Source organism: Dendrobium catenatum, unplaced genomic scaffold (genome assembly GCF_001605985.2).
Source record: "Dendrobium catenatum unplaced genomic scaffold, ASM160598v2 fragScaff_scaffold_1179, whole genome shotgun sequence".
Classification (NCBI taxonomy): Eukaryota; Viridiplantae; Streptophyta; class Magnoliopsida; order Asparagales; family Orchidaceae; genus Dendrobium; species Dendrobium catenatum.
The window spans coordinates 912,802-969,294 of NW_021319641.1; the positions used below are offsets into that span (position 1 = coordinate 912,802).

Consider the following 56,493-nt stretch of genomic DNA (forward strand, 5'->3'; position numbering starts at 1 on the left):
ATTTAATTGTACACTCCCTAGATGCATGCCAAGTGGCAAGGGAGTGGTTGAAAGGCTGAGAACAAGGACAGCCCAAGGGCACTTAGGTGGAAAGTGGATTTTGGCCTTATTTGCACATGAGGCAGATTGGAGCTTAATCCAAGGCTTAAGCTGGGTTTTAAATAGCACTTAGAAGGTTCTGGAACTTATTTAGGCTACTGGAATAGAGTGGATTAACTCAAGCTTAAAGATTTGGTCATTTAAGGGTTTGTTGACCATGTGTTGACTGGTCAACTGACCACTTTGATTGTTGAGGTGGCAGCCAAGTGTCCATTCCAGCTGCTTGAAGTTGTTTAGAGGGAGTATAAGTATAAAGCCATGGGTTGAAACCTAAATGGGTATGAAGGGTTTTATATGGATTTGATCAAGTCAAAATGGATTGACTTGGTCAAAATGACTTGAGTTTGACTCAAAATGAGTTTAGAAATATTCAAGATATTGAATTGAATGAGTTTAAAGGTTTAAAGACATTGATCTGGTTAAATGGGTTGAAATGACCCATTTGAACTCTTAAGGGCTCATCAGGTCAATCATGGTTGACTTGATCAACCTAGTGGGTCCAGGGTCTGGAAATGAGTTTAATCAATTTGAAATGATATTTGGAGACCATCGGAGGTGGTCCTAAGGTCTGGGGAGGTCATTTGGTTCAAAACACCTGTTTGGACCTTTAAGGGGCCTCTTGGGTCAAACATGTTGACTTGGTCAACCAGGTTGACCCAGGGGTTGGAAATGGGTCCAACAGGTTTGAAATGATATTTGAAACTTGTTGGAGATGGTTGCGTTCAATTCGGAGTTCATTTGGTCGGAAATCAATGTTTGAACCCCATAGGGGTATTTTGGTCATTTTGACCCCTAGTCAACTAGGGGTGAAAGTGGGTCAACCAAAATGCAGTTTAATGCTTAACATATCAAAATTAAAGGTTTGGAAGTGACTAGAGGCTTTGGTGAAGGCTCTAAGGTGTAACACATGCTGATCAGTACATTATTTTACCTAATTGGACATGACCTAATTTAAGGTAATCTACTGAATTTATATATTCAAACCTATCTACATGTGTATGGGAATATTTTTATATGCATGTAAAGGTTTGGATGTGTTTTTAAGTGGGTCTTAGAGGTTTATTTGCTTGTTATGAAATATATGAAAAAATTTCCCTTAGGCGCCACTAGCTGGCGGCATCGCGATGCTTAGCTCCCTAAAATTTTAGAAAATTAATTCATGCCGTGATTCTAGGAGTGGCATTGTGATACTGTGGTGTTACAACCCAACCTGACAAGGCCCACTGATATGATATGTCTTATCGTGTTGAGTTGTGAAAAATAAATCTCAATATCTAGTTTTAAAAATTTTTCAAATTTTCTTTTTACGTGTATCTTAAAATAAACAACATACTATATAGCTACTAAAATATACAAATGAATACAAATAAACTCATCCAAAATATTTACTTTTCTTTCATCATCAACATGATATATACAATCATATGGCATGATTATAAATAAAGTTACAAAACAGAGTAATAAAACTAGTCAAGGCTGTCCAAAACTCAAAAGAAGAAATATTTATAGACTCAGATTATATTCCTGAAAATGCTACTAAACAAGATATTTCCCTTTCCCAAATTCTGAAAATATAATATAAAACTACAGTAAGCTAAAACGGCTCAACATGCCATATTTCAACCAATCTAAATTTTCAAATCATTTTATTTATTAAAAATGATTGAGTATTAAAAGCAGAACATAACATAGAATTAAATGTACATATAAAAAAAAAGGCAAAATACGCAAGCACTTTATATATTCTTCCTATCAATAACTCTTAACCCTGGTGTCCCAATAAACATAATTCAATGACTCCGAGTAACAGATGAGTTTGACAACTCTAAATAACAAATATAGTTCAACAACTATGAGTAATAGATACAGTTAAATAACTCTAGAGCAGAACACACATATATCATCCGAATAGAATTTCTTCCGCCCTTCTTAGATTTCTGAATTATCACCCATTTCAATTAATTAATCATATATTTCAATGAATATTAATATAATACATAAAGAAATGCATTTTTAAATTTTTCAAAAGGCCATAATGACAACCAACAAAAAACCCAACCAACAAAAAATACATTATTTTTAAATAATCAATTATAAGAAATTGTGTAGATCAATATTTTAAAACTTTAATTGTACTACAACATTCTCTTTTCAAAGTCTAGATTATATTATATTCAATAAAATCATATAAATTCCAAAACCCTTGGTACAAAATTTTAAGAAAATATTTAAAAATGTTCAAAATCTCAATTTCTATAAAATATAAAAAGTACCCGGTGAAAGTTATACGAGTACAAATTTATTCATATTTTTCAGTAACATAAACAAAAATTCAATTAAAAAAATTAGAAAAAAATACTTCATATTTTTTTTTTAAATGAGATAAACATAGTGTAATCTACCTCGAGACAAATAAAATTTTCAACTGCACTAACTAGCAAAAATGACTCAATAACCTTCAAATTCTAGCTTTTCATTTTTCTCTTTTTTTTTTTGTTTTTCTTCCTTTCCTTCTCTGTTAACCAAAATGGGGAAATGGAATGAGATTTTTTTTTGTTTTTTTAATAATAAAATATTCACATGATGTATTGGTCATTATGTTAATTATTCAACTTTAAGCATAAAATTCTTTTATATTTTCAAATTTATGGGTAAAAATCATAGAAAAATATTCATATATTTTCCAAGCATGTCTAAAATATTATGGTTAAATTAATTTGTAAAATGGATACTTAATGGTCTAAAAAACCCCACATGTGCTAATATGTGTCAGTTTTCAAAGAAATTACTACAAAGCCCAAAAATTAAGAAAAAATATTATAACTAAAGCATAACAATATCTATATTATGGTGAAGATAATTTGCAATTCAGATATGTATAATGACTCATAAAATAACTTTTTATTGTCGTAGGTCAAAACATATCTTTTAAAATTTAAGGATTATTACATATAAGCTCCTAAATGGAGCATTGTGGTGCTTGCTTGATTGGGTGCTAGGCTAAAATTTTATTAAATATCATTTTCCACTAAATTAATCCATTTTATCTCATTAGTGTCACTAAGTTAGAGAGAGAGAGAGAGATGATGAATTCTAGAAGAGAAAGTCCACTTCGAACCACTATGGGTCAATTTCAGCGGTCGAGCCAGTTACGAAGATTATCCAGCTCAAGGTAGATTGCATTTTATCTATCACAGTTAAAAAAAATATATATAATTTAGGAATTTTTTAATTTAAATTATAATTATGTTAGAAAAAAATGATAATAACTTATTATCTGCAAAACTTTCAATGCATAACTTTTTGTATATTGTAGATATGACAATTCTAAATATTTAGATATTTCTCTAAATAATATTCACATAATAAATTAGAAAATATGGAGTTTTTGAGAAATATGATTTTTTTTAATTAGAAAAAAAAACTATTTCAAAAAAATTATGTTGCAGTGTAATTAAAACTTTAAAATGATGATTTGAATAATCTCTAATAATGTAGCTATGTTATGAAACAATGAATTTCACCTCAACATTACATTTTGTTGCCTATCATTAAAACATTTTGTTAAATTCTGAGATGAGTCTATTTATATTTTTTTACTATAATGCAAATAATTATAGTATATTTGATTTAAATATGAAATTATGAGGAGATTTGGTGCATATGAAGAAAACTTTATTCTGATGCAAAATGAACATTCTCGTACTAAAGGCACATGATGGCGCCATATGTACACTCTATTTATTGAGAGTCATTGGGGGTGTTAAAACGGCTATTTGGGTCGGGTTCGAGTCGAATAGCTAGGTCAAAAATTCTTTAGAGAAACAGGTAAAAAATTCTGGCCTAGACCGTACGTACCAACTGAGTTGACCCAACTCGACCCGTGAGAGTCGAGCAAGAGTGCATGCAAGGCTGCGGGCGAGGGCACACCGCGCAAGCATCGATCATGATTGTAGGTGAGGGTGGACCATGTGAGCGCTGAGTATGAGCACCTATTGGATTGTGGATTGCGGGTGAGGGCAAATTGCACATGCCTCGAGCATGGATCTAAAGCGGGAGCGTCGAGCTTGACTAGCGAGGGTGAGGCCCCATCCTCAATCCATGCTCGATCTTCCTCTGCACTCTACTGCCGCAACTTGCAAAGTATTTTTCTCCTCTCTCTCTCTCTTCTAATTGCTCTAGGCCTCAAGCTAAGAAGAACCAAATTACCAAAGTTGCAAAGTGACAACTTGTGTCAAGTTGAAAAGTGAATATTTTTTTTTTAGATTTTAATTTTCACATTAATAAGCTAGATCAGAAAGATGAGAGCTAGCGGAACACATTCTGATGATTTTTTTTTTTAAATCAAATTATTTGCATTATAATTTAAAATGATTTATAATTTCACATTTAGATTTTGATTTTCACATTTAAAATAATTGATGTTGAATTAAGCTGATTATCACATTTTAATTTTCTTTGTTCATAAGTAGTTTATAAAAGTGATTCAAATATATTATAGTCGAGAACTATGTTGGAAGGATTACAATATTTGATTTAAGTTTTTTTTTTAACCATCATATTTGGATATGATAAAATCAAATATTTTAATATATATATAAAATATTTGATATGGTGAAATATTTTAAAAGAAAAAGTGAAGCAGACGTACGTGATAATACTGCAAAATCCAAACAAACTCATTCTAAACTTGATTTTGATGCAATCGTTTTAAGGTCTTCAATTAAAAAAAAAAACCTAAAACCGATAATGCTGGTCACAAGCCCGGATGAAAAGGGTTGCAGGTTTCATTAAAATCAATGATGCTCCCACGAGAAAAAAATCCTGGCTCCCTCATTGATCATGATGATTAAATATATACATATGAAGAAATGATGAACCATGATTATTATATATATGCTTTGAGATGAATGAATATTTGTATTTATATTTTGGACGATATTTTATTTTATGCATTGATACATTTTAGTAGGCTCTATATGTGAATTACATGAATAAAAAAAAATCTCTCCAATAATAAAATATAGGAAATTAATCGATCATACATTTGATCTAGTATAATCCATTAGAATATGAGAATTATATCGGGTTTGGTCATGATAATGATTGTGAACAGCAATGTGATTACCAATATGACATTATTGCTCAAAGACTCAATATCTCAACTTGCAACTAGTATGATAATATATTCGAAGTCTTCCAACATATGTGACCACTATTATTTGAGGGAGCTGAATGACTTATTGAAGCTGAGAATTAGTTAATATTGAATGAGAAGATAGTGGACACTGTGTCCTATCATGATAAGAGAAATGTGTATAAAACCTAAAGAAAACATAGAAAAAAAAAAAAAAGATAAAGAGATGTGTTATTTGCTACATTTTTGTTAGAACATAAATGAAAAGGTTGTTGGAGAAGTCATGTGTCACGACACTAATTTGTTCCTTCAATTAGGGCTTGGAATCGAAGGGATGAAGTTTTTGCACTCTCCTATAGGGCTTGAGTTAAGGTAAATGTAAACAAAATAAAACTTTTTATATTTTTTATCTTTAATGAAAACAATTTGTTTTGAAACACTAAATCTAGTTTATGCTTCAAGGCTGAATTATTGGTTGGGGTTGCATGTGGGGAAGAAGAAGAGAAAGATAATAAAAGAAGATTGAGGCATCACAAAATAAGAAAAGAGTATTCAAGATATGAAAATTCTAATAGATGAAATTAGGTATTTATGGAAAAGAATAAATACATTCATCTGAATTTTAATGTATCTAAAGTTAATCTCGAAACATTTGAAGTATGACTTAAATTAGTAAATAAATTAGATTATTAGATAAAATCAAAGATGTATAAAATTTAACATGTACGTAATTAAATATTAATGATGTAATATGAATATTATTTTGTTGAAATGAGTATGATTTATATTATTAAGTAATAACTTTTGTTTTTTGATATTTGAGCCATTAAGGTTGTTGCGGGCAAGAATATACGCGGCGATAGAGTTGTAATTTTACGTCTTAGCGTTGCACGGATATCCAGCTCACACACAAAGAACATATGATTTTTAATGTAGAAAACTCTGGAAAGGGGAAAACCCATGGGGCCTAGCCCAGTTGAAAATATTTTACAAGAATTTGAGTTGAATACAATGAGTTGACTCATCATTGAGGGCGACCAGATTACAAATGTCAACCATATGGTTGAAGTCTAGTGTTAAATTCGATGTCACTTTGAAGTTGGGGTAGTCTGACATTGACTTGGTAGAATTCAGGCATCAGTTGATGGTCTGACGGAGTTTAGGGCCTCAAGTGTTGGTATGGTGGAGTTCAGGCTCTTAAGTGGTGATCCAGCGAAGGTGAGGGCCTTAGGCGGTGGTCCGGTGAAGGCGAGGGCCTCAGGTGTTGGTCCGGCGAAGGTGAGGGCCTCAAGTGGTGGTCCGGCGAAGGTAAGAGCCTCAAGTGGTGGTCCGACGAAGGCAATAGTCTCAAGTGGTGGTTCGGCGAAAGTGAGAGCCTCAAGTGGTAGTCTGACGAAGGCGAGGGCCTCAAGTGGTGGTTCGACGAAACTGTGGCGGCGGTCCGACGAAACTCCGGCGGTGGTCGAGGAGGAGCTTCTTCCTTCTCTTCATTCTCTTCTCTTATTCTCTTATTACTTGGATTCCTTTTCAAGAGAAAAAGTGGTCTATTTATAGATTTATGGAGTGATATGACCCATAAATAGGTGAGCGATCAAGGGTAATTTGAGAGTGGTTGGATGGACGACTGATGTTGAATTCCTTGATCATGGACCGTTTGATGAACATTTGAATGTCTTAGTGATGTATGATTTTGGTGATCTTGGGCTCGTTGGATTTGTCTCATCGAGTCGCTCGATTCGATTATAAGCACGTTATGTTTGGAAACCGTTTAGTAATCTAAATTATGGTTCGAACCTTCCAATAGCACTTCTAATCCTTGATTTGAACCAGTTTGGGCTCGGATTGGGTTGGATTTGGCGTCGTTGGGTTTGATTTCTCTAGACGCTCAATTCGACTATAAGTTTGTTGAAATCGGAGTTCAGATGATCCCAATTTTAATTTCGAAACTTTCCAACTTGTTGTGCATCGAGATTTGTGCCCGATCAAGATAATTTTTTGGATGACATATCAAGGTCAACTCACACACACATATACAAGCTTAGAATCAAAGATCTTTTGGCTAGCAACCAAAGCCCCCAACCATCATACCAAAGTAAGTTCCCTTATTAAATAACAGCTTATTATATGTTAAGGATTTGAGGGTACAAAGGGTACAAAAATCATAAACTTAATTTTAAGTGAAGGTACGAAGAAATAGCATTACACACACAAGTTATAAAAAAATGTTTTGATTGGATACGAATCCTGATGCATATTTAAATGAAAAATTTTCAAAATTGAATTCAGGTTCATCTTAACTCCAATCTCAACAAATTTATATTCAAATTAACGTTATGAGTCAAAACCAACAATATCAAAAGTGGTCTAATATGAGTATGAAAGAATCCAAATCTAACATTTAAAGCATAATTGAGAGTTTCATGATATTAATTAGATATTAAACAATCTATAAATCATGCATATACTTATAATCAAATGATCTTGGGCTCGTTGGATTCATTATATTAAGAGGTTTGATTTGGATCATTTGGTCATCCAATTAATATTAAGAATTTATAACTGTTTTTCAAGTGCTTACTTTGAGTTCATTCTGTCTCAGATTGAATCACTTTTCCTATGTTTGAGTTTAACTATCGAGACATTCAATTCTACTATAAATTTTTAAAAAATTAATTCAAGTTAAAAAATATTAAATTAAATATACATCGATATTCGCACGTGTGTGTATATATATATATATATATATATGATAGTTAATTTTTATTATAATTTTTTTCTCTCTTATATTATTAAATTATTTTAAATATATAATTTAACTGAAAAATTAGTTAAAATATCATAATGAATTTAAAATTAATACTTAATATTTTAATTATATTTAAAGTATAATTGATGGAATATTTATCATAAATTATATGATAAAATAAAAAATAGTAATAAATTTATATCATTATATGTAATAATTAAATTAAATATCATAAAAAATGTTAATTTTTAACATATTCATATTAAAATTAGATTACGATATTTCGACTAATGTTTTTTAATTTAATTTATAAATAATAAAATTATTAATGATTTTTTTAAACAATTTGATACGTGTCAAATATATTGTTATTTATAAGATGAATATCATTCGTTTCCTATCCTCTTTCCGTCTCCGACCTCCAGATCTCTCTTTCTCTCATCCTCCCACCTCACTCTCTCCCCTGCTATCCGAAACCCTAACGATTCCATTTCGCTCGCCCGAAGCGGAGGGATATTTTTTGTTGATTTTTCGCTTGTAGCGAGTACCGTTTTGCGTCCGCTTCATCACCGCCTTGGTCTGATCTAACTTCATTAGTGAGGATGGCCTACGGAGATCGGCTTACGAGCTTTGAGGATACGGAGAAGGAGAGCGAGTATGGATACGTCCGCAAGGTATCGTTTCCGTAATCCGTTTTTGATTGATTGATTTGCAGAAGATTGATGGATTTGGGTGGATTTAAACTATTTTTGGTGGAGGCGATTACTGAGTTTGCTTACGTATTTTTGAGTCCAAAATGCTGTCGGTTCGTCTGAATTTTCTTTATATTCGTTTGAATCTAGGATGCATTGGTGGGCATATGCTAAGCGCACAGTATCTATTGAAGTTTGGACCGTAACGCGTTGGTTGTTTGACACTTTGACCTTCGTTTGTAAAACATGAAAATAAAATATTTATACTGATAATAATAGGTATTTGCTGACTCAATTTTTACGTGAAATTGGCCAATGCCATTTAACCTGGGTGAATGAGGGCTTCTCTCTTTATACGAGTTCTTCATGGGCCACGCTCTTATAGAACATAACCTTTATATTAGTGATTCAGGAGGTTTTTCCATTTGTGAACTTGGCTAATTCGGCTAGCCAAGCTCAAGGGCGGATCCAGGGGATGTAGCAAGAAGAGGTTAATCTAACCCAGATTTGGATTATCCAATAATGACATTAAATCATGCAAATCCACATGGGTGGATCAGGTGTACAAGGAGGCAGATCAAGTTGGATGAATCTGGCCTACCTAGATGTGGCTATACTAAACTGTACAATAAAAAATGCATGGTAATTTGCATGGATTTCTCTGGAGTATTGCAAAGAACACAAAGGATCACAATGATAACTTAAACAACCTTTTTCTATTTATCTCTACTCCCTCTTAGACAAAAAATTCAAATATAAGAGGATTATCTGTTGGATAAGCGAGGGGAAGAAGATGTATTAAACGGAGTGAAGGATTTAGTGGGAAAGCTCATTGTTCAAGTGATATTGCTTTGGTAATCAACCCTTCAAGCTTGGAATAATTTTTATTTGTACTAGTTATGGAGACTGTGGACAGAGTAATGTATCCTAGGGAAGAGGATTGAGATTCTTATGACACACCAACTATTGATAGGAGAGTGAAGGAAAATATACCAAGCGATTGCCAACCCTAAATCTTTCCAGTTAAAGTGGATTTGACGTTGGAGGCTTGGAGTTCATTGTTCCAGTGAAACTTTAGCACTTGGAGACATAGTTGTCCATCTTCAAGTATATTAATGCTCAAATATTTCTTTTGCACATCTTCAATTATTCTCACATGCAATGATTTGTTGGAACTAGGAATCCAAGAACTGTGACCTATTGAGAATGACATGGACATGTTTCAAAGGATCATTGTTGGCTCAGTATTATTCCATTCGACTTGAATCTATGAGCTAGGTCTGCTGGAAATAATGGAGATAGAGACGGGCAAATTATGTTATAGTTCTCTATCATAGGCACTATAAGATTTTCCATCAGCGAGCAAGATATATCTATGTTGTGGTTATTTTAGCCATGTGTTGTGCAATCTTTGACAACCCATTTTTATGGTAGAGAGATGCTATGTACTCTAGCAGAGAGCAAAAATATCTATTTTTAATGAAAGGGAAAAAACATGCATTCCACAGGTTTATTCCACCATCAATGGAACCTGTAGCAACAACCAAGCATTTTATAAGAGTGGTGACAAACTATGACATCTATATATCATTTTATTTTTTGCAAGAGAAAACAACAATCATCCTTCATCTTCCAAGAAGTGGAAAAGAAGGTTTCCAAAAGTAGCCATTAGAAGCACATATAAGTTGCCTTGCCAACCTAGACAATTTTAAGCTGTAGCCACCTTACCAAAAAATATAATCTTAGAAGAAGAAACAACCTTGCCATGCTAGGCAAGCTCAGTCAACACGATTTGCATGATCCAAAATTGGGGTGTTGAAGACTTTGGAACCATTAGGAAGGATAAAAGTATCAGGTCTTTTTTATACTTATTTTTTTTTTGACAATTCAAGTGATGGCTAGAAATTTCACAATATTCCCTCTCTCTCTCTGAAAGGGGATGGATGTCATACTCTCTAGCTAAATGTTAGCGGCCAGCCATACCTCCGATACTCTTTTTCCTAATTCTCTCTAGAATCTCTTCCCATTTTATCTCTCTACCTGTAAAATCTAAAAAGAGGTGGAATTAATTCCAAAAGTAGAAGGAATTAGTAGAAAATAACTACAAAGGTGTAAGAAGTGCTGGAAGCCATCATCCAAATAAAGGTAAATTATAGACATCATCAATCTAATTCTAGTTTCCATAAATCTCACTCTCACCTTGCCCTCTCTCCAATCATCAAACTCAACTTGGTTGAAACCTTCAAGAACACCTAATAATAGGTTGAAGTTTGAAAAGTCTCTTAAACAAGTAAGAACCTTAGCACTATCCAAGTATTTATTTTGCATCATTGCCGTAAAATTTCTATCACTAAGCCATCTATCTCACCATCACCATCCGAAAGCTGCAAAAAGGCTTTTCATTAAACCATCTCATTTTGGGACCAGTCAAGTTATTTGAGATCATTATCATCGTTCTCTGTGACCGTGGTTGGAAGCTTTTGAAAACTTTTTTAGCCATTGATGTAACACTAATAGATATTTCTTTATTAGTATTATCGAAAGCATCCAAATATTTCTTTGTTTGATATTCTCTTTCCCATGCTTTAGTTTCTCTTAATTCTCATTGCGCTTTAAACTTCCAACACTTTGTTTTGTTCATGTCAGTTTTATAGTCTAGATGATGAATGAGACTGTATTTATTTTGGCCTTCTTCTTTTATTTTTCCACATTCTTTGTTGCATAGTTTTGTTATATGCCTTGAGCTAACAACTTCCTAGGTCTTTTTTAGGTCAGAAAGAAAATAAAAATGGTTTCTATTATCTTGTCTGGCACTTTATACTAATTTTGGCTTACGGTGGTAATAGATGACAAAGATAAGGGCTACTTCCGAATGGCTGTATTGATCTTTATTAGGTTTTAAGGACTAGCCTCACATCATCCAGTTTGCACAATTTGTGGGAATATTGAAAGTCAACAAGATTTGCTAGTAACCTGCAATCAGTTCAGCATGGACTTTGTCAGAGTTTATTCTATTACTTACTGGCACATCCAATAGATTAACATTAATGCTTTATTGGATATGAACTCCGTCATCCTTCTTTTGTATTTTATATCGAAACATTCATTAAAATATGCTTTTGTCATGTGCCTGTTTACTTATGTAACATTGTTGACTGTTTACTTATATAAATAGTCGTAATCTCATAAAGCAGGCCTCACGTCTGATTTTCTTTTCACTTGGAACTATTTACACATGATCGTTTAGGTATCAGGTCCAGTTGTGGTGGCAGATGGAATGGGAGGAGCAGCAATGTATGAACTGGTTCGAGTTGGTCATGACAACCTTATTGGGGAAATCATCAGGTTGGAGGGAGATTCCGCCACCATTCAAGGTATGGAATATAATATAGCTTATCATGTACCCGTACATCAGTCCTTTTGGTTGCTTTAAAGTTTCAACTCTTTCCTGCGGCAATTTTATGCTGGGTTGTAAAGAAAATGAACAAAATCACAAAGCTTGTTGTTCCACTGGATGACAGTTTATGAAGAAACAGCTGGATTAATGGTGAATGACCCTGTTTTGCGAACTCGCAAGGTTAATTTTTGGAGATCTTTATCTTCAGTATTTTTATTTTGCTTGAAATTTTCTTGATTTTTTATTTTTTAATAATTTGCAGCCTCTTTCAGTTGAGCTGGGGCCTGGGATATTAGGGAACATTTTTGACGGAATTCAGGTTAGCTTATCTTTCTATTTATTTTGCAAATTGAAAAGGTCTAACAGTAGAAATTGTTTATTAATTGCATTAAAGCACTTAGGATTTGCGCTTTTGTGATGTTTTTATGCCATTTATCACTTTGATTAGTTTTAAATGTTTCCACTCGCTTTGATCTTATATTATTTTAGGTACAGGATTTGTAATTCATTTTTCTTTGACATTCATATGGAATGATTTTCTTATTCTTTTGCAGAGACCTCTAAAAACTATTGCAATTAAATCCGGTGACGTGTATATCCCTCGCGGGGTTGCGGTTCCTGCTCTTGACAAAGATATCTTGTGGGACTTTGAGCCAAAAAAGTTTGGTAACTTTTAAATTGGCTGAAATGAATAGATTCCTCTTACTAGTTTTTGTGTGTATCAGTGAGCTAATAATAGCTTAACTATCTCATTTATTCTCTTTCATGTCCCAGTTGTTGGAGATCATCTAACTGGTGGGGATTTATATGCTGTAAGTTATATTGCTGATATGCTATGGTGATTTTGCTTGTTTTAGTCTGTTTTTTTTCTTTTTCCTTTATTTTGTTTTATTGAATGCTTACCTATTGACTTTATGATGTAGACTGTCTTTGAAAATACTTTGATGCAACATCACGTTGCACTTCCTCCTGGCTCTATGGGAAAAATTTCATACATCGCTCCACCTGGTCAATACAGCTTAAAGGTTCATAGCCACCGCCAATTTCATCCCAACAGCCGTGCCCTCACCAGTTTTTTCTTTCTTAAGGCATTTAGTTATTTCTACTTATTGCAATATTTCTCCTAATTTTGGCATTTTTGTATTCTACATTTGCAGGATACTGTGCTTGAACTTGAGTTTCAGGGTGTGAAAAAGGAGATTAATATGCTTCAGGTTTGTTATAATCATCTACTGCAAAAATTCTATCTATCTAGGAAAACTATTCAGTAGTTTGGGATGCTTATTTCAATGCACCATGTAGACATGGCCAGTCCGTTCACCAAGACCTGTTGCATCAAAGCTTGCTGCGGATACGCCTCTCTTAACTGGGCAAGTAAGTTTATTTCTTGTATGTGATGTGCACGATTTTGTGTCATCCTGATTCTTAATCATGAACAAGTTTATTTCTTGTATGTGATGTGCACGATTTTGTGTCATCCTGATTCTTAATCATGAACATGTGGATGTTTCAGCGTGTTCTTGACGCCCTTTTTCCCTCTGTCCTTGGAGGAACTTGTGCTATTCCTGGAGCTTTTGGTTGTGGTAAAACTGTTATTAGTCAAGCACTTTCCAAGGTACCAAGATCACATTGTTGCTTTCTTTTTGTTTTTATTTTTTGATATGGAAAACTATTTTGCTTGTCTATTTATGTGATTATTCTCATTTACGATGTGCAGTACTCTAATTCTGACACAGTGGTCTATGTGGGCTGTGGAGAAAGAGGAAATGAGATGGCAGAGGTTTTACTCTTTGCAATATACTTCTTTATAATCAAATTATCTTTTAGTTAATTTTAACACCATATATGATTAAAATCTTTTTAAACCAGGTGCTCATGGATTTTCCTCAATTAACCATGACACTGCCTGATGGTCGTGAAGAATCTGTAATGAAACGAACTACACTTGTGGCCAACACTTCCAACATGCCTGTGGCTGCTCGTGAGGCCTCAATTTATACGGGTAAACATTTTGATCTAGCTGTTGGATTTACATACCCGACAATTCATCAAAATTAGTTGAATTTATGAGTGCTTATAGGATTTTTCTGTTATGCTAATATTTTTTGCTTAACAGAGCCAATTCTGTTATTTTTGGCTGTTTTGAACTTGTGAAAACTTGAGTACTTTTCCCTTTGTGAAAATGACCATTGTTGTTCTCTCTTCCACATGCACTTGAAGGAGATGTGCAGGACTATTGGTTTATTCGTCTATTCGTCTGCAATATTGAACCAAATGACAGTGTTAAGCTCTTTTGAACCGAATCTCAGTGTTAAGCTCCACAGAGTTACTAATGATTCAAATACAACAACAACAACAACATCAAGCTTTTATCCCACTACGTGGGGTCGGCTACATGAATCCTTTTTCTCCATTGTGTCCTATTAAAAGTCAAATTCTCGTTTAAATCTAATAAAGAAAGGTCATTCCTAATATTTTCTAACCAAGTCTTTTTAGGTCTACCCCTACCTTTCTTAACATAAGTCAAATCTAATACCTCTACTCTCCTAACCGGGTCATCGCAAGGCTGCCGTTTTATGTGACCATAGTAATGGATTTTATATGCGTAGGCTATTGCTTTGAAATGCACTTAAGATAATTTTGAATTTGGGTGGTTTTAACTTTCTTTCTCCATTGCATTCTTCCTTTTTTTTGGTTTAAAAAATGCAAACATATCCTAATCCCAGTTTTCATTTCGATTAGTACCATAAGACTTAATTATCTATGGAAGCCTATGCTTTGCCATTCTTATATATTGTTTGGAAAAACTATTTTTTTCCAGTATTCATTTGTTGCTTCTTTGCTATTTTCTCTCAATTAGCCATTTTTTGGTATCTTCAGGCATCACAATAGCTGAATATTTTAGAGATATGGGTTACAATGTTAGCATGATGGCTGATTCAACGTCTCGCTGGGCAGAAGCTTTGCGTGAAATATCTGGAAGATTGGTACTCCTTTTTTAATATCTGGATCAAATTATGATTTATTGTTGTTTCTTTACATTATATTTTTAGTTTAACGTTTGAATGTGTTTTAATTTCATTATTTTCATTTACATTATTGATATCCAGTTGTTCTATGTGTCTGTTGATATATTTAAATTATCTAATTTTATATTTCATGCTATTAATCCGTTTTATGGACAGTGAAAACTTGGCATCTCAATCCCGTAGTTGTATTGACTAAATTATTGACAAGTAAAAGAACATAAAGACATGTTTTTTTAACTCTGTTTTTATCTCCTTATGTTGTGCGGAAATATTCTTTTCTAATCTTATGATAGGAAGTGCTTGTAGAAGTCAAAGAACCCCTGGCTAAATTTTCATTTCAGCAATCTAGGGCTGCAAGCGAACCAAACGTTCGACGAGCTACTCGTTGTTCGGTTCGATTAAAGCTCGTTTGTGATCGTTTAATTAGTTAAACAAACAAACTTGAACAATATTTTAAATACTCGATTCTTAAATAAACAAACTTGAACACTAATGCGTTCGGCTCATTTATGTTCGCGAACAATATCATTTGAAGTTCGTGAACAAGCTCGACATTTATATAACTACATTGCCCTGGAGAGGGCTTGTAGAAGTCAAAGAACCCTTGGCTGAATTTTAATATCAACAATTCCAAACACAATCCACAAGAAGAATTATGGGGAATAAGAAGAAAAACCTTTTTAATTGATGATATATGGAAGAAAAACAAACAATATACAATGGATTTTCAATTGGAGAGGAAGATTGGTCTCTCCCAAATCCCTAGTTGCCGGCTAGAGCTCAATCAACCTAAGGACAATCTAAATTCAACAAACAAGTCATAATCCTAACCCTAAGGAAACAACCTACTTATGGAAAACTACAATTTTCCAAATCCCCAATAGCCCTCCTATTTTGCCTTTCCCTCCTAACCTCCTCCTTTTCTCCTATTCAAAATTTCCCTTGGGCCCCACCCAAAAGGGTGGGCAATCATCCCTAGCAGAAGTCAGTTCTGCCTCAAATATATATACTATAGAATCAATCCGGCCCTCCAGTTGGGACCGATCTAACATCTTCCCATGATAGTAAATATAATTTTGGTCAGTAGCTTGTGGAGAACATTAGAAACCGGTTATTTTGTCAAACTAAATATATTTGTATTGTATTCATTCATCCTTGATACATTAGGAATACTCTAAAGAAATATATTAATTTATGTGTCGATTTTCTATATTTATTATTTTGTGTTATCTAATATTTCTTCTTCTTTGATTCGTTTGTTTCTGTTACTTGATTGATGATATTTATGTGCTTTTTTTATTTTTTTTTAAATTTATGTTGGACAATGTGTACTCAGGCTGAAATGCCAGCAGATAGTGGTTATCCTGCATATCTAGCAGCACGATTGGCTTCCTTCTATGAACGTGCTGGGAAAGTGAAATGTCTTGGTGGTCCAGACCGCACTGGTAGCGTTACAATTGTTGGTGCCGTGTCACCTCCAGGTGGTGATTTTTCAGATCCTGTAACATCTGCAACTCTTGGTATTGTTCAGGTGATTATTGCCATTAATATTAGTTCATTTAACTAGTTAATAGTTTTGTTACAGTGAATCCTATGGCATTTTACATTTCCAGGTCTTTTGGGGACTGGATAAGAAACTAGCTCAGAGGAAGCATTTTCCATCAGTGAATTGGCTTATATCATATTCCAAGTATACAAAGGTTGGTTTGATTTCTTTTGTTTGATGTATTTTTTTGGTAGAGCATGCTTTTAATGGTGATTCGTAGAAAGAATACGTTCTGGTTAAAATTTTTTAGAAATTTCATTTACTAACTGGTGGAACCTAAAAATATTTTTCTTGAAAAGTTATTATGGATGGCCTAAATTTTCTTTTGCTGGAACCGAATTATGTATTCTTAATTTTGGCATCTGTTTAGAAGGGTGTTCATATGCCATTGAAGCACTGAGCATACGACTCTCTGCCATCCATGCAAAGGAATGCATTGTGTCCTTTTTTTATAGGTTCCGTTATTTTTTTTTTCCACTTTGCATTTTACAATGGAGTCAATGATGTGTAAATTATGCAGTGGAATGCAAATGTCTGTTTCTGTTTTTTTTTTCTTTCTTGAGCTACCTTGCAATTTTTTAATTTCTCCAAGGAGCCTACCATGCTTAATCAACTGTGTTAATGATCCCAAAATACTAACATGCATTTGTTATTGTACATTGTTCTATAGCTAAAATAGTTTTTCTCTGTTAAAATCCTATTTACATATCCTCCTCTTGAACATTTCAGTTGAAATAATTACGTAGATAGGATTAAGTCTAAAGGTGATTATAATACTAGCTAGGATAAAAAAAGTTAGGATCAATGTGATAAAATGAATTATCTAAGATTATAGCAACTTGGATGGTATCTGATTTCTAAATATATTTTCATTTGAACTATCAAGCTTCTTGTTTGCTTGCATTCTTTATGGTTTCTAGTTACCTATTGTACTTTAGTTATTCTTCTTTTTTTTAAGGTTTACAGATATGTAGTCGTATGCTTCTGATTTTAAATTGAAATATGTTATTGGAGTAGCATATCCCACCAATAAAGCAGTCCTACACTTAAGCTTATTCTACTTAATATATGTTTATTTGCAACTGATACAGCAGAATCAGTTCTCTGAAGTAATGCCCTTGTAATATCAGGCATTAGAATCTTTCTATGAGAAATTCGACTCTGATTTTATTGACATTAGAACAAAAGCTCGAGAGGTGTTGCAGAGAGAAGATGACTTGAATGAAATTGTCCAGGTATATTTTTTTTTTGCTGCAGTGAAGTCATTGTCACAATCTTCTTTTGTAACCTTGTTTAGCTATATGTTGTTTTTATGGTTTCTTGACAAAGGCCTTCACTTGATCATATGATATTGGTCAGAAGAGGGCATTCTTTTATTTGTTTTGTACTTTTATGAGTGTTAGGATGAGGCTAGTAAACACTGCCATGAATATTTCACATTTGAAATTTTTTTTTTCAACTTCTTCACCTGGGTTTTTCTACAGGTTCAATGAAAGTTCTAAAACTGGGAATTGGATTCAGTTGTTGTTTGAGAGCTGCCTTGTCATTTATTTCGTCCTTTGTGCTATAAGTGTCATTTTTTATTTTATTTTTAACTCTCTTCCTCGCACAGCTTGTGGGAAAAGATGCTTTGGCTGAAACTGATAAAATTATTCTGGAAACGGCGAAGCTTCTGAGGGAGGATTATCTCGCACAGAATGCCTTTACTCCGTAAGATAAACTGGCTTGTCATTTTTTGGTGCTCTTCCTCGTATGGTTTGGTCATTGTTTTTATTTTTCATTCGCATTTATTGCAATAGGTATGATAAGTTCTGTCCATTCTACAAGTCCGTTTGGATGATGAGAAATATCATCCATTTTCATACTCTAGCAAACCAGGTTAGTCTTTTGGTTCCAGTTCTACATCTTTAGTTTGTTGACTTGCTAGCCATAATTATGGTAATTGGATTTAAGGTTATTTCTCTTCAATTAGCTTGCTTTCTAATATCTGTTTAGGAAATTACTAGGAATTCGTCTTCTTGGATTAGTAAGTGTGTAATCTGGAGTTTCAAATTGATATGCATATGTAACCAAATTGATCCAATAACACGACATATAGTAGAATAACTTCTTCAACTTTAGTTTTACTGATGCATTTCATTGATAAAAACAATTCAATATATGTAAAGATATCAACCCATGAACTAGATTCCAAGTCATTTGAATATCTTTACACTTCAAACTCAATTGTTTTCTCATTTAATTGGAGCCATCCATTGTGAAAATTTTGATGCATTCAATTGATGATCAAGTAAGTTAAAAAATTTCTTGAAATCATGTATGCCACATTTTAATGATGTGAAGGAGAATCATTAATCTTGCAATTGAAAGGTTATAAAGTTTAATTGGGTGAAGCATGACAATTCTCCTTTTAGTAGAGAAGTGCTCTCTTTCTCTCTCTATATATATTTATGTATACTATTATTTGGAAAGGCTTATTTTGCACACAGATTTTTTTGAAGTTAATTACAATAATATAATAAGACATCAAAATTAGCAATGATGGAGTACAGCTTGAAAATAACTTGGTGATTTTATTTTATTATTTTTTAAATAAATATTTGACTGTTGATCAGACTTGATGAAAAATAAACAGCATGTAATGAATGCCCCTGTAAGAAGTACCATGCACCACTAATTTGCATGGAATTGAAAGCCATTGAAACTCTTATAGATATTGTATTGTATATGCTCAAAAGTTTATTTAAATGTATGGACGCTGACATCATTCTTGAAAATTTGCATCCTATTATTTTTCATGGTTCAGAGCACAGTTTCATTTCTTGAATTTTCAATTGAATGTTGTATGATCGAAAAATAAATCAAAATAAAATTGCAAAAAAAAAAAAAAAAAAAACTATCATTATCTATGAGCAAGGATGGTTGCGCTTACCCTTACATGTGCGTGTAATTTTTTTTTTTTATCTATACTTATTAGACATCATATTCCTTGATGCTGTGGTAATCTTACAGGCTGTTGAACGGGCTGCTGGCTCAGATGGCCACAAGATAACATATAGCTTAATCAAGCATCAGCTTGGTGACCTTTTCTACAGGCTGGTGTAAGTTTCCTTTGCCACAGGATTTCCATAAATTCAATTTTACAATATTTTTCATTTTTTTAATGTTTAGTATGTGAAGATTCTTGACAAGTTTTTTACGATGACTGCTATAATCCTCAATTTTTCTCGTTCAGGACTTGGGACCTGTCAAGTATAATATTTATTGTGTTTTTTTTTTAATGTTTATGAATATAGAATTGTGGTTTTATGTAAATCCCTTTGTTCGAGTTTTCTAAGAGATGCCAGTAGTATAGATATTTGATCCTGATGAATACAAATATGTTTTGAGATTATAATTTTTTTTATTAATCAGCAGTTCATCACTATTTTGTTAAATGCTGCAGATCACAGAAATTTGAAGATCCTGCGGAGGGTGAGGATGCCCTTTCTGCAAAATTCAAGAAACTGTATGAAGATCTGACAATTGGATTCAGCAATCTGGAGGATGAGAGGAGGTAGAGGGGACGGCAGGTAGATATTTTCTCTTCTGATATTTAAGTTATCTCGCCTATTTCAGCTTGCTGTTTTTATATATGATGCTTATTGATTAGTATCTATGTAATAATTTGGGTAGACCAAACCAAAGTGTATTTGCTGCTCCCTCTTAAGCTTTGATTTTAAACCTATACACGCCTTCTTTTTATTGTTCATCTTAAAATAAGGAAAAATTTATGGAGGAGAGGAGTAGTATATTATTGTATTTTCTGTATAACTGAGAATGAGATTATGGTGAGCTACTTTCATCATACCTTGGTTTTAATGGTATTGTTTTAATTTACTTTATTTTGTCGTTTATTTGAGCATCTTTACATTTAAAAAAAAGAACAATATTGTGTCAAAACATCCTCAGAACTAACTGACAAGTGGTATTAGTCGCTTGTTTTTTTTTTTAAGTTAATTCATCATCTTCGTGGCCTTGAGTTTTATGTATTTCATAAGAAAGTTTGTAAATGTCTTCATTTTTTATGTCAAAATAATAAACTTATGATATAATTGCCTTCAAAATTTAATAATGAATCAAATGCTCATAAATATTTTTATTTTCTTTGAATAAGTTATGTTAAAAATTTTAAATATCACTGAATATAATTTTAAAGTGTCTGAAGAGGAATTGAATGCATTAAAAAAGAAAAAATCTCAATTGTACTCTAGCCTATTTTGTAAACGTCAGCTTTTCTCGAGGTAGAGGGATTTGTGCTCCTTTCTAATGGATTTGATGACAAATATAATGTAATGTTTTTTTACTTGCATCAAAATATAACATTTTAGCAATGCATCAACATCGTAGCCATATTAACTGCATAATGCACGCAACAACAATATTATTCTAGTAAAATAATACTTTTAAATTACTAAATAGTTGGATAAAAAATTGAACGAATTTTCTAGCTTGTTCTAGGTATTTCGTAACATGTTAAAAAATGCTCATTATCATAAAAATCACTTTCTTCACGACCAAGTTCTTTTTAATTAAACAATAACCTCTTCCACTTCAAGTTTGATAAAGCACTTGACATAAATATTTTTCTTTTTTAATTTGGGCGTGGTTTTTTTCTTATTTTGTTTATTAAAAATTTAAGCCTTTTATTTATTTTTTTCATTTCCTTGTGAGAACGAGATGCGAATCAGAATTAAGTTTTAATTTAGTTTTCAGCAGTAAATAATTAGAAAATTCAGAATAGAATAAAAACCCAAAACAATTTTCGTCAACAAGAAATACATGGGAGGTCTGAAGCCTACCAAAATAATAATAATAAAAAGCAAGATAAGCTGCCCAGGTAAAGGTAAAGCGGCTAAAAATCCATTCAAATCTACCAACTTACTAAAGATTTGATAATGAAAAGAAGATGAGAGAGCGTAGAAAAACAAATTAATTCAATAGCTGCGATAAAAATAACACACAAGATCTGCTATGTTCTATGTTAGAACAGAAATATAGCTTATTTTCTAATTATTTTTCATAGAGCAGTAATATATACCTTAACTGCAAGTCCTTGGTAAACAAATATACGGCACAAATTAACAAAGATAACGAAGGGGTAAAGCCACAAAAAAAAACTTTATAGTTCCTTCAAACTCTATCCCTCAGAACCTGTAGTCTGAAGAATTTGGTATCGTCTTCCTCCTGAAATGTTCAACAAACTTAGAGGGCTCTAAGGAACTGGAAAAGTTATAATAATAATAATAATAATAATAATGATGATGATAAATCTTTAATGAAACAATAAAATATTTTGATATGCCCATCGTGATAAGTTATTGCAAGATCCAGAAAGTTCGGCTGGGAACAAACAAATTGAAGACCAATAAGGAAAGAATTCATACAGCAGTACACAATAAAAAGTAATTCTGCAACTCCAACGAGTTTTGTTTTTTTTGGCTTAGAGCACAAAATGCTATCTGTTGGGAGGAAAATATTGAAAATGTTGGGCCTATAAATAAGCATATATGAGCATACAACAAAGAGAGAAATGAAAGCGATAATACCCTCAATTATATGAATATAAAAATATATTCCTAATATAGCCACCTTCAAATGCTAAGAATAATGTACCAATAAATAATATATCCCTCAAGCTGTAACATATATATATATATATATCTCTCTGCTTTGAATTTAAAACCCGAGTAATATAATTGTGAAAAGCATGACATGCAATATGAAATCTCAATCTACTTCAATAAGTTTAGGGTTTATCAATAAAATAATAAGATTGTCAGTAATGTAGATGATAACGCAAATGTCATGATATAGAGTTTGCATAAAGTTAAATGATTAAAACAAGCTAACCTCTCATAAAATTGTTTTTTTACCCATATTATTATTTTGCAAGCAAAATGTGTCAGCTCTTATTCAAATTACTAGATCTACCTATTCTATATGTTTCTTACTTTTTCAGTAACCAGATTGTCTTAGAAATGATGCAAAATCCTTATATTGACCTTTTGTCTTCAACAAAACTAACATATAGGTATAAAAGAAAAGCTTCAATATTCATATTTCAATTTTAATACATAACAATCGCTTCCTTGGAACTTTCATATATTTGAGAATTCATAGAACAACAACAATACACCTTTTTAAAATCTTTGCATGTTCTAAGTCACTAATCAACAATGAACAAAATATTATACCTAATAAAAATTAGATAAGTCAACTTATATGCTAACCTCAATGCTTAAAATTGCGTAATCGGGTATTGAAGCGTTTTTCATTCGTGAGGCGAGGCGTAAGCCTCAAAATCAAAAAATTGCGTAAAAATAAAATGATAAAATTTGTATATACTTGATATGTCATCAAAAAATTATCTTAAACGGGCGAGAATCTCAATGCAAAATCAAGTTGGAAACTTCAAAAATTAATTCGGAGACCATTCGAACTCCGATTTCAGCAAACTTATAGTCGAACTGAGCGTCTCGGAAATACGAACCCAACGACACCAAATTCGACTCAATCTGAGCCCAAATGTGTCTAAATCAAGGACCCGAAGCACTGTTGGAAGGTTCGAACCACAATTTGGGTTACCAAACGATTTCCAAACTTGACGAGCTTATACTTAAATTGAGCGGCTCGACGAAATAAATCCAACAAGCCCAAGATTGCCAAATTCCGACATCATTAAGGTCTTCAAATGTCTAAAGAACGGTGTATGGTCAAGGGATTCAACATCGGCCGTTCATCCCACCACTCCTCATTTACCCTTGATCTCTCACCTATTTACGGGCCATGCCACTCCAAAAATCTATAAATAGAGCTCTCTCCTCTTGAGAGAGGAGGAAAGCCTAAGGAAAAGAGAGAGAGAGAGATCGGAGATCACTCTTGCTTCCTTGCCTCCTCGACCATCGCCGGATTTCCGCCAGACCACCAGTTGACGCCCTGTGCTCCGCCGGACCACCACTTGAAGTCCTCACCTCCGCCGGACCACCGCCTGACGCCGTTGCTCCGTCGGACCACCACTTGAGGCCCTCACCTCTGCCGGACCACCGCCTGACGTCGTTGCTCCGCCTGACCACCACTTGAGGCCCTCACCTCTGCCGGACCACCGTCTGACGCCGTTGCTCCGCCGGACCACCACCTGAGGCCCGAACTTCTTTCGGACCACCACTTGAGGCCCACCTCCGCCGGACCACCGCCTAACGCTGTTGCTCCGCCGGACAACCATCTGAGGCTCTGACTTCTGCCGGACCACCACTTAAGGCCCGGACTCTGCCTGACCTCCATCACAAGACAATGGACTTTCAGACCCGGATCTCCTGCCAACAATGGTCTTTCAGACCCTGGTCTTCTGCCGACTACGGTCCTCCCGACCTCCGTCGCCTATTACGGTCACTCCGACCTCCATCACAGGACAACGGTCTTTCTAACCCTAGTCTCCTGCCGACTACGATCCTCCCGACCTCTGTCGTCTATTACAGTCACTCCGACCTCCATCATAGGACAACGGTCTTTTTGACCCCAGTCTCTTGCCGACTACGGTCCTCCCGACCTCCGTCGTCTATTACGGTCACTCCGACCTCCATCATAGGACAACGGTCTTTCTGACCCCAGTCTCCTGCCGACTACGGTCCTCCCAACCTCTGTCGCCTACTACGGTCACTCCGACCTCCATCACAAGACAATGGTCTTTCAGACCTCGGTCTCCTTCCAACAACGGTCTTTCAGACCCGGGTCTCCTACCAACAACAGTCTTTCAGACCCTGGTCTTCTACCGACTATGGTCCTCCCAACCTCCGTCGCCTACTACGGTCACTCCGACCTCCATCACAGGACAACGGTTTTTCTGACCCCAGTCTCCTGCCGACTACGGTTCTCCCGACCTCCGTCGCCTATTATGGTCACTCCAACCTCCATCAAAAGGCAACGATCTTTCAGACACCGGTCTCCTGCTGACTACGGTCCTTCTGACCTCTATCTCTTGCCAACAATGGTCCTTCCAACCAAACAAACATGTATATGTTGATTATTGTAACTCTCATAATGTAATACGTTCTATATGACGTACATTTGTAACATCAAGCTAAGGCCTTCTCCCTAAGAAGGGCCTCATTTGTAATCAACTGCAAATACTAGTGGATTCATTCAAACTGGGCCAGGCACCGTGGTTTTTCCCCATTTTCAGGGGTTTTCCACGTAAAAACTCTGGTGTCTCTTATGAACACTACACCCTCTCACTTATCTGATTGTGTGCTAGATCTTCGTACAATGCTAAGACGTTAAACTATATATTTCTCTACCGCCGCGAATACTCCAGAACGCAACAATACTAATGAGTAAATAATATATAAAACATAAAAATGCACAATATATGAAGTGAAATCAAAATATCCCAATAATAAGACAACATGAAATATAGTTCAACTCAAACTCCATTCTTTATGAGAAGAATATATTAGTGCAATATATCAAACCCCTAAACATAACAATTACTACTAAAAATGATGAATACAACAATATACCGGTCTGCCGGGGGTCCAAGGGGGCGCTACCCCCTGGCGGGGTTCGACCTGCAAGGGTTTTGAAGTTCTGCTTGTTTTTAAAGTTCATAAGTTGTTTGTATGGAAATATACCGAGCGGTACCGAGCATGTACCATAGCGGTACCGCTCATGTACCGAGCATATACCTGCTCAGTACTGAGCGGCACTGGCTCGACTGATGAAATAGCAGGTAGTCATGACAACATCCCCTCATAACTGATGCAAAACATTTATGTGAAACATCAAGGCCTTGAAAAAATTAAGGTGGTGGTGATGTTTGCGTTCAAACACCACCATTTTTTGTTGAGGAATATAGCAACATGAAGTTCGATAAATAATAAAATTGACAAAGCAGCATGTGTGAAATTGAGATTATATGACTTATATAGAAAAAATGATCATAATGATCCCTTAATTTTTTATGAAAGACAAATTGTCCCCAACTATATTAAATTATTATTTCGGTTCCTCAATTCTTTCAAGAGGAACGAAAATAGTCCCACTGTGGGACTATTTTGGTTTCTTTTTAATGAGTTGAGGGATCAAAATGGTCATTTAATATAGTTGAGAATCATTTTGGTCATTCATAAAAAGTTAAGGGACTATTTTGGTCCTTTTCCTGAATTCTATATTATGATTAATATACAAGTTTTTAATTAATGCATAAAGTTGAACTTTTATTTCTTGATAAAAAGTTTAAAACACATTGAAAGATCTCAAAGTGACTTTAATTAAAATTTATGAATAAAGTGAAAAATCATCAATAAAAATGACAAGGAAGTAGTAGAAGTGCAAGTGACTTAGTATTGAGCTAAAAAACCAAATGTTCAAGTAAATAAACTCAAAATTATAATGGTGACAACTAGGGGCATAAGTGAGCCGACCCGGCTCGCGAGCTCGAATTGTTTATGAGCTCGCGAGCTAAAAATTTCGCCTAAGTTTTAAAAATTTCGCCTAAGTTTTAAAAATTTCGCCTAAATGGTAAAATTCCTGTCCATGGCTCGCGAGCCAGCTCGAGCTCGTTTACAGTGGGACGAGCTCGAGTTCAAGCTTTCCTGTCGAGCTCAAGTTCCAACTGACGAGCCAAGCCCGATAAGGCCTAAACTCGACTCGCTTAAAGCCCTAGTGACAACTAATAGTAGAGGATTGAAAGGGCTTACCCAACTTACATGCATGACATTCAATTTTGTGCACAAACAAAGAACTAGGAGAATTGGGGCAAAATCTCTAAATCTACTAGGAAAAGGTCAATGCCAATGAAAATAAGTAAAGGTGGATGAAAGATTAGAAGGAATATATGTATTCAAGTAATAGAGCCATTAATTAATATTTGCAAGCGAAGATCCTAAAAGATACGCTGAGAGACACAAAATAACATAAAAATTATATGAATTAGTAAGACCCTAAATAAATACTAAATTTACAAAAAAAATTGTAGGGCATACAAAACATCAGAATGAGTTTTCAAATAAATTACAACACCTTTCCTAGAGAGAATAGAGTTGAATAGTTCTTTGAACAGTTCCTTATTCATAATTCAATTTCATTTATTGGACCTGTTTTCCTTTTCTTTCTTTTATAAGAGTAGGCTTGTAATTATAAGTATCTAAGTGTCAATAAGAGATGCTAGCCTATTTATATCCATCCCTTTAGAAAAAATAATTCGCCGGTTGAGTTCATTTTTAAATTACCTTTACTAGAGCGAGATAGGATTCCCTACTTTGAAGAGGAGGGGAGTTCAAAACTTTATCACAATGAATCACCATTGGAGCCCTAGGTCTTCTCCTTTGATTTGCCTAAGCTTGACTAGCAATTTCCAGGGTCAAGAAGGGTGGCCGACAACTGAACTTAACCAAGATGACCACGTAATCCAATTCAGTTTTGTCAACCTGCTATTGAATTATCTGTTATATTTGACAATAGTCAGGGGAAGAAAATAGCAACTGCGCGTATGAATTCTTTGTCGAGGAGTTGTTCAAGGTGCAATAGTTTCTATTTGGATAGCAGGTGTTCTATATCAGTTCTTGGAGTTCTTGATACAGTATATTCTAATCCCAAACTCAAAGTTTCTTGGATTTAAGAATAAAGAATCACCCTCTATAAGGTTCATTAGTTTCCAACTTCCTTATTATCCTCAAATCAGCTAACCTATTGATTTTCTTCTTCTGTACCATTCCTGATGGCTGGAAATTCCAGCCAATCCAGCTTTCTGACAAGATTAACTAGCATAGTTTCTAGCCAGGGAATTTGGGTGTCTAAACAGGAATTGAAAGTAACGGGCAACCAATGGGTTGGGAGTAGTAGCTGCAGCGGGTTTTGCAAGAACTGAGCTCTGGTGACTAACAGGATGACATTTTTGGTTTTAAACTGATTAGGTTATTCTTAGCTAAGGTTAAGGGAATCATTCAATTGTACAAGGTCTATTATAATCTGTATTTAGAGTACCTCTGTTCGGTCAGGTAGTTGTTTTTAAATTTTCTTAGCGCCATTTAGTCTTGCAGAGTTTAAACTGTTTAGCTCCTCCCACACATTTGGGACATCTTTACGGTGTCAGAAAGAGGGTCTAATTAGCCTCAATCACAAGGAAAGAGAGGTGTCATATGGAGAGAAGAAAAAAGTTTGCACTTCACCATGAGAAATGGGAAGAGAACTGATTTTTAAATCTGGAACATTCTTGAGAAGGCAACTACAGCATAATCAAAGATGAAAAGAACATGACAAGCATACGTAGATATCTTAAATTTTTCAATCAAGCGATCATACTCTTGCAAGTTAGTATGATGGAATCTAAAGAAGCGGAGGTAAGAAAACCATCAACATAAACGGATATTCCGGAAGCATGTTTGGCAGTGAAAGTGTAGGCCTAACATCATTTACAAGGAGGATTGTGACAGCCACAATAAGAGCAGTGAGAGGACTTCATCCCACAGCCATGCCATTATTAGTCCAACCAACACAATGCCCTAACGCAAGGGGAGTTTAATAACAAAATGTTGAAGAGGGAGAATATAGCTCAATGACCCTAAGAGCACGGGAGAAAGTAGAAACTATAGGATTGACCATTATCTCACCTAAAACAATAAAGCATAAAGTGAGCTAATTGTAATTTATAAATTTACCTTTAAGTGATCGATATCTTGCATAATGATCATGATATTTTGCATAATACATTTTAAGTACTACACTATTTTAACAATCAAACTTTAACTCTATAAATTATGTACCCGTCAATATCCCCTTATTCTATAAAATAGATCCAATTACCTAACATATTACACATGGATGCCACTAATTTTTAAACAATATTATCAAGAAAAGGCTCACAATAGTCCTTCAATTATTTGTGCACAATCATAGTTCAAGAATATCTCATTTCTCCAATTTGGTTACTCAACTATACAAAATCAATCCCAAATGGTCCCTCAAGGACTAAATTGGGATCAATTTTATATCCCAATTTTCACCAATTTCTATTAAAGGGACAATTGGAGATCAATTTTGCATGATTGAGAGACTAACTTGGACAAACGTGATACTCATAGCACAAAACTAACCATGTATGAATAGTTGGGGGAACTATTTTGAACATTTCCTCTTATATTGTCTTATAATCACCAATTTCACCTCCAACAACAATATATGCCATGTATTCATGGTTTCATTGTGCTATTTTCTAAACCTGTTATTTAAAATTTTCTCAATTGTTCTAACTTCTCACTTTCTTCAAAAGATCTCCCATCTATCTAACACCATCATTGCAAGTAACATACACCAATCAATAACATAAGTCATGAAGTGATTTCAACAGCAATCAAGTGAGCTTAATCTATTATCAAGGCTTCTTATTAATCTTCAAATAATAAAATTTGCACTTAATGATGCATATCTAGTAGCACACCTAGTTAGAAGATTAATTGAAATAAATGATATTAAAGCCCACAATAGTTTACAAAGTTTAAGGTCGGTTTAAATTGTTCAACAAAAATAATAAAACCTAACAAATTCCTACACCAAATTTTAGTTCTCTTTCAGTACTGAAGGTTCGTTCCCTTTGATCCAGTGATGGCAGTCTATTTTCAAGAAAAAAAAAAATCACTTAATATCTTGCGCAGTCACCCAAATCTGAGTTGCTAAGAGTCTTTGCATCTTTTCATTTTCTGCTCAGCTAATTAGAACAGATTTTCACTCTTATTCCTTGCTAACAAGTCTCTATGTGAGAACATCATAACTCAAAAAACATAAGCATAAACAATTTTCCTTGCATCTAAACACATCATGAAGGTTCATGATTTTCCTTTTTCGTAGATTTGTTCACACTACTGTAAACGATAAAATAAAGAAATACAGTTCAACCTCGTAAGTCCTAACATTTTAAATAACATTTTACCAAATGCATAGATTCATCTGCATGAAAAGCAATAGCAAACAAATAGTCAAATCAATATGCTGTTCTTAAAATAAAACAGAGGACCATTCTTCTAGACAGTGCATAAGCTCAAAATCATAATCCAGTCCTAGAAATGAAAATGGCAAAGAATTGCGTTTTTCATTTTGGAATTCAAAAAGAACTCAGCTATACTGTTTGTATTTGCTCGATATGCTGTTATCATGGAGAACTACATACCTCATAGATACAGCAATAACATCCAAGTATACAGCATTTTTTTATTGATCTGCATGCCTTCGCTTATGTCTACGACTGTTGTTATGTGAACGACCACCCCGAACAGCTTTTGTAGCCTTTTTACTGCTAATTTAAAAGAGAAAGTGCAAACGTAAAATACAATAATAGCCGCAAAGATGGAACTAAAAAACACACAGCAAGTGATTCGGGGTTGCAACATGACTAACCTAAAAGTGGATGACAACATCCTGTAAGCCAGAAATATCGGCAGTGCCAACAAACCCGATGCCTTAAATAAGGTTAAACTCGCATTTGTGCAAATAAACGAATCATATTATGAAAATTTAACCTAAAATTGAAGATATATATACTATAAAGTGAAACATACCACAAACCAAACCAGCTCTTTAGTTGCCAGATGCCTGGTCAATTCATATTTCTTAAGATTCTGCTGAAGAGTTTCTTGAATCTAAAAATTAAAAAAAATCATCTTATATAATAAAAATAATTTATAACATTTAAAAACACTAATAATCAGAATATAATATATTGTAATCGAGGAAGGAGAAATAGGATGTTATCTAAATTTCAGTAATACAGAAGTGTTGCACATTTGAAATTAATTTCATAAATCTTGCACTTCTTATTTGCTCAGCCGTCTGATCATGAGATCATCAGACAGATAAGTGTATGAATAATCATCGGTTCATGACTTTCATTAAAATGATTCACCCTCATCCCTTTCACCTAAACTGCAAGCAAGCACTCAGTCTCCATAAAACATATATAAAGCCATTTGCTTTCATAAAGGAACGAATACTGCAAGCAGGAAATAGGAATTCAATAAAATTATAACCAATGTCAGATCCCCAAGGATGATGAACATGCAAAAACTCGTGCCTTCAATCTTTAAATAGAAGCAGCATGCTCTGTAGGAGAAAAAAAAAAAATGATCCAGAACAGTCAAAATGAGACAATAGCAACTACGTGAAAGGATCAAAATGGCTTAGTCAAACAAGAAGTCCAGCTCTGCATTACATCAAAACTGCTAAATGAGACAAGATGTCTTCAAGTCCAAACTCCCCTTAACTAGTAAAGATAATTCAGGATTACGAAAACAACAATAATAGCAACATCAAGCATTTATCCCACCACGTGGGGTAATTCCAAAAAGATAAATCCAAAAAGCTGTATCAGGGCAGTTGATCTCTTCCTTTTCTTTAACGACATACTGGTGTACAGTAGATCCAAAGAGGAGCACTAGGAGCATTTAAGGGTCGTCTTTGGAGTGCTACAGAAGCATCAGCTCAAGGCCAACCTGAAGAAATGCAGCTTCGCATAGACTAGTGTGGAGTACTTCAGGCATTTGGTATCTCAGGAGGGGGTGGCAACGGATCCAGCTAAGATTGAAGCCATGCAGAAGTGGCCTATACCTAGGAACTTGAGAGAGCTGAGGGGATTCCTAGGACTAACGGGTTACTACCGGAGATTTGTGAAGGGGTACAACAACATAGCCTTGCCCTTGACAAAGCAGTTAAAGAAGGATAGCTTCTTGTGTGGAGAAGCGGCTACTTAGGCTTTTGAGAAATTACCCGTTTTGGCTCTACCATACTTCAGTCAAACTTTTGTGGTGGAGACAGATGCATCTGGATATGAGTTGGGGGCAGTGCTGACGCAGCAGCATAAACCCATAGCCTACTTCAGTCAGGTGTTGGTAGCTAGAGAAAAACTGAAGTCTGTATACGAACGGGAATTGATGGCAATCGTGTTGACTATTTAGAAATGGCGACCATACCTGCTGGGATGGCATTTCATTATCAGGAGTCAGGACATATCAATGGAGCTTAAAATACCCGTTGGAGCAAAGGATGGTGATGAAGGAACATCAGAGGTGGCTGTCTAAATTATTGGAATACGATTTCGAGATCTAGTACCGATCAGGGTTAGAGTGTAAGGCGGCTGATGCCTTATCCAGATGTGGGGGAGAGCTCCAGGAGATAACCATTTCAGTACCCCTGATGGTGGAAATTTTTTTTTTTTTTTTTTTTTGGGGGGGGGGGGGGATTCAGGAAGAAAGTGTGAATGATGAAGAGTTGAAAAAGATCCAAATGGATCTACTGAATGATAGGAGCAACAACCTAGGCTAAGCCCTTGAGAGGGAGAGACTGTTGTACCATGGAAGGTTTGTGATGCCAAGAAATTCCATCAATATTCCCCATCTATTATATGGGAGTTTCATGGGGGTGTCATTGGAGGCCATGCCGGAGTAGAAAAGACATACATGAGACTTGTTGCTGAATTATACTGGAAAGGAATGCATAAGGATGTGTAAGAGTGGTGGCGAGGTGTGAATTGTGTCAGATAAACAAGTATATGGCTATGGCTCCGGGGGGTTACTACAACCCTTGTCACTTCCCAATAGAGTATAGGCGGAAGTGTCCATGGATTTCGTTATCACGATCAGAGGGGTTCACTGTTATTATGGTGGTGGTTGATAGACTGAGTAAGTATGCACATTTCACCCCTTCTACGACACCCCTACACCGCAGTGACAGTGGAGGCAGCTTTCATCAGGGAGGTGGTTATACTACATGGGATTCCAAAGTCGATAGTGTCTGATCGAGACAAGGTTTTCCTCAGTCAGTTTTGGAGGGAGCTGTTCAGGTTACAGGGAACTATTCTCAAGAGAAGCATCGCCTACCATCTCCAAACGAACGGGCAAATGGAGGTAGTCAACCAGAGTTTGGAGACTTACTTTAGGTGTTTTGCTTCTGAAACACCAAGGATGTGGGCCAAATGATTGGCATGGGCCGAGTATTGGTACAATATCTTGTACCATTCAGCTTCTCAGATGACCCATTTTAAGGTTCTATATGGAAGAGATCCGCCACACTTAGTGCACTTTGGAAGGGGGAGCACACTAGTATCCTCAGTGGAACAGCACTTGGAGGAAAGGGATAGGGTGTTAGAGGAGTTGAAGAAACATATAAAGAGGGCACAACAGATCATGAAGAGGCACGCGGATGCTCATAGAAGATACATCCGATTTGAAGTGGGTGAGAAGGTTTTCCTAAAAGTGCGGCCCTACAGACAGAAGACATTGGCCAACAGGAGAAATGAGAAGTTATCCTCAAGTTATTTTGGCCCCTATGATATATTGGACAAAATTGGAGTAGTGGCATACCGCTTGAAATTACCCCCATCCGACACTATACATCTAATATTCCATGTGTCACAACAGAGAAAGGCCATAGGGGAGTATGTAACAAGTGCAGAACTATCAGCAACTTTGACTGAGAAGATGGAGGTGGTCTTAGAACCTCTTGAGCTAAAATGAGTGAGATATGACAAGGAAGGAAACAAGGAGGTGTTGATAGCATGGAGGGGGCTTCCTGAGTTCGACGCCACATGGGAACCACATGAGAGGGTGAAACACCAGTTTCCTTTATTTCACATTGAGGACAAGATGAGTCTTTGGGAGGGGGATAATGTTAGACCTGAACCGGTCCATCCTAAACCGGTTCAAGTCTATGCCCGCCGGTCCAAAGGGGGAGGCAGACAAGAGAGGGGGGCAACAGCATTGGTGGGCCCCATGGCCTAAATTAAACAGGGTTTGGGAGGGAAAATGATAGGAGATTTCAAGTATTTCCTAACCACTTTAGAAGCAATAATCAATGACAACCTGCTGTCCACAGCAGAAATCAGCCCCAAAACAGTGGAAAAATAGCAAATCGGAGAGAAAACAGTGGAGAGAAGACTTGTATTTTACTAATAGATGCAACAGAATAGAAAAGATACAATTGATCCTCAATTCGAGAGGAGGATCGATCTCTCGCAAATCTCTGGACGCCGCTAGAGCCCAAAGAAAACCTAAATCTAAGATATCTCAAATTTCAGCCAAATTCAAGATGATCAAATCCTAGGAAAATCTATTATTTAATGCATACAAATCAAAAGGAAATCCCTAAGCAGTCCCTACATTCAAATTTCCCTCTCAAAACCGTCAAAATTGCTTCCTAAAATGCTCTTCTTGAGCGGACGGCCCGCCCGATCTCCGCCTCCTGCGGAGATTTCGCGTATTATGCGAACTGCCGGTCCGCATGCGGACCGGCTCGACCGGTCCAGTGGACCGGTCTAACAAAAAATTTGAATGAGTAGCTATTTAGGAATTAATTAATTTTCCTTTTTGCTTTAATTAGTCTTTCTTGTTAGGGTTTGGGGTTATCTTGAATTTGAAATCATATTTGGGATCTAGGGTTGTTTCTTTTGGGCTCAAGGCTTGGCTAGAGATTTGGAGAGCTGTTTCTTCCTCTCGAATTGAAGAAACTTAAATCGTTTGTTGTTTTCCTGCATGTACTAGTGGAATACTCCGTTTTCTATTAGCTTTTCTCTGTTTTTCTCAAGAAATCTGCTGTACGTTGCTGTTTTTCTGCTGTAAACAGCAGTTTTACTCACTGTTTTCACCAATTGTGGTTAGGTTTGCTTGCGAACTCAAGTATTTCCCTTAGGGTTACTTGCGAACTCAAGTATTTCCGAACAGTCTCTTCTTTGAACCTGAGAGTCGGTGGAGCTACTGCCCAAAATGTTTTCTCTTCAACCGTTCCTTACTTTCAGAATCTCTACTAGTATCCACGCTAATCAACTTCTCAAGTTCAAAAAAGAAATTGCGAAATTCAGCAGCCCCGGTTCCACTATCCTTTAATTAGAATGCCATCTATTAAAGAACACCTCCTCAACCTGAAGTTGTTCAAGATGCATACCACTTCCACATTCAGCAAATATGTCATCCCACCTATACTATATTTGCAAATAACTTCAAGAGGAAGTTCATCATTTACGTCACAAAAATTTTCAAGGTCTCATCATAAATGGATTGCAATCCAGAGAATTTCACGGGAGAGAATACCAAATAAATGAAATGCTAAAATAGAGACTCTCAACCAAAAAGAATTAAGTTCTGCAATGTGGTTATCACAAATATGTGTAACAAAGAAAACAAGATTTAAGTTAAACACCTGATGATGATATGTTCCGGCAGTTTCTAGAAACTTCCCATAGCCATAAAGAACCCTTCTTGTGTAAGGCTTTAAATAAGTACGTGCTTTCTCAACATGAGGCTTGGTTACAGTAGCTACTTGCTCAATATATGGCGTTGAAAACTTACTTAATTCCTGGACACCAGATGGAGCTTGTAAGCTGAACAAGTAACATAAACTAACACCCATAAAGAAGCTAAAGTCCTTCGCTCAATAAAGTAGAAACCATTATAAACAGTTTTATAACAGAGTTATAAGTACCTGAATGTAAGGATCAGAAATCTCTTGGAGCTTAACAATATGTGGTGTGGCAGTACTTCTGCATACTTCAATTACTTCGACTGTTTTTGTAGATACCCTTTCAATGCGAGGTTTAATATTTGTTGAAAATACTATCCATTTTGTCTTCACAATAGGGATCCACTTCTGCAAAAAGAGAATATATCATAAGAAACCTACTATTCACCATTTAGAGCACTAAAGATCAACATAGCCTGAATATGACAGAATGTGTACTTTAAATCACGTAAAAGGTTAGTTTGATCAGCAATAGCTTAAAAATCGTAAAATGAATGTCATTCAGCCTATATTTCTCTACATACTGTTTTTGCAGTTTCCAAATGTGGTTTAAGCCACTTCTGTGTCTGGCCTGATCTCTCTGAAATCTGAAACAAGTTTAACAAAAAATAAAACAACCTACACAGATATATATCTCAGCTCCAAATCTCCAAAATATTTTTAGATTTTAAATATAGTTTTCATTGTGATCATCAAGCACCTTCTGCACTAAAACATTAAAAATAGGCTCTCCATGCTCACTCCAGTGGACTGCTACAATTTCCTGTGAAGGGTATAGAACATCTATTAAGAAAAGAGCTAACCAAAGATTAAATCTACCATCAGATTAAGCAAATTACCTGATACCGAGCAATATGATTTGAAAGCCAAGGTGGCAGCCATGCTCCATGAACCTAACAAAGAACAACTACTGATTAAATTACAGCTACCAAAGCTGTACAGCAGAGGATGAAGATACAGCCATAATTTCTACTAATATTATTGATAAATATACAAGAAAAACAAAATTTGTTATAGTTAATATACTGCCATTCAACTTTTAGCGTGGTCGCTGATTCATTGCTAACCAAAGAATGCAAAAGTTTCATATTAGCAATACAGAGAGGGGAAAAAGAAACTGAAGAGGTTGAAAAGACTAGATAAACCAAACCACCATAAAAAAAATTTTGCACCCGCCACCCAGTAAAAATAGCTTTGTCGTGCCAAAACATATGAATTGGGCCCTGTAAAAGATACTGGTAGGGGTAAATTTAGGTGGGGACATGTGGGGGAACATGTTTCCCCTTTCAATTTGATAGATCTTAAATAAAAGAAGGACCATATTAATATGCCCACCTAATAAAGCTCATCAAATCACCTGATAACTTCCCTAATAATTATTTAGCCTTCATATTCCAAATTTCAAGTATGCTCCCAACTACAAACACTCTTCTTAAGCCTTTCTATTCTCTTCTTACTCTCTCGATGTCCTTCCCTCCTGTGAAATATGATGTGAAACGAGAGAGGATTGGATCCTAAATGTCTTGAAGAGCAAATCAAGGGGTCTAAACAGCAACTTTGACTCTTAGAAAATTATGGACAGCAATCTCCAATGCTTGAATAAAACTTGGGCAGCTGTTATAAGGCTACTGGAGGCTTTTAAACAGCAATTGCAGACCTCCCGGGGTGCAGGACAGCACTTGATGGCTGCAGGAATCTGTGGACAGCACACAGGATGCATCAGGAATTGCTGGAAGTTTCTGCTGCAGCTTTACAGGGAGGAAGACCCAACGTCAGGCAGCATTTTGGGAGAGAATTGTAGAAGGAAATTAATATATCAGCCTTGGGGATTTTCGGCCAGCAGATAAATACGGAGATGGTTCAATTCCAACGTGAGGGAGGCTGAAATTGTGGGCAGAATTATGGGCCAGGTTTTGGAAATACTTCCAACGTGAGTGAAGCTGAGACTGTGGGCAGAAATTGTGGTGGATCTTGGATATCTTGGCCACGGGAAGGAATTTGAATTGTTTCCAAGAGAGATGTGGCTTTAGGAAACAAATTTATGGGGTATTAATGAGGGGGAACGGTGGAGGCATAAGCTAGTGATGAATTAATGGGTAGGGATTTAATTCCTGCTACAAAATTCTTTAGATTAGGGAATCAATTAGGAATTTAATCAAAATCTGAATTTTAATTTCAGTTTTAATTAAATTAGGAGGGAATTGATTTGAATTTTAAAATTCAAATCAAAGAAATTAATGCCATGAATGGGGGAGTAAAGGAGGGAACTAATTTGAAATTTGAATTCAAATTAATTAGAGATAGGGAGCTTTAAATGAGAATTAATGGAGAGCCCATTAATGGTGGCCGGCGGCATGAAGAGGGGGGAGGGGATGGTGGTATTTATGAGTTTCCAAAACAAGCTTGGCCAATTAGGATGGAAAATAATGAGTCCTCTCCAAATTGAATTTAGATTGGATTCAAAATTTGAAAACTTTCCTTTTTAGACTTTTGCAAATATGGAAAGTTTGAACCTCAAATTTGAATTTTAAATTTTGAATTCAAAATTGCTAGATTCTCCCTTTATTGCAAAACCGAAGTTAAGGAGTCATTATGACAATTTGAATGTCATAATGACTTGGATCATGAGTGTGGCCGGCGGTCCAAAGGAGGGAGGAGGTGCCGCCGATCGGGTGGGGAAGGCCGTGGGAAGGAGGCCGGCGATCGGGTGGGTGATAGTCGTCGGCTTGGAGAGGTGGAGCTAGAGGAAGACTTGGGTGGATGAAGAGGGGAGAAAGAAGATGAACAAGAATATATGAAAAAGATAGAGATAACTAACGAACTCACAAAGAGATCGTAAGAACCGCGAACCTCGGACTCTTCCAAAGATTGACGGGTATTGCGTTTGCCCTCACCTTGGGCTTTCCATAGAACTCACACAGAGATCTAGGAGAGTTGAACTCACTAAGAGATCAAGAAAATATGAACTCACAAAGAGATCAAAAGTAGAAATTTTCATTCATCATCATCATCCTAATACAAGAGAATGAGCCTCTATATATAGGCTTCAAGAGAAATTAAAAGACACATTTGCCCCTTGGGCTTACATAAGACAAGAGGGTAAAAAAGGGAAATTGCGAAACTAAATTAAAATACACTTAATAAATGAAAATAAAACAAAGTGATCTCGGTCGTCGATCTTCAGCTCCTCCTCGGATTGGCATGGACGGTTGGATGTCCGCATCAAAATATCTCACAAATCAAGCCCAATCCTTCCATCAATGTCACAATAACAGGACTAACTTTGCTAAAAAGCTTTAAATTTTTCATTTTAAATTTAAATAAAGGATTTAGAACCAATTATGAACAACATCAATATCTCTCTTATTGATAACAATTGACTATGCTCTTTTTTTTTGATTAATTTGTCTAGGAGAACTTAAAGTAAAGCCTGGACAAAAAAAAAGTTATAAAGACATATGATTATCTCAAATCTAAAGATAGTTTATGTATTTAGCTATTTTCAATTTATGATTTGAACGTATTGAAAATTCATGATTAGGATTATAATAAAACATCAATATGAAGGTGGATTATAATGGTTCGACGACAGATGCATTAAGAAAAAAATTGTTATCTTGGTAATGAAGTAATCATGCATTCTTTTAGAATATGAAGTCATGGCCCTTTCAAAAGCTTTAATAAATTTTTTTTTTTAATTTCATTTGAGAAAATAAAAAAAAAATTAAGTAGTCAATTTCAATCTTAAACTTGTACAAAATGATTTAGAGTCAACACCATTATCCAAAAACTTATTAATAGAGCAGTTTTTTTATTTTTATGCTTCCACAATAGAAAAAAATCTGCCTCCACCACTGTATGCTAGCATTGGCATAATAATCAACGTGGCTAGTTAAAATTCAGTCCACCACTCTTTGCTTCGCATATGTGGCAATCTTAACGTCTGCTCCTTAATTGTGGCATAGCTCACAGCAGGAAGATCGACAACTTGAAATAAAATATGTGCATATTAAGGTGGAATCTAGAGATACCTCATAAGGGGAAAGGGCTATCTTTAGCAGGCAACTCATGTTCATAGAAGAACTAAAAGCTAGTTACACTGAGTTATAATTGTTTTGCACAACTTTGACATGAGGTTTAATCAAAACATCTATTTTTAGTTCATGAAAATTTGATTGCTGTCAGTTGGATGGCCAAAGTAAAGGTGCGCATTTTGGCTTTTATTAAGTAAGTATTTTGTTGACAGATGTTGGGCATGCTGTACTTAGTAAAAAGTGCTCCCATCATCAATAAACCATGACATGTTTGTTATATATTAAGCAATCATATGAAAAACTAGCCTAATATAGGAAATTAGCCTGACATTGGTTTGTTGAGGAATAAACAAATGCTACATTCTAACTCAGGCCTATTGACACTATAGCACAAATTCTAGGAGTATTTTTGTGAAATATAATGCATTAAGTATAAGAGCCTTATTCTTCTCTTTACCAAGCTCAACTTTCATCAGAAGTCTATCGAAAGAAAAGCTCTTCCTCATGGATGTAAGTACTTGATTTTGAGTGAGAAGCATAAAATGACAAGTGGAACCACTTCCGAACGGTTTGTTCAATATATTTACAATGCAATGTTCATGTTGATACATGATGTCTCAAGATGAGGTGCACAAGACACATCAAATCAAAAGTCTCTACTTAAAGACCACCAACACCAAGTAAAAGAAATCACTTATTTTCTTTTGATCCAAGCCATAAAAATACAAAGACACTTTTCCAAATGATAATTTTATGTTAAAATTTTTGAGGAAATTCTATGAGAAGCTTGAAAACATAAAAAATCATGCTTCAATTAAAATTCACTGCAATAAAAAAATTTCCGTTGAAGCAATTTTAACTAAAATCACTTGCAATACCCAATATCAAATTAAAAAGGAAAAAAAAAAGGGTAAGAGACCAACTAAAAAAAATCATGCCTCATGTTGGTAGAACGAAAAGACCCCAAAAAAATACAGTCGCACATGCATTACACTCGAAGAAGTTAGCATCCAATAAAACAAAATGATTGAGAGAAATTAAATTTTAAAAAAATTGTTCTCTTGCGTCTTTCATTGGACAAGATTCCATAATAAATGAAAAAAAAAAACCTTTACAGAAATTCAAGACAAATAGTTTTTGGTCCAGGACTCAGTGCATGAATTGCTCACAAATCTCACGCAATGCGAATAACATGCGATGTTGAAGGTATTGAATTCACTCGAAAGGAATTAGCGGGCACATGAAGGAGCAGCAAATGTAGATGCCAAACTCTTGAAAACAACTTCTACAAAGAAGTTGAACTTGCAAAAGTGTTGGGTGCATGATGCAAAAGTCATGTGGGTTCAGAAGGGAAGGTCAGTTCGGTGTCAACAAAATTAAGGCTTTTGTTTTTGGGAAAGATGGCATGACTAAATATGATTCCACTGGAAGAGATTTAGAAGAGGTCTCACATAATCCAAGAGGAGTAATTCCAACCTAAGAGGCCCTTGAAGGCTATTTTCTTTGGATGCCACACAATGTTTCCTAATAATAGTGAAGATTAATGACGATGACACAAGAATTATATTTCTTATCTATCAAATCATATAAAATCTTAAAAATTCCTAACGAGTAACTTAAGTTTAAAAAATATAGTCTCTTAAGGAGTCTTTAAGAATTAATTCTAAATTTAAAACTCATTTGAAACCACATAAGATTGCCTAGCTATATGAAACATTTAATCATATCACTAAGATATTTCTGAAGTGGAGATAAAACAAAAAAAAAATCATAGTGACTATGTCAATAAAGTGTAGAGCATAGAGATGCCTCATATGACATATTTTTGGCATGCTTAGAATTTAGCATGCTCTTTCTATGAAAAAAATAGATAAAAGAAAACTAAGACACACCTCAACATTACATGTACATGTAAAATATTTTATTTTTTATTGATCCTTAATTTTCTGCTTAATGCATCTGTTGTTATAATTTAAGTTTGATTTTATTTATTGAAAACATTAATATTAGATTTTTTATATGTTTACAATAATAATAAATAAAAGAAAACAATTGGGCCCTTAGAATGCCACATCTTAATTTCAAAATTACAATATAATCACATGTTTATGGCACGTCATATATGTGCATTATGTTGGTATTTATTACTTCATAAATAGGATTGTTTGATACCCATTTAGCTTCTCGCCTTTTCCAATTACATTCGATGTGATGGCATAGTTATAGATATTGCCAATCGATGTTGGGATGGTCATAAGTCATAACTGTATGATCTTGCTGCCACCACTTTGGTAAGGCTATTGCCAAGCATAATGCCCAAAGATTTGTGTTGAATTTGTCAAACCTAATGGAAGTTCAAGAGAATTCAAAGAGAGTTTATTGACAAAATTCAACAGAAGAGGCCCTTCACAAGTTAAAGTGAAAGTTAATGATTTAATTGACATAATGGGTTATCCAAGTTATAATCTTGATGATTTATTCGAAAAGATTCCACCCATAGGATGATAACTTCAGCTTTTATACCTTCCTTTTTCAATCAAGTACATGATGGGTTAAAAATCATGACCAAGCACTATGAGAGGTGGGTATGCAAATTGCTGTGGAAAGAGTTTCATTAGCAAAGTAGTTCGTGCTTTTCTTAACCCAAAACAAGAATGTTAATTGGCTATTTGAGAGTGGATCAATAATAGTGGTCAAGTCGCCTCCATCATAAATAATTAATTGCATGAATCTAATATTTTGTGCATCTTCTTCTACAGACCTTGCAATAATGGGAACTATGCATTGATTATACCCTTTTTAGCTGCTATACATGTGGCAACAAGAGACTTCAAAGTAATTACCTTTGAATATTTATACGTACAACTGTTTATTAGTAATTTGAATATGATGAATGGCTAGATAGCCATTTCAAATGTTGACCATTGAAGTGGTTACAATTAATTCCGTCACTATGAGGAGGATGGATAGAATATTTCTTTTAACATCCGATGGATTTTGTGCGATTGTATACCTTTTGTGAAAACAAATGTGCCAAGTGAGATTATGAAAGTAATGATTCATGTATTTGAAAAGGTACATTCCATATCTTTTTCACACCATTTTGATCTATGAGAAGACCTTAAAGGACAACTCGATCACCATACGAAGCTTTTAAAGGTGCCATAAAAATTGCACGTCAAGTTGAAGTGGATAAAACTACTCATCAATTTGATGTGCGTATGCACAACTAATTGGACAATCTCATTTGTTGTATAAACAATTTAGCTAACCAATAAATGAAAGCTATGCACAAATAGCCTTAGCCTACCAACAATCATGAGACTAGAAGTTCAATATATTGGAAACCCTCTACACAATGTTTATTGGGGGTTTTTAAAGGTTCATTAAAGATTTCATTTCTTATGTTTCTAATGATAATTAAATGTTGTATTTTGGATTGGCCAAAATTAGACACCATAACCTAGACATAAAAAATGAGAGAACTAAACCTGAAATAAGTTTAAAATGTCAGTTGGAAACCTTGGAAAACTATGTTAATAATTGTTCCATCTCACCAAACGAAACAACCTCTTACAAAAAAAATAAAAATAAAACATATGGTTGGACAAGCCTGATTCAAAGAACCAGTTTGGTACTCTTCTCATCTCTCATTAAGGTGGTGAATAGATATTTTAATCCTAGTGGGAATTGGATACAGGTAAGATTTGAGAGAGAGGAGCAAGCAAGAAACAAGAGAGAATAAGAGAGGGTGACAGGACGCATGCTAGTAAGGTCGAAAACCTTTTGAGCCTGATCGAGCATTCTGAGCAAATAAAACAACAAATGACTCGTGCACAAGAGGCCCGAGTATGAGATGGCTGGCATGGGCAGTGCAAGGAAGTTTGGATCTTGGTTCTACAGCTTGCAATTTAAAGGAAGAGGTGATGGCCGGATGACATACTTAGGAGGAAGATACTAAGGCTTCACATGGATTACTTTCTTCTGCTTCATTCAGGTTATGGTAAATATCTAACCTAGCTTAATTTATATGATTACTTTCTCTTGACGAGATACCACCAAAATACTTAAACCTAGGATTATATATATTTGATGATTTAGGAGGTGCAAGTGAGAAGATTAAGATATACATATCTTATAAGCCCTAAATGATATTACGAAATTTAATTTATGCATATGTATATATACATTTATACTTTAGTATCCTAAATTGTTGGGATTTATGCAACACAACAAATAATTAAATCATAGATATGGAAGTAGGGGTACTAGTGTAGGTGATGAGATCCATATATGATTTTTTTTTGGGTTAATTATGAGCGTGAATTAGGAGATATTCATAAATATCATTAATTACAAGAATATCCTCAATTAGTTGTTTTGGTTATTTAACCTTTGAAGTTTTGTGTGTTGAGAGCATGTTTGATATGAGTTTACAAATATATTACAAATACAAATATTGCAAAAAATACAATCAACATTATATTATATAAACGAAATACTATTTATTTATTTACTTATCAATATAAAACAAGACAAACAAAATCAAAAAAGTTGTTCATGTTTGGCTCATTTACAAATTGAGCTCAAACAATTAATTCATGTTCGGCTCACCTAACAAATAAATCGAATGAGCTTTTTGCACAGCCCTATAAAATATTTAGTTGATTCAATAGTAATTAATTCCTTTGATGAGTTATTATAAGAATCAAGTTTTATTTACATTTCAATGGATTAATTAGTATGTGTTATTAGATTTAAATACTTTGGTTTTGTTAATGGTGGAAAATATTATTACAAATATATTTATACTTATTGAAATTTATTCTAATTTTATCTAGGTTACTAGGTTTTTGTGATATTCTTCCAAGCTTGATGGGTTAGCTATGAAACCATAAGGGCCAGCACAACACATCAAACCAATATTCATCTGTCAATGACACTTCCATCTCAAATAAATTCATAAGAAATTTTGAAAAGGCTAAAAAAGAGAATATTTAACAAGAAAATCATTTTTAACTAGGGTCGATCATTAATTATTGTTATGTGGAAAATATCAACTTATGCACTGAGAAACAAACCATAAGTATAATGAAATTGCCTTGCACTATCTCACCTCTTTTAAGTCCTTTAACTTGGAAATTTGTTCCAATTGCACCCTCATCAACTCCTCCTAACAAGTTTAGTGAGAGATATCAAATAAGCACTAGAACCAACGGCATATCATTATCGTCAAGAAAAGGTATAAACATACCTCAACCACTTGAATAGCACGTTCTGTCTTCTGAATTTTAAGCTTCTGCTCATCATTTGTTTTCTCAAGCTAGCAGAGAGGTGGGAAGAGAAGTAAATCATAAAAACAACAATAAGGATTGAAATATTGCAAGAAGAGCATGTTCTCAAATAGAATCAAAATTAATCATGAATACAAGAAAAGTGTTTCTTTCAATGTGCTATGTATTTTGCGAATCATTAATGAGGACAGAAAATTGAAACTTGAAAAACTGAAAATTACAAAATACTAGTCAAAGGATCAATTTTTTCAATTTAAAAGAATGTTCGTTATAAAAATTTCAGAAGTTAAAAAGACATTATCTGAAGCGCCTAAAATATACTGATTGAGCACCATCACACTAAATCATCTTTGACATAAAGAAGGGTGAAAAGCCAGGATATTCCTACAAAGGTATCTTAGTAGCAAAAAATACTAATTTCAATGGGTGAAATAGTAATTTTTTAATATATATGAAATTATACATATAAGTGAAAGAAAAGCTTTGAAATGAACAAAAAAAACTTAATACAAGACATAAGCTTCTTCATTTTTGCAGGATGAAAAAAGGTTGCTAACTACAAAAGTTGTCTTTAAGATTTCAGCCAATGCCAAAAATAATAATAAACGAACCTTTATAAGGGATTACCTTTGACGTAAAAGTGGAGAACAGTTAAGACAGCTCCTGGTTAGGTATATTAGTTGCAACTAATACAAGAAATGAGATATTCATATTTAGTTAAAACAAAAACCCAATGACTGCAGTGGGAACTACAGTGCAATAGCTTGTAACTATAACAGCTTAAGATGACATCAGAGGTCAACTACAATTCACTCAATGTCTCGATCAAATCCTTAGCATACAACAACTTCACTAATCATTATTGATCATCATCATCATAAAAAAACAGCCTTGTCCCAACTATTTTGGTTCATCTTTATGAATCCAGCTTGATTCATTCATGTCAATTGAGAGCTATATACGAGGAGCTTACTCTATTAAATTTAAACAACTGATTTTCCCCAAATTCTATCAATGTTATGGTCATCCCTAACAAGCATATTGATCATATATGGCGCCAACATTCAAGTGGCTAAAAAAACATGCCCTTTTAACAGCATTACATGCAAGCTTCAAACCTACATAGGAGAACCACACATCTCTATATGAATCATTGGAAGAAATGACACTTAAGAGAGACATGCAGGTTATTATAAAATAGTTTAAAGCAACCTCAAAAATCATGGTTTAAATCTGCTGAACAATATGGAAAAAAGCAAGTGCCTGCGCATATACAAATTTTTTTAAAAAATGCACAATAGTTATGCCACACAACACTCGGCTATCAGCCATCAATAATAAAGCTATTAATCCTGATGGAACTGAAACAAATCTCTTAATTCGTCAACATGGAAAATAAGTTTAGCTTAGTTGAAAATGAATTTGAATAATGGCATTTTAAAGTGAACATAAGTTGTCACCCATGATTGCACTCTTCAATATAATAGCCTAAGGAAAACATTAAAATTATAAGTGTAACAACAAACAAATAAATTTGCAGTGTACAAGAATACAAACACTATATTCTATTTCTCATGAGGTTTACTGATCATAAACACTACCAGGTAATTTTAATAGCTTAACAAAGCAAGCTCTGTCTCTGTACCAAGACAAAGAGGAAAATATTAAGAACCATGCCTTGAAAAGGGAAAATAAAGACATAAAAATGATAGCTCGGGAGCTTACACTCTCCAATTTCAGATTCAATTCTTGCACCTTCTTTTCTGCTTCCACAGTTCTTGCTTCCGAGGCAATTCTCTGATTCGTTTGCTCCTCTATTTCATTTTTAAGCTTCTCAACCTGCCCAAACAGTTAATCATGATTTATAAAAGCTTGACACAACTCCATGAGCAAACAAAACAGTTCTCATTCGCCCAACCTGCATCTCAAGTTCATTTGAACGTTCATAGGCTTTTCCCACCAATTCCTCTACATCCACAGCCCCCTTTTTCTGTAACAGATCATGGCACAGCCTTTCATTCCACAACACACCAAAATTTTAAAAAATAAAGAAACTCTAAGATGATCATACCAAAATACCGTCTAACGCTCACCTGCAATAGTTCTATCTCGCTCAGCAGCGATGCAATACTAGCGGACTTCTCCTGAATGCCCCTCTCCAACTGCTCAATCGTCTCATCCTTGTTTTTCAACTCTCTCGCTTTCTCCAAAGTTGAAGTCTCTTCATCAAAATAGAAATAACAGTAGGAAAAAATTTTAACATTCCAATACCATATCAAATTTACAATAATCTCAAAAAATCCTCGTCACAAATAACAAACACATCGCTAGACAATCACCCACTTCTACCAACAATTTGAACGAAAAAATATCTTATGCAGTTCTTTCTAATCAGCATTTTCTACCGAACAAACATAATAAAAATAGAACCCTACTCCTATAACCTAAATCCAGAGTATCACGGCGATTTAACATCAGTGAAAACCATTGGAAAATCCGACTAAAATCCCGTAAAAAAAAACCTAACTAGAAGAAACCAAAACCCACCTAGCGAAGAGATCTTCGACTTGAGATGCTCGATCTCAAGCTTAAGCGCCGAATCCGACTCCTCTGCTCCCACAACATCATCAACATGAACAGCCATCGCCTCGTCCTCCGATCTGATCCCAGCAATCACCATCGCAAAAAGGATCAAAAGAATCCAAACCTTCAAAAACCCCATTGAAACCGTCAAAAACACGAACGAGCGCAGAAATTTTCTCCTCTCGCTCCCCAACTCCAGCAGAGTCTCTCTGCAGCCCCACGCCTGTTGAAAGCGAGAAAAGAGTAGAGCGGGAGCGGAGAACTAGTAGATAGGTTCATAAGATTGGCCGATTGGGGTTTTTTTTTTTATTCGATTACTGACCGACACGTGGCGGTTGCAGATCCAAGGAGGACTGTCACGTGGATTCCATTGGAATATCCTGGCCGTTGGCTGTACTTAGTAACGGTTGGGATTCGTTGTGTACTTCTCGAGCGGGTGACCATAACTATCCGAAGTACTTGGCATCGGGCACACTATCAATAAATTAGGCAGAGGTTTCCGGACCGCTTGATGACGATCGTACGGTGTAATTGATGATTAGACGAAGATAGTTGAAGAGTAGTTGAGGCTTGGGCCCGGGATGAGTAATTAGAAGAAAGAGGAATATTATATATGAAAGGTGGTCAAAAAGTTCTACCACAAATTTAATTGAACAAAACTTTATATCTTAAGGCTTATTAATATTGTTTAGTAACATTTGATTTTTTTTTTGTTTATATTATTATGTAAATTAAAATTATATACACTTTTTAGATTAATCAAAATAAAGACAAACAAAAGAAAATGTAAGTAGGCATTTTATTTAATATTAAATTTTTTGTGTTTTCTTCATTATTTTATGATAATTTCACAAATTAATTTTTATTCAAAATTACAAAATTAACTTAAATATTTTACTTATAGATATGATAAATGGCATAAGATTATACAACAACAACAACATCATCAAGCCTTTGTCCCACTATGTGGGGTCGACTACATGAATCATTTTTCGCCATTGTGTCCGGTTAAAAGTCAAATTCTCATTAAAATCTAATAAAGAAATATTATTTCTAATATTTTCTAACCAAGTCTTTTTAGGTCTGCCTCTACCTTTCTTAACATAAGTCAAATTTTATACCTCAACTTTCCTAATTGGGTCATCGGAAGGCCTCCGTTTAATGTGACCAAACCATTTAAGACGTCTCTATCTAATCTTATCTTCCACTGGAGCTACACCAACCTTTTTCACGTATATGCTCATTTCGTATCATATCTCTAAGAGTCAAGCCACTCATCCACCTAAGCATCCTCATCTCAGCAACACTTAACTTAGTATTATGCTTCTCTTTTAATGGCCAACATTCAGCACCATAAAGCATTGCAGGTCTCACCATCATCTTATAAAATTTTCCCTTAAGTTTGAGGGGGGTTTTTTTTATCGCACAATAAACCCGATGCATTCCTCAACTTCAACCATCAAACTTGAATTCTGCTAATAATATCCCCATCAATTTCACCATCACTCTGAACAATATATCCAAGATATCTAAAACGAGTAGTCTTATTAATGACTTGATCGCTTAAAGTCACAATCCCCTCACTAGGTCTATTGCTACTAAAATTACACTAAGTATATTTAGTTTTGGATATACTCAAGCGAAAACCTTTAGACTTTAAAGTTAACCTCCATAATTCAAGTTTACCTTCAACTCCTTCTCTAGTCTTATCAACAAGAAGAATATCATCATCAAAAAGCACACACCAAGGTACATCCTCTTGCAAATGTCTAGTGAGAACATCAATGACTAAAGCAAAAAAAAAAGGACTTAAGGCTGATCCTTGATGTAATCCAACCAAAATAGGAAAATACTTGGTCAAACCACCTTGTGTTTGAACACAAGTAATAGCTCAAATGATTTGAAAAAGAAGAAGAATGAACTAATAAAAAAAGAAAGTCTTTTCTAAATAGCAAATATTTTTATCACAAAGGCATAGATCTTGGAGCTCTCTACAAAGATCAACATTTTACTCAAGTTGGCATTTTCATGCCTACTCTTCTCGTTGTTGTTGCTCGTGCCTAGGGTGGATCGACCTTAAGCTCAAGGGGAAATTGCCCACCTAAAAAAATGAAACAATTCTTTATTATATGATTCTTTAGGCAATTTGTGCCCATCAATCTATTTTTTAGTCATTATTATAAGGATTTTAAAGCAATTGCCATCCTTTAAAAGTTTTAAAATAATATAGTCTTTAGGCAATTGCCCCAGCATAATTAAATACATTGTGTAAATGTGTTATTGTTAAGGAACGATAAATCAAACACAAAGAGAAACAAAAAACATCTTTATAACCAAAATTTGTGTACAGGTCGAACCCCTCCAGGGGGCGCCGCCCCCTTGGACCCCCGACATATCTGTGAAGCCCACGACAATCAAGAATATGAACAAATAGAGGTCGAGCCAAATTCAATGCAACTCCAACATACAACTCAACCACAAAGAATCATTATTCACTAATATGACCTATTTCTACATTTTTATTTTTAAATTTGCCCCTGAAAATTAAGGCTGATTCTGCCCCAGCTCGTTCCACTACACCATAGTAATCTTGTCTAAAATATTATTCCTGTGTCATTTTGTCATCCCTATAACTCTAATTGTTTGATTTTTGTATTACATCAATGTATATTCAGTTGACAACTAGAAAGGCAAGTGCCTGCAGAAGAGCACTCCTATTATTGCTCGTTGATCGAATATAGATTGATTCATCCCTATTTGTTGAAGGATGCAGCACGAAGGTGTCTTAAGTTTCATTTGACATAATCTTTTATTGTTTTTAAAGCAAATTTAAATGGTATTCATTCCTTGCTGAAGAAATTGTGCATGATCACATTGTGTATTATACTACCCAAACCATTATATAAGTAAAATTTCTGCATGTAGTAGCACTGCAATGACAATTAAGAACCTCCACATTCCACTAACTGTAGATAATTAATGGTAACTATTGATATTCTTATAATCTTCACGAAGAACACAGAATGCATATCGTCATTAACAGTCGGTACAGACAATGACCACAGCAAGAGGAGAAACAGGATAGAAATGAGTTTTGTTATTAGAAGTTCCGCATAATAGATGTTGAACTTAGCAAACAGAAGCTTTATGCTTCGTTGGGGACGGCTTTCTTTCTGCTTCTTAAAGTGACTTTTTAGTAAAAAAATAAAAAAATTTGTACTAGAAAGCCGCTTTAAGAAGTAGTAAGAAAGCCGTCCCAAACGAAGCCTTAGATGATGAAATGTAGCAATCTGGCAAGCTAAACGTGCTTAGAAATGACATTGGGATGGGAGTCCCAAGGCCACATATCAGTTCCACAGCTTGAGATGTCTCCATTAATTCTGCTCTGCAGATTATTTAAGCTTGTGAGGCTTGGCAATGGCGGACTCTGGCTTCTCAGAGTTCCATTCTTTGTTCCGGCTTCTTGCACTTCAATGTTCTGAACTTGAGAAGCTAGTGATGAGCCCATGAAGAAGCCATCATTTTCTTGGAGTTCTATGGTGGGCGGGAATTGACGGGCATTCAGCAAGTGTGATGAATTTATGGTGGTTTGCAGAAGATGATCAAGGCTGCAAGTCAAGGAACCTCTGGAAATCATATCTTCAGCCATCTTCACCTGAAACCATAGAGAATGGACGCTCTTTCGTCTTTGGTTGATGCAATCAAAACTAAGGCTTCGTTTGGACAACTTTTTTTACTTCTTCTTAAAGCAGTTTTTTAGTACAAAAATTAAAATTTTAATTTTTGTACTTGAAAGCTGCTTTAAGAAGCAGAAAGAAAGCCATTTCAAACAGAGCCTAAGTGTTTATTTGGGACGACTATATTTGTCTAAAATAATTATAGAATTGCAGTAGGAAAGAAGAATTTTTTTTGAATTTGATGTGGGAATAAAAACTTTCCTCTTTTAAAAAAGTCTGATGATAAATTTCTTTAGTATAAAGATCCAGGATGATGTTGAACTTGCCTATCATACAAATTTTGCTTACCTTTACTCTTAAGGCTTCTACACCAGATTTGAGAATCCGGTTATCTGTAACTGATTCAGTGAACGTTTGATTTGTTTCTGTCAGTTGCTTGTATAGAGAGGCATTCTCTCCCCTGAGTTGATCAACCTGGTCAATCAACCAACAAGAATGATATAAATATTAGGGCTCATCTGGCTTCTTGCAGATATAAAAATATTTTGAAAAATAATAATTTTGTTTCATTCGTTTCATGTGAAACTGAAATCACTATATTTTAGAAAGTTTTAAGCGATATTGCGGAGCTTAAAGCAATGCAGATTTCTATCTACATCCTATCAAATGATCAAACTAACAAACTTTATTGTTTTTCAGAACATGTTTTTAACTTCAAGCAATCAAGTAGAAGTCTTGACTAGAATGATTGACAGCAGCTGCAGCTTTTATCGATCAAAAGCAAAATACGCGAGATCATCAAACGTAAGCATATGGAGACCAGGAATGTAAATTTTACATGTATATCCATGGTGACTTGGCCAAGGCTTCCTTCTAGCTTGTTTTATATATATATATTGTAAAATTATTTGTATAATATAATTACTAAGAAATAATAAGAATAAAAACTACTACTTCCACTAGCAATTTTAATTTGATATCAAAAACGAAAACTAAATTGTTTGTTCTTTTCGAAGAAAAAGAAATACTTATCTAATAGTACTCAATCAAGGCTAGGGAAGTTGTTCTTTTGGAAGAAAAAGAAATACTTATCTAATAGTACTCAATCAAGGCTAGGGAAGTGAGCCAATTGTACATAGTCAAAGAGACTCTATTCATTAGAGAACTTTGTTTCAAATCATTATCAAAATGCACTGAGTGATAAAATTTAAAGGTATCCAACACTTCATTGATTTTTATTTTTCTTTCATTTCTCTTCCCTCCACGAACAGATGATACTTTTGTAGTTGTCACTATCATGTCTGACTTCGAAAAAAAGAAAACTATCAATACAGTTATTAATGCGCTTATTCTAATTAGATGTAATGAAAATACTGAGTAAAAATAATATTAACTGTTATTCTTAGACCCGTTAACTAGAAATATAAGGCAAATAAAATAATCATAGTAAAAATTCAGAAATGCCATGAAAAAACTCACTTGTAGTTCTAGATCAGCCAAATGAGCCTGCTTTCTCTTTCTTGATCGTCTGGCCGATTCACGGTTAGACACCATCCTGGAAGATTAACAATGCAAAAAAAAAAAAAAAACTATAAACAGTTTTTAACAGTCTCATGTCCTAAGAAAGGAATATCCCGATTAAGGGAAATTAGACAATTCTAATAAATGCACAAAACATTCTTGTCTTAATAGTGTAGTTTATGCAAATCCATCCATGCCCATAGTTCATCGAACTCTAGGTTTTTATCAAACCTGTAGATTCATGTTTACAAAACGGTTATTTGACTTGTATTTTAGCATATATGCGGAGTTATGAGAGCATTATCAAGCGGCTTCACTCAATCTGGCTTAAAGTCTAGAGGCATGCACTAGATTGTTTAGTTGTATAACAAACTATAAATACGAAACCAATGAATTGTAACACTTTTACATCACATTTAGTCATAAGCTGGATCCAACTGTGAAAATTCCTACCATGAATGCTGTAAAATTTTCTATTATTGAAAACCAACATGTCATAACTGATAAGGACAGAGACTGAGTTTGACTTAATGACTCTGGCCTTGATATTTTATATTTATCAATCCATACAATTCAATCCGGACTTCCAAACACTGCAGAGCAAAATATCCAAATATTGATAAGAGTCCAAACTAATCCTACAACTTCATGGTGTTCTTATGACCAATATTAGCATTTGATCACAGTTTTTTTAAATATCAGAAAGTCTGGCAATTTTCTGTGCTGAAACATGTCATTCAAAGTAGGGCTATCAATATTTGACATGACCCGAAAACCCGACTCGAACCCGACCAGAGAATTCTGGGTTCGGGTCAACCCGGACCCGAAACGGGTCAGGTTCGGGTTCAACAAATCGACCCGTTTCAAAAAATAGGTGGGGTTCGGGTTGACCCAATAACTCAAGATTGATCCGTTTTGACACGAAAACCTGTTTTTGACACAAAAAACCAAAATTAACCCGTTTTGACCAGAAAATCGGAGAATGACCCCTTTTTTTACCCGAAAACTTGCAATTTTTTGTCTGTCCCGGTCATTCGGGTAATGTTGAGTTGACCCGAACCCGAAGCAGGTTAGGGTCGGGTCTGAAAAATAGACCCATTTGTCGAAACAGGTCGGGTTCAGATTGACCCGAATAGTACCGGGTCAGTTTCAGGTTCGACCCGAACCCGACCCGTGACCCTAAATTGATACCCCTAATTCAAAGGATTCAAATTAACAATGATTATCTATTTTCCTTCCCTTGCTCAAAAGAAAAGAATATCTAATGCTTCCAAGCTAAAGTAGGAGTAAAACATAATTTTATTGATACCTTCTCATGCGCTTTAAATCATTAGTGTTTGTACCATGCTCATATACTCCTGCTTCTGTCTCCAAAGATTCATCATCTGACTGCTCTGAGCCACTTGTTCCTCCAGGGGCCTGGTTTTCTGTACTTTTCAGCATGAGAGATGAAGTTGGACTCCCAGCTGTCATAAAAAAGAGATTTCTAAATTTTAGATGTGCGATCATTCATTAGTAGAAAACACGCCAGATCTACCGGTAGGATAAAGAAAGAAAGTAGAAAATATTCGACTCCACAGTAACTAAAACTGAGAAGCTAGGCATTTCAAGAACTAATGGACAGAGTAATGAGAAGATTTTAAATGATGCGACTAAATGATTTATGCACAAATGAAGAAGCCAATTTGTTAGTATAAGAGAGGAAAAGAAAAGATTATACCACTTATGGAGTATTGAGACTCAATGGTGGTAGTAATACTGGAATGCAATGTAGTAGGGTTCTGAGACCATATCTGGCTTCCCGTCAAAGGACCACCAGGAGAGTGACTAGTTGGGGCATCCTGATTTCAACAAAATAAGGAAGAATCCAATCTTGTAAATATGATCACCAATAACAAAAAATATATGTATTTTCATTCATGTTCTTTAATTAAAAATGTTTTGTGTTCAACAGTAAAGGAATAATCAAGCCTTCTGAATGAAATGCTGAAAATAAATATTATAGGCAAAGTGTAAGTCACATACTAAATTTTAGATGTGCGACCATATCCCAAATGTTAGGTCACTCACTAGTCTGAAGATTACATGAGAGTTTCTACTTGTACCACTGACAAAGACATTTGTGATAGTCTATGCATTATAAGGCACTAGTGAAGTCAAACAATCTAGGTTGAACATTTTATTGCATGATTACGAACATTTTCGCATGAAACCTGATGAGATTATCTCATACATGTATAATAAATTTACTCAGATAGTGACATCCTTGCATGCATTAGGTAGAGAACTTTAAAACTTTGAGAATGTTAACAAAATTCTACATTGTCTAACAGATAGTTTTGATACCAAAGTTATTGTTATATGTGAATCGAAAGACTTGAATGTTTATTTCATTGATAATCTGGTTGGCTCACTCATTGCCTACCAGCAAAGTGTAAGTCAAATACTTTTGAATGCAGGTGATAAGAGAATAGAGAAGACTATAGCGCTAAAGGCCAAATACACATATAAAAATTGCTTAGGAGATGATGGGAGCGAATAGAAAGCGTTAATAACAAGCCAATTCAAAAGTTTCCTGAAGCGCAAGCACAAGCAGCGTCAACTAAATTAGAGCAAAGGTAAAAATGGTAAAAAATATATATTTTTTTCTAACATTATTTGCTTTGGGTATAGGAAACCTGAACATCTGAAGTTTGAATGCCCCAGTTTTAAGAAACAACCTGTGAAGAAAAATGGTGAGAATTGTTGCGGATCAATGGTTTATAATTTTGATGATAACAAACATTTTTATTTCTCTACGACTGTCTTATGTACTGACATTTCAGGTTCACACGATCGGACTGCAATTTGGAACCAGCTCAAGATTGGGTAGACTAGGTCTGAGTTTGTTTGTACACTTTTTTCTTTCTTGAGTCTATTGTATTTGTTGTGGCTCCTGATGCTTTGTAACGTATAAGAGTTTCTAACTATTCCCTAGAGTTTACTGTTTTTGGTAATATCGTCCTGGACGATATTTATATCGGCAGAGACGATATGTTCAAAAGCAGAAACCCTAATTAGGGCATCCTCATTAAAGCAACAGTCATTATGCAAAATACATCGTCCTGGACGATTTTATATCGGCCAGGACGATAGGCTAAATTCAAAAAGTTTCTGCCACCAGATCTACTTAGGAAATTCTTATTTTTGGGTCAGGGGTATCTTTGGTTTTAAAGTTATTCAATTCACCTCTCTATCTCTTTATTTTGCCTTGGGCCGGTTCATAGGGCTTAACATCCCTAACGAACTTTCTAGTGCCATCAGAGCACTTTCAAGAATAAGCCAAATGCAAAAAGGGGAAATGAAAAGTAGTAAAAAATCTCCTAGACCTTAACCTCAAACTCATCAGAACATTAGTAAGAAGAGGAGGTAACGAACCTATGCTTAATGGCCTAGGATTAAATTGTTAGCTTCAATCAGGTATAAATATGTTAAGGTTTATTTGTGTGTTTGTTTATATATTTTGTTTATTTTTTAAAAATTATATTTTATACATGATTTTATGTTTTAGTTTCTTTTTGCATGTTTTTATTTTTTTATCCTTCTATGTTGTTTAGATTAGAGAGAGTCGTCTTAGATGATTTGGTCACATAAAACGGCGGCCTTCCGATGACCCGGTTAGAAAAGTAAATGTATTATATTTGACTTATGTTAAGAAAGGTAGAGGCAGACCTAAAAAGACTTGGTTAGAAAATATTAGGAATGACATTTCTTTATTAGATTTAAACGAGAATTTGACTTTTAATAGAACACAATGGAGAAAAATGATTCATACCTAGTGGGATGAAAGCTTGATGATGTTGTTGTTGTTGTTGTTGTGTTATGTATTTTAGTTATTTTCTTGCGCTTATGTATTTTTTTTTTGTTTCAAGCATGTAGTTCAATTTCTTTGTTGTGTTGTCTCTCCTTTTTGGGGATGTCAAAAGAGAGAGTAGATATTTGGTTATATTTGTTCATATGTTATTTAGTTCAAATTTAATTTTTTCTTAAATTTTAAAAAATATATTCCCCTTATTTTTAATATAATAATTTTCTTAATGATGGAGAGATTATAAGAAAATAATATTAGTTTGCAAATTCAAACAATAGTGTTTGTTATCATAAAAAAGTGGAACATTGCTGTAACTCGGGCTCCCGAGTTTGTGATTTTAATGATAACAAACATTATTGATTGTGATGAGGACATCGTCAGCATCTTTCGACATGTGTACCTTCAGGAGATGCCGGAGATCGACGGCTATGATCATGAGTTTAATTTGAGTCATTTTATGTAGTAGTTTATTTGATTTTTATGTTTTTCCGTTTTTGCTCTAATGGGTGGTTAGTTGCTATTGTAGCCCAAAGGGAATTTTAGTCTTTTATTTTTCTTTGTCATTGTGAGGCC

The 56,493-nt window shown here is 34.8% G+C and overlaps 3 protein-coding genes across 7 annotated transcripts; 1 reads left to right on the forward strand and 2 right to left on the reverse strand.

Annotated features, from left to right (window-relative positions):
* The first annotated feature begins 8,369 nt into the window (after nucleotides 1-8,369).
* Nucleotides 8,370-20,206, forward strand: LOC110095096 (V-type proton ATPase catalytic subunit A). The gene is made up of 20 exons (XM_020820487.2): nucleotides 8,370-8,656; nucleotides 11,922-12,048; nucleotides 12,196-12,251; nucleotides 12,334-12,390; nucleotides 12,626-12,737; nucleotides 12,846-12,883; nucleotides 12,995-13,096; nucleotides 13,229-13,285; nucleotides 13,374-13,445; nucleotides 13,585-13,686; nucleotides 13,789-13,851; nucleotides 13,941-14,073; nucleotides 14,952-15,058; nucleotides 16,437-16,631; nucleotides 16,714-16,800; nucleotides 17,777-17,881; nucleotides 18,259-18,356; nucleotides 18,446-18,524; nucleotides 19,659-19,747; nucleotides 20,092-20,206. Exons 1-20 carry the CDS (start codon nucleotides 8,585-8,587, stop codon nucleotides 20,204-20,206), a joined length of 1,866 nt encoding a protein of 621 aa, XP_020676146.1. The 5' UTR covers nucleotides 8,370-8,584.
* A 1,447-nt stretch (nucleotides 20,207-21,653) lies between these two features.
* On the reverse strand, nucleotides 21,654-47,148 carry LOC110095097 (apolipoprotein A-I-like). Of its 5 annotated transcripts, none has more exons than XR_003702182.1 (15): nucleotides 46,837-47,148; nucleotides 46,383-46,510; nucleotides 46,208-46,279; nucleotides 46,015-46,128; nucleotides 44,250-44,318; nucleotides 44,112-44,168; nucleotides 35,801-35,854; nucleotides 35,662-35,724; nucleotides 35,486-35,548; nucleotides 35,145-35,309; nucleotides 34,863-35,018; nucleotides 30,236-30,316; nucleotides 30,075-30,095; nucleotides 29,848-29,970; nucleotides 21,654-21,872 (listed from the first exon to the last, which is right to left on the reverse strand). XR_003702182.1 is itself a non-coding variant. In XM_020820488.2 (15 exons), exons 1-14 carry the CDS (start codon nucleotides 47,009-47,011, stop codon nucleotides 29,889-29,891), a joined length of 1,344 nt encoding a protein of 447 aa, XP_020676147.1. In that variant the 5' UTR covers nucleotides 47,012-47,148; the 3' UTR covers nucleotides 21,654-21,872; nucleotides 29,848-29,888. The 5 variants fall into 5 exon arrangements, 4 of the variants coding, with proteins under 4 accessions (XP_020676147.1, XP_020676148.1, XP_020676150.1 ...); XM_020820488.2 differs by having other exon boundaries at nucleotides 29,848-29,973; nucleotides 30,075-30,136; XM_020820489.2 differs by having other exon boundaries at nucleotides 30,075-30,136; nucleotides 46,837-47,147.
* A 2,691-nt stretch (nucleotides 47,149-49,839) lies between these two features.
* Nucleotides 49,840-53,911, reverse strand: LOC110095100 (bZIP transcription factor RISBZ4; the record flags this gene model as incomplete). The annotated part of the gene is given in 5 exon segments (XM_020820495.2): nucleotides 49,840-50,527; nucleotides 50,898-51,023; nucleotides 52,029-52,104; nucleotides 53,380-53,536; nucleotides 53,791-53,911. Coding segments are annotated over 5 exon segments (837 nt in total), but the record flags the coding sequence as incomplete, so codon positions are not given.
* Between the last annotated feature and the right edge of the window lie 2,582 nt (nucleotides 53,912-56,493).

What these genes read in the sequence shown, in the direction of transcription:
- LOC110095097 (XM_020820488.2), bottom strand. Translation starts at nt 47,011, where the DNA reads ATGGGGTTTTTGAAGGTTTGGATTCTTTTGATCCTTTTTGCGATGGTG. An exon ending in CAAATGAACTTGAGATGCAG is followed by an intron (nt 46,129 to 46,207) that starts GTTGGGCGAATG and finishes CTGTTTGGGCAG; the next exon opens with GTTGAGAAGCTTAAAAATGA. An exon ending in TTAATGTTTTAGTGCAGAAG is followed by an intron (nt 35,549 to 35,661) that starts GTGCTTGATGAT and finishes AACTTGTTTCAG; the next exon opens with ATTTCAGAGAGATCAGGCCA.
- LOC110095096 (XM_020820487.2), top strand. Translation starts at nt 8,585, where the DNA reads ATGGCCTACGGAGATCGGCTTACGAGCTTTGAGGATACGGAGAAGGAG. An exon ending in GCACAGAATGCCTTTACTCC is followed by an intron (nt 18,357 to 18,445) that starts GTAAGATAAACT and finishes TTATTGCAATAG; the next exon opens with GTATGATAAGTTCTGTCCAT. An exon ending in TTCATACTCTAGCAAACCAG is followed by an intron (nt 18,525 to 19,658) that starts GTTAGTCTTTTG and finishes GTAATCTTACAG; the next exon opens with GCTGTTGAACGGGCTGCTGG.